General features: G+C 35.9%; 7 protein-coding genes across 8 annotated transcripts; 3 read left to right on the top strand and 4 right to left on the bottom strand.

Moving 5' to 3' along the window:
• The first annotated feature begins 6,047 nt into the window (after positions 1 to 6,047).
• Positions 6,048 to 8,149, top strand: LOC133701276 (pectinesterase-like). The gene is made up of 2 exons (XM_062125139.1): positions 6,048 to 7,143; positions 7,227 to 8,149. Exons 1-2 carry the CDS (start codon positions 6,120 to 6,122, stop codon positions 7,916 to 7,918), a joined length of 1,716 nt encoding a protein of 571 aa, XP_061981123.1. The 5' UTR covers positions 6,048 to 6,119; the 3' UTR covers positions 7,919 to 8,149.
• Positions 8,150 to 18,016: 9,867 nt separating this feature from the next.
• Positions 18,017 to 28,216, bottom strand: LOC133701231 (MLO-like protein 3). Its single transcript, XM_062125073.1, has 15 exons — positions 27,907 to 28,216; positions 27,753 to 27,810; positions 27,460 to 27,647; positions 27,240 to 27,356; positions 26,381 to 26,441; positions 25,978 to 26,066; positions 25,769 to 25,843; positions 19,950 to 20,038; positions 19,765 to 19,814; positions 19,614 to 19,654; positions 19,324 to 19,497; positions 18,980 to 19,015; positions 18,804 to 18,871; positions 18,625 to 18,685; positions 18,017 to 18,519 (listed from the first exon to the last, which is right to left on the bottom strand). The coding sequence occupies exons 1-15, from the start codon at positions 28,048 to 28,050 to the stop codon at positions 18,139 to 18,141; spliced, it is 1,632 nt and encodes a 543-aa protein (XP_061981057.1). The 5' UTR covers positions 28,051 to 28,216; the 3' UTR covers positions 18,017 to 18,138.
• Positions 28,217 to 30,040: 1,824 nt separating this feature from the next.
• LOC133700868 (glycosyltransferase BC10-like) lies at positions 30,041 to 33,823 on the bottom strand. Its single transcript, XM_062124570.1, has 2 exons — positions 32,556 to 33,823; positions 30,041 to 30,914 (listed from the first exon to the last, which is right to left on the bottom strand). The coding sequence occupies exons 1-2, from the start codon at positions 33,090 to 33,092 to the stop codon at positions 30,273 to 30,275; spliced, it is 1,179 nt and encodes a 392-aa protein (XP_061980554.1). The 5' UTR covers positions 33,093 to 33,823; the 3' UTR covers positions 30,041 to 30,272.
• A 2,203-nt stretch (positions 33,824 to 36,026) lies between these two features.
• LOC133701380 (chloride channel protein CLC-c-like) lies at positions 36,027 to 42,177 on the top strand. Its single transcript, XM_062125281.1, has 7 exons — positions 36,027 to 36,375; positions 37,484 to 37,684; positions 38,149 to 38,326; positions 39,319 to 39,581; positions 39,690 to 39,959; positions 40,340 to 41,468; positions 41,581 to 42,177. Exons 1-7 carry the CDS (start codon positions 36,200 to 36,202, stop codon positions 41,668 to 41,670), a joined length of 2,307 nt encoding a protein of 768 aa, XP_061981265.1. The 5' UTR covers positions 36,027 to 36,199; the 3' UTR covers positions 41,671 to 42,177.
• Positions 42,178 to 42,436: 259 nt separating this feature from the next.
• Positions 42,437 to 52,711, top strand: LOC133701379 (dynamin-2A-like). The gene is made up of 22 exons (XM_062125280.1): positions 42,437 to 42,798; positions 43,028 to 43,078; positions 43,162 to 43,282; positions 43,403 to 43,495; positions 43,738 to 43,799; positions 44,174 to 44,291; positions 44,401 to 44,743; positions 45,043 to 45,190; positions 45,920 to 46,021; positions 46,110 to 46,229; positions 46,893 to 46,976; positions 47,069 to 47,196; positions 47,990 to 48,074; positions 48,196 to 48,331; positions 48,843 to 48,919; positions 49,433 to 49,489; positions 50,073 to 50,220; positions 50,355 to 50,503; positions 50,704 to 50,817; positions 50,910 to 50,977; positions 51,233 to 51,405; positions 51,856 to 52,711. Exons 1-22 carry the CDS (start codon positions 42,643 to 42,645, stop codon positions 52,068 to 52,070), a joined length of 2,748 nt encoding a protein of 915 aa, XP_061981264.1. The 5' UTR covers positions 42,437 to 42,642; the 3' UTR covers positions 52,071 to 52,711.
• A 7,592-nt stretch (positions 52,712 to 60,303) lies between these two features.
• On the bottom strand, positions 60,304 to 61,088 carry LOC133701134 (uncharacterized). Its single transcript, XM_062124953.1, has one exon. It carries the CDS (start codon positions 60,948 to 60,950, stop codon positions 60,465 to 60,467), a length of 486 nt encoding a protein of 161 aa, XP_061980937.1. The 5' UTR covers positions 60,951 to 61,088; the 3' UTR covers positions 60,304 to 60,464.
• Positions 61,089 to 62,066: 978 nt separating this feature from the next.
• LOC133701133 (auxin response factor 1-like) lies at positions 62,067 to 68,801 on the bottom strand. 2 transcript variants are annotated; one of them, XM_062124952.1, is made up of 16 exons: positions 68,652 to 68,786; positions 68,453 to 68,519; positions 67,828 to 67,863; positions 66,705 to 66,820; positions 66,446 to 66,541; positions 66,259 to 66,315; positions 66,004 to 66,156; positions 65,823 to 65,907; positions 65,116 to 65,206; positions 64,862 to 65,026; positions 64,205 to 64,324; positions 64,050 to 64,125; positions 63,750 to 63,915; positions 63,207 to 63,661; positions 62,772 to 62,962; positions 62,067 to 62,602 (listed from the first exon to the last, which is right to left on the bottom strand). In XM_062124952.1, the coding sequence occupies exons 3-16, from the start codon at positions 67,859 to 67,861 to the stop codon at positions 62,425 to 62,427; spliced, it is 1,983 nt and encodes a 660-aa protein (XP_061980936.1). In that variant the 5' UTR covers positions 67,862 to 67,863; positions 68,453 to 68,519; positions 68,652 to 68,786; the 3' UTR covers positions 62,067 to 62,424. The 2 variants fall into 2 exon arrangements, with proteins under 2 accessions (XP_061980936.1, XP_061980935.1); XM_062124951.1 differs by lacking the exon at positions 68,453 to 68,519 and having other exon boundaries at positions 68,652 to 68,801.
• Positions 68,802 to 70,263: the final 1,462 nt, after the last annotated feature.

Genomic DNA, 70,263 nt, shown 5'->3' with positions numbered 1-70,263 from the left:
CTTGGAACGTATCATCCCTTATCTCTTTAACATGACCCCTCCTCGAATCACCAATATGTATGATGGATGTTTTATAAGTCTTTAGAGCTATTTTGCTTGCAAACACATGCCTCCAACTTTATAGAGTTCATCAAACTTTCTGTAATGGTACTTGGTTTCGGAGACTATATAAATAGTTAGGTCCCTTTGGGTTGCAAGCCATTGAGAACCTTTTCTCCATTGATGGAGCTGAATCTTGAGAAGCATTTGGTGGAAATAACGGCCACGTCCATCACTGGAAAGCTCATAAAGGACTTCACAAAGCTGTGTTTTAATCGCATGAGATATGCATACGTGATGGTGAAACTTGTAGATTGGGATGCAGCTCTCTAAAAGAAAAGGAAACCACTCATTTGAGAAGTCTAGAAGGGCATTAACTAGAAGACACTTCTCAGCATCAACTGCTGACATGTATCCCCATTTCACCTCCTAACAAAGGAAAAACCCTAAAGTTACAAAGCTCATAGAGACATATAGTTATAACCCAAGATGGATATTGTCATTACACACACACACTCCTTGCTCTAGATCTGCCTTACATGGAAGGGAGAGTCTTTAGATGCCTTGATCCTGTACTTTGGATGGGCATGGAATAGAGTAAAGCTTCTCATGACCCCTAACGAACCTCTCCCATAATGGTAGTATAGGCAATGACCCTCTAGTAAAAAACATGAAAGCCACTTTAGGGACTCTGTCAAAGCGATAGTCCTCCTTGTATGGCACCAAAGAGGCAGTCCAGAATATTTGATGTCATGAGACAAACTGTTTTGCCTGAAAGATGTTTCCATATATATTCAAAGATATAACACCTTGATCACTAGGTTTTACAATCATGCAATTATAACATGATGATGATTTAGTGTGGTCTGTGAAAATATTTGTGGTTGTGAATTGATGATGAGAGAACCTGTTGCTATCCCTAGAATTGAACATGAAACATAGACAATTAAGATTGACAACATTTGCACTAGTTTTATAAAATTTATAAGCCTCTTCGATCCATCTTCCTTGTTTCCACTTTTCCTTGTCGTTTTATCTTTAATCTTACTTCAACTAACAAACCAAAATCCAATTTTTTATTTGATGAAAGTTAACACTTCATCCATGCAATGTGTGATTACAGTCAACGTTTTAGAAAACATGCATGGAAGTATAATCAAGCAATTATGAAAACAAATTATAATCTTTAATTATTCAAAACCCTTCATTTCATCTTTTGGTGCCGTGATTGATTTTTTCTATAATTAGTGATTGTGTTAATTTGATTTTATTAGTCTAAAATATACTTTCTTGTTTTATCTTCTCAATATGCCCCCTTAAACTCATGGGGATTTTAAAGAAGAAATTGCATGAGTTTATGATATCTATATTTAAAAATAATTTTAAAATCTTTGATGATCATTTTGAGAAATAACTTCAATAGTCCAGAATATTCAAGCCAATAACAATAACAATAATAATAATAATAATAATAAAGGATCCAACAAAACAATATCTAACTCTTTGTAAGCCATAAAAGAAATCCAAGTCAAATCTTACATGAATTTGTAAGTTGAAAACATAATATGAAGTTGATACTTCATAAACAAAAAGGAATACCACAAAAGAAATTAAAAAATAATATACAAAATATGATTATAAAGATAAAAAAAAGAGGCTAATAGATTATAATTTTAAAGCACTTGATTGATGGAATATAAGTTGATAGTAATATGATTTTGTTGTATGGGATCTATGATGATGATGGAAAGAAAACGACAAAAATTAAAAAGGACTAATAACAAAAAGTAAACAAATATTAAAAAGAATTAATGCTCTGTAAGCAACAATGAACAATAATGTCACCTACTAATAAGATAAAATAATAAAGAAGAGTCGTTAACTTTAATACGTATTATGAAAAAAAATTTAAAAAAAACCCCTGAGCTTGCATTCTAAAAATTATCAATTTGAGTCCTACAAATCTCAGTGCCACTTGAAGCTTACATGATCGTTAACTTCAGAACTCGTGGGATTAGTCGAGGTATGTACAAATTGACCTGAACATCCATGTGAATCTAAAAGAAAAAATTAAAAAACATTTATTGATTGGATATGTGATTATTATTAAAAGGTATAAGTATATAATCAAACAATTATGAAAACAAATCACAATCTTCAATTATTCAAAATCCTTAATTTCACGTAATAAAAAGGGTTAACAATAAATAATGAAACCAAACTAAGTAAATAAAACCTTAATTAATACGATGTTCAAAATAAGGATTTAGAAGTTAATTGGATAAATAGGATCTATTTATATGCCTTACTAATCTATCAAGCCGTATATATTCTTAGATTTTTTTTCTTGTCATAGTTTATTTATTATTTATTATTATTATAGAGAATTAAAATTTGATTTCAAGAAAAAAAAGAAAAAGAAAAACAATGCTTTTATTTGGTTTAACATATGCACACAAGCCATATGAGGATGCTAATATTTTTTTCTGGTATGTAATTTATTTATTATGTAATGCCACTTTTCAACAATTAGAGCTATATTAGTTATGAAATTTCTGTTTTTCCTTTTATTTTACCTACAATTCATAGCCAGCAACGTTAACATTGAGCATATATTAAAAAAATAATAATTAAGATTACATTTACTCAATAAAAAAAAAATACCTAGTCCTTAATGTAACACGAGCCTTCCTTCGAACTAGTTTTACTCCAAACAAAATTATTTTTTTACAAAGTAATTTTTTTATTAGATTATTTGAATTAATAATACATAGCGGAGTCATCTGCTTATCTAATTTAATTTTAAATTTAATTCAAACCGAATTAATGTTAATTCGGTGATTTTTTCTATAAACTCCACGTGATTTCCATTGACACTTGGGCATCCCCATTTCCTCTTGAGCACTCAACATTTATCATCTTTCCTCTTTAGCATCTCACCTTCTTTACTATGGATGATGCTGCCTATGCAATTTATTTACATTTTTGTTTTATGTTAATCAAGTCACTATATATCTTCCATTCAAAAAACAAAGAAGAAAAAAAAAGAAATTAATTAATAATTCTTGTTCATTGATATGAAAAAAAATAATTAAATTTGAGAAATTTTAATTAAATTATATTGTTGTCGTTAATGATGAGGCAAAATATTAAAATATTAGATTTATCTTCATGTAATTAATTAATGAGTAAATAAAAGCTAGCAATTAGAACCTTAACTAGGGGAAAACCTATAATTTTAGGTTAATAGATTAAAAAAAAGCCAATTGATCGAAACAATTAATTAAGAATATGTGCTACTAATTAACAATAGTATTAGACTTTATATAATATAATTTATTAAAAAAATATAACACAATAATAGTGAGATCGTATAAACAATTTGGCGAACACCAAGATTTGTTTTTATTTAAAAACATTTTAACATGTTAATCAATGATTTTTTTTCCGACAAAAATCATATTTTAAAATTAAAATATTCATCAATTAAAATTAAAATTAAATATCTTATTTAATGATCTTAACACATCTGCTTTTCGATGATTAAAAAAAAAAACATGTTTCACGTTGAATAAGGTGCATGCCTAAAAGCTCCCTTCCTGCAGTATCTGTAATTCAAGGGAGGAAGAAAAGAATAAAGTAAAGTAGCGAATAAAAAAATTAAAAACCGAATAAGAAAGAAAGAAAAAAGGATAGAAAAGATTAGAGAAACCAAATTCACGTTGGCCTTGAAATTTCATCCAATTGAAATCTAAGAGTGAGATATTTGAAAAGGAAAAAAAAATAAATGAAGAAAAGTGAACAAATTAATTTACTAATTTGATCAAATAGTACTTTGATATTGTGATGCATAATAATTTTTAAAAATATTTTTTAATTAAAAATAAATTATAATAATTTTTTAATTTTTAATATTAACAAATCAAAATCATCTAAAAATATTAAATTAAATAAAAAATATTTTGAAAAACAGATTGTAATTCAAAAATAAATACTCACTAAATTAAGACTTAAATGTTTTAAATTTTTCTTACTCAAAAATGTATTCTCAAAAACTCGGTGAAGTGAGACACAAATATTTACCATAAACATAATTAATAACGTGCAAATATATGTATGAAGAGGAAATTTGTTGAGACCATTTGCAAAAGATATTGTTCTTTATATATATATATATATATATATATATATATATATATATATATATATATATATATATATATAATTATTGATTCAAAGAAGTATACATTTAGCTTTTAATTACCACAAAAGTCAAGGACTTGTGCAATGACAATGATAAATATATGTATCCTTTTGTGCATGAGATAATAATAATATTCTAAATATATTCTCCCTTAAATCTTATCTTACCCGGAACAAATAGCTATTAACAATTAATAAAAAAGAAAATAATGTTTTATTTTTTATCTCAGTAATTTTATGCTTCACAAATTATTAATCATCGACCATTTATTTATCATTTTATTCAGCAGTATTTATAAATTCCTGATTGATTTTGAGGGGCTTTTATTGACAAAAGAAACTATAAGAATATGATTATTTTTTAAAAAATCTGTATAATATAATTTTATTTCCATCCTCAAAGTTTTTTTTTCTTTTTTCTTTATTAAGTTTAAGATTGATTTTGTCAGACTTTTATACAAAATCTTTAGGGCCGGGGCATATAATTTAAAACACAAGTGCCATATAATATAATATAATATAATATAATATAGATGTAAGGTATTAATTACATTTTGACGGGATATATAATTTATGTATTATCTCATATCATTAGGGATTTATTTTTTTTATCCCAATATCTGCATTCGACCCCTTTTTAACAATTAGAGCTATTTTAGTGTTGAAAAAATATATTTTTAATTTTATTTTACCATTAATTTATGTCAGTATTATTAATGCTAAGAAATCTATCACAAAAAATATTGAGGTTGCATTTAATTGACTAATTAAAATGCCTCGCCTGCAGGGTGGCGGCAAGCCTTCGAACTAGTTACGTCTACTCTGAAAAGAGCGCTTGCAGTGAATTTGTTTTTTTAATAATTATGTAGATTATTTTTTAAATCGATAAAGCTTACTAAATTATATCATGAAACATTCATATATGATTTAATTTTAAATTTAAATTGAGCAATAAATTAAATCAAGAGATTTTAAAATTAGATAGTCGGGCTAGAAATTAACAAAAACATTAGCTAGTTCTCTGTATCTTAATTAGATATTATTTTTGTTAAATTTTTTTTAAAAATAATATAACCCCCCAATTAGCTAATAAACTAATTCTATTCTAAGCAATTTAGTTTTTATTTTTAATTACAAAATCAGTCTTCGACAAGATCATTAGGTTAATAGTTTATATATATAGGGTCAGATGAATTTATTATCTAATTCAAGCCTCGTCTCCATCCTCTTTTATCCCTCAGGATCACTCAAAGGTAATTTTCCGCATGCACTATCAAAGTCTTAATCGATCATTTCCTCTTTAGCATCTCTGCTAGCTTCTTTATTATGGTTGACGCACGCTGAATATATATATGGATTCCAAGGAAAAGCACTAAAGCTGCAGATGAAAAGAAAAAACACAGAGAAAAATGCATGCATGTGCTGCTAGCTGAGCACCACACCTTGTGCACAATATCCTAACAGAGCTCGCTTGACATGGTAGGAGTCACCATTAAAACCAATGGAACTATATATTGATGAAATAATTCTGCTAGTAAATTACAGTGATAAATTACAGAAATTAAAATGCATGTAGTGCACACGCCTCTCTAAAAATACACGTGATATCCTATCAGCTGCATAATTTATTAATGGCATATCTCATCTCTAACTATAATAGATCCTCATACAAAACCTTCACTTTTTTTTCTGGCTGAGCAATTAATTTATTCAATATTAAAATTGATTTTTATTAATATAACTATCGAAATAGTCATTCCCACATTACTTACTTTTTTTCCTCTATATATTGGTTCGTGGTGGTGGTCTTTCACCACACCATCATTTGGAAGTCCATAAACCCTACTACCTCACTATCCTCCAAAAAACCAAAAAAGATGACCCAAGCCGGCCAGTACATCTCCATGTCCAAGAAAAACAAGAGGCTTGTCCTTGCTATTTTTGCTTCTTTCTTACTAGTTGCCACTGTAATTGCCATTGCCATTGGCGTCAATTCTCGCAAAAACTCCACCAAAAATGATGCTGCTCATGCCTTGCTGATGGCCTCATGCAACTCCACAAGGTATCCTGATTTGTGCTACTCAGCAGCTACCAGTTTCCCTGATTCTTCCGGGGATGATCCCAAGGCAGTTATTCTGAAAAACATAAACGCAACTAAAGATGCTATTAATAGCAAAAAGATCAAAGCGGATGAGATCCTATCCACCAAAAATCCTAAAGAACCACAAAAGACTGCTCTCCAGGATTGTAGGCAGAATTACGACAGCAGTCTTGCCGATCTAGACGAGGTTTGGGGAAAGCTCCAACGCAACCCCGACAATCAACTTCTTCAAAACCAATCATACGCTGATGAGCTCACAACTCAAGTCACTTCTTGTAAATCAAATGAAGACTCGTGTATCGATGGTTTCTCTCATTCATGGTTTTCTAGGATATTCAGGAAGTCTAATGATCTCAGTGAAGAAAATGCTGGAAAGATGTGTAGTAATACTTTGGCATTGATCAAGAAGTTGATCGAAGACACTAAAGCCATTGCCAATAGGCTCAAGACCACAAGCAGGAAGCTCAAGGAGGAGGACGATAGCGATGAAGGGTGGCCTGAGTGGCTGTCGGTAACGGACAGACGGCTGTTCCAATCATCATTGCTGACTCCAGACGTGGTGGTGGCAGCTGATGGCAGTGGGAAGCATAGGACAGTGTCAGCTGCAGTTGCTGCTGCACCTAAGCACAGCGCTAAGAGGTATATTATCAAAATCAAGGCAGGTGTCTACAGGGAAAATGTGGAAGTTCCAAGTGAGAAGACTAACATCATGTTTCTTGGAGATGGAAGGAAAAAAACTATCATCACAGCAAGTAGGAATGTGGTTGATGGCGGCACAACCTACCATTCTGCCACAGTTGGTATGTCCATTGATTTTATTTTTTTATTTTCCTAATTATTTTCTATGCAAGACTCTAATGGGACATCTTGATGAACCTTGCAGCCGTGGTGGGTCAAGGATTCCTAGCCAGAGACATAACCTTCCAGAACACAGCCGGCGCCTCCAAGTATCAAGCCGTGGCACTACGAGTTGAGTCTGACTTTGCAGCGTTCTACAAATGTGGCATGCTGGCCTACCAAAACACCCTCTATGTCCACTCAAACCGTCAGTTCTTCACAAACTGCTACATAGCAGGCACTGTTGATTTCATTTTCGGCAATTCTGCAGCAGTTTTCCAAGATTGTGACATCCATGCTCGCCGTCCCAATCCGGGACAAACAATCACAATAACTGCCCAAGGGAGGAGTGATCCTAATCAAAACACTGGCATTGTAATTCAGAAGTCTAGAATCGGTGCTACTCGTGATCTACAGCATGCCAGGAGTAATTTCTCTGCGTATCTTGGTAGACCCTGGAAGGAGTATTCAAGGACTGTTATCATGCAATCATCCATAAGTGATGTGATAAGCCCAGCCGGATGGCGTGAATGGAAGGGCAGATTTGCACTTAACACATTATATTTTGCAGAGTACGAAAACAGTGGGGCTGGTGCCGGAACCGCCGGAAGGGTTCCCTGGAAAGGATACAAGGTGATCACCGATGCAACTGAGGCTCAAGCTTTTACTGCTCGCAACTTCATCACTGGTAGTAGCTGGTTGAAATCCACTACCTTCCCATTCTCTCTTGGTCTCTGAACTGGGTTTTATCCATATTATCCCTACCCACTTCTACCTAACCTAGTATGTGTGGATTGAGTGTCTCGAGTAGCTCTGGTGCTTTTCTTGTTTTTTGTTTTTTTTTTTTTTTTTACAAGTTTTGGTTCAATATCATTTTGGAATGTTGCAATCTCCTCTCCCAGTGGGGAGCTTGTGTTTTTGGTCCTAGACTGGACTCTTACTTATGAAATAAAGAGTGTTTCAAATTAATTTGCTTGTTATTGTTGCTTAAATTAATTTCTCTATTTAGTTTTTGCAATTGATGATGTTAACTTGCAACCCACTCAACTAGAAATTTAATTTAATTTGAAATTTAAATTAAATTGAATGATTATTAAACTAAGCCTAGAACAAAATATTAACTTTAAATTAATTTCATCGATTTTAAATCTGATCTAATTTAGATTTCAAATAATATTGAATGAGAATTGATATGATTAACCCGAAACCTATCTTGATGAAATATAACCCATATTAAGTTTAATATCACTAATACATTTTTTTCTAGTTGATTTGGATTAAAAACACTCCATACAAATATCAAAAAAAATTGGAGTAATATTTTGTCTTTTGCTTCTGCAAAATTTGGTATTTTGTCTTTCCTTCAGCCTCTGTAATTTAATATTTGTATTCAGTTTCTGCAATTATTTTGGTATTTCATCTTCCCTTCAGTTTCTGCAATTTGATATTTGCATTCAGTTGTGCAATTATTTTGGTATTTCGTCAAGAAGATATTTGTTTAGTTTCTGCAATCTTTGTTCAATTTCTACAATTTAGTATTTTGTTTTTCACTGCTTTTGCATTCTAGTTCTCTGTGACTGTTGATTATGGCTACTGAAAGAGATGATTCGCTTCAGTTTGTGAGTGTGAGGTTGGATGGAAAGAACTATTCATATTAGAGTTATGTAGTGAGAAATTTCCTTAAAGGTAAGAAGATGTGGGGGTATATTAGTGGAACTTATATGATACCTAAGAATATTGAGGAGAGAGATGTTGTTTTGATAGATACATGGGAAGCAAATAATGCAAAGATCATTACTTGGATCAATAATTCTGTTGAGCATTCAATAAGTACGCAGTTGGCAAAGTATGAGATAACAAAAGAGGTTTGGGACCATCTGCAAAGGTTATTCACACAATCAAATTTTGCAAAACAATATCAATTAGAGAATAACATATAAGCTCTTCATCAGAAGAATATGAGTATTCAAAAGTTTTAATCTGTTATGACCGATTTTTAAGATCAATTGGCTGTTACAGAATTGACAAAATTAAAGGCATGTGGTGCCTATATTGAGCGTAGAGAGCAGCAAAAATTGATACAATTTTTAACAGCACTTCGCAGTGATTTTGAAGGACTTAGAGGTTCAATTTTGCATCGTTCTCCACTACCTTCTGTTGACTCTATTGTCAGTAAGTTATTGGCTGAAGAAATATGTCTTCAGTTTCATTTTGAAAAGGAAATTTTTTCTGTTCAAATTTTTTTGTACTAGCAGTACCTTCTAAGTCATTCTCTAATCATCAAAACAAGCCTTACACAAGGGTTGGCTTCGATGAGTGTGGTTTCTATAAGTAGAAAGGTCGTTGGAAGGCTTAGTGTCTTAAGTTGAGATAGTATAATCAAGCTTGGAAGCTTAGCAGTCAGTCATAATCTAATGCTCATAGACCACCTCATAGTTATAAACCACCACACCACAATACCGCAGCAGCAGCTTCCCTAAGCTCTATTATCGATCCTAATATTTTGGCTAAATAATTTTAGAAGTTTCTCTCCTTGCAGCCACAAGCAATGTTCGCTTCTTCTTTCATAGGTCAGTTGCCTCATAGTTCCTCAAGTATGTCACACTCTGAATAGGTATTGGACTCTGGTGCTTCCCATCATATGTCTCTAGAGTCCTTATCTTTTACCTCTGTGTCCCCTTTGTTCTCTATTCTTGTTATGACTGTTGATGGCACTCCTATGCCCTTAGCAGGTATTGGTTATGTTGTCACACCTCACTTGTCTCACCTCACTTGTCTCTCCCTAATGTTTATCTTATTCCAAAACTCAAATTGAATCTTATGTTTGTTGGTCAAATATGTGATTCTAGTGATTATTTGGTCATGTTTTCTGGTTCTTTTTATTGTGTATAGGATTTGCAGTCTCAGAAGCTGATTGGGATAGGCTGTAAGAATAATGGACTATATATTTTGGATGAGTTAAAAGTGTCAGTTGTTGCTGCCGCTGCTACTACTACTGTTGATTTGTCTTCCTTTCGTTTAAGTCTTTCATCTTCTAGTTTTTATTTATATCATTCCAGTCTAGGTCATGTTTTGTCTTCTCGTTTGAGATTTTTGACATCCACAAGAGCTTTAGAAAATTTGAAAACTTTTGATATTTTTTATTGTAGTGAATATAAACTAGTGAAATTTTCCGCCTTACCTTTTAATCAAAGTATTTTTGTTTCTTCTTCACCATTTGATTTGATTCATTCTGATGTACGGGGACCTTCTCTAGTTGCCATAAAAGGAAGGTCTCGATACTATGTCTCTTTTATTAATGATCATATTCGTTATTGTTGGGTTTATTTAATAAAACATCGTTCTGAATTCTTTGAAATATATGCAACTTTTCGAGCTCTTATCAAAACTCAACATTCTGTTGTGATCAAATGCTTGAGGTGTGATTTGGATGGGGAATAAACCTCTAATAAATTTTACCAATTGTTTGCCTTAGATAAAACCATCCACCAAACTTCATGTACAGATACTCCTGAGCAAAATAGTGTTGCTGAAAGAAAACATAGACACATTGTCAAAACTGCTCATTTTCTCTTGTTATCTGCTTTTGTTCCTAGTGAGTTTTGGGAAGAAGTTGTTCTTACTGCTGTAACTTTGATTAATACAATTCTATCTTCTCATAATTCGGGTCTATCTCCTTTTGAAAAGTTATATGGGTATGTTCCTGATTATTTTTCATTTAGAGTATTTGATTGTACTTGTTTCGTTCTTCGTCCCCATGTAGAATGCAGTAAGTTATCCTCTCGATTTGCTATTTGTGTCTTTTTAGGTTATGGTGAAGGTAAAAAAGATTATCGTTGTTTTGATCCAATAACTCAGAAACTTTATGTGTCTCATCATGTTGTCTTCATTGAGCATATACCTTTCTTTTATATTTCATCCACTACTCATAGCCTGATTAAATCTGATCTTATTCATATAGATCCCTTTTCTGAAGATTCTGGTAATGATACCTCTCCCCATGTTCGACCAATTTGTACTCATAATTCTGCATGTGTCATAACCCAATTTTTGACCATTTTATTTTAATTATTATTATTATTTTATTTACTGAAAAGGATAAAAAAAAATGATGATAATGATGAAAAAAAACAAGTAAAATGAAATAAATGAAGAATGAATTGAATTTTGGGTTAAAAGCAACATAATTGGAAGTTTTGGGGTTTAATTAAACTTTCGAATTAATCTAATTAATCAAATCAAGGGTTAATTGGAGTTGACAGGTTTTAGACCTAATTGAGCTTGGAATTAACTTATTCAGGGACTTAATTGAAGTTTGGGGTCAAAATTGCAAAATTAAAATCCAATGATGACATTGAAAATGGCGCGAAAATGCAGGGGTCAATATACAGTTTATCCAGGGGTCTTTCTTACGACAATTTTAAAACCTCAGGGACTAAAACATAAATGGCCTTTTAACAGTCAAACGGCGTCGTTTTAAAAAAGGAACCGCTCGTCTTCTTCCGCTCGCCAAGCCAGAGAAACGGACACCCCTGCCATCACTGATCCTGCAATAACGGTCTTGGGGTCTTCATTGCCAAGAAAAACGCATGCCATTCTCCAACTATAAAAGCAAGAGAAGGGATGCGCACCGAAAAAGGAAAAAGGAAGAAAAACTGGGGAGTGAAAGGGGGGAAAACAGTGGGATTTTGGAAGAGAAACCGAAAAAAAAAACTTCAGCTAAACCCAGACAAAAAACCAGAGAAGAAAATTAGAGCAAAGAAGAGAGAAAAAGCAGAGCACAAATCCAAAGCAATAATACACAGAGAGAGGGGAAAAGAAACCGAAGAAAAGCAGGGAAAACAGGGGAAGCACACAGGGGGATGAAGAAAAAATGAAGACTGGGAACTAACATAGAAAAACAGAGGAAAAATAAAACCCACGGACGAAGAACAAAGAAAAAAACAGATACACAGAGAGAGGGAGAGAATCCTGAGAGCAGAAGAAAGCAAGAGATAAAGCGGAAGAAGGGAGAGGACGTTGCTCGGCCAGATCGTCACCAGAGTTTCCATCTTCGGTCTTCAAGGTGCAGGTCAGTAGCATAGAGGACGTTGTTCGGCTAGGTCATCACCAGAGTTTTCATCTTCGGTCTTCAAGGTGCAGGTCAGTAGCATTCTTTTTCCCTCATCTTTCCTTTTTAATTACACTAGCACTGTTGCCAGCATGCGTGAGTAATTCACGCGTGCTTCTTCTTCTTTTGCCCAGCCGGGCCACTGGCTTGGGCCAGTGGCCGGGCCGGGCTGGCTGGGTCCAGCCCAGCCCCCACATGGGCTGAGCTAGGCCCAGCCCCCAAAAACATAAATAATAAAAAATAAAAAAATAAAAAAAATAAAAAAATAGAAAAAATGTGTATGCATAAATAAAAATAATATAAATTTATTAGTTTATTCACTGACGCCAGAGTCAGGAATAAAAATACCGGTTTAAATTTATATTATTTTTATTCATTATATTTTATTTTATTTAGCTAGAAAAATAAAAAATATGTGCATGTGTAAAAATAAATTTATTTTATTTGTTTATCCATTGACGCCAGAGTCAGGAATAAAAATATTGATCCACATTTATTTTATAGCTACGTAATATTTATCAACGCCAGAGTTGGAATTATTCGTAGTTGAATATTCACTGGCGCTAGAGTCAGGAATATTGCAAGTAAACTATCAGAGCATAAACCAATAAATATTTAGCAATTTAAGACAAAATCAGCAATGCAGTCTGCCTCAGGCAGAACGTTTAAGGGGTGATAATATCTTCCCTTTTACGTAACCAATCTCGTACCATAGAATCTCTGTTGACCAGTTAGGGTTCCTAGTGACCATAATACTAGGTGGCGACTCCTTAAATAAGACATTTTTCCCCTAAAAGAACAAAATGCCAGAAATCTGTTCTTTTTCCATAATTCAAGATTATTTTTTAGGTCGCCGCGATGTCGGGTGCGACAACATGATTGGAATAACTCAATACAAAAGAAAGTGAAAAAAAAATGTGAAGACAAACTCTTAATAAATCAAATGCTGTACAAAAAATTGAAAAAAAATTAATTTTAAAAAAATGACTTAAAAAGTATCAAAATCAACTTGTTGTAACCTTCAAAATTCATAACTTTAATCATGAGCCTAGGATCAACTCTGTAGAAGGCAAACCCTAAAAACCAAAGCAAAAAAGTTCTAATTCAAAAAATTGTTGAGGGATCAAATTTAAAAAATACAAAAAAAAATCCAAAACAAAATAAATTGTAACAAAAAGAATAAGAATTAAATTTTATATAAAATAATTTGAAATTAAATGCTATGGGGTGAAATTGAAAATAAAATTCAATTAGGAAAAGAAAAAAAATAAATAGCGATAAAAAAATAAGGATCAAATTTAATATAAAAATTAAATGAAATTAAATGATAAAAGGGCAAAATTGAAGAAAATTAGAATCAATCAAAAAAAGATAAAGAAAAACAAATAGAAATTAAAAAAAATGAAAACAAAATAGGATACAAAAAAAATAAAAGAATACATTTATATGTTGGCAAGGAGAAGAGAGAGAAAATAAAGAGGAGAAGAAAACAGTCTATTGAAGCCCAACCATCACTCTTTCATGTTTATGCACGATACCAATGGAAAGCTCATGGAGACACGTTTCAAATGTTGTCCCAGAAGACGGTGTTTGGGAGTAGGACAACATCGCACATGCCATCAATGTTTTTTTCAAATAATATTCATGATTGTTAAAAGATGAAATTACCCTCAAGTCAACTTATTAATAAAAAAAACCAATAAAAATGTGAAAAAAACCCTTGGATGCAAGTTTAGGAAATTTTGCTTTTCAAAGTAATATAGTCTCTACATTGTGCTTCAAAAATATAATAAGATTGAATAGCACCTAATCAAACTTTTAACAATTTTGCTTGTAAGGGTAATATAGTTTTTACAGTGTACATGTAAATGAAAAAAATACTTGATTGCTTCTTATCAACCTTTTTAAAAAGTTTGCTTATGTGGGTAATATATTATATTATTTACACCGTGCATTTAAAAACAAGAAGAGTGAATTGTCCTATATTAATCTTATTATGACTAATTGACGTAGTGGAAAACTGACAACAAAAAAAGATCATCGCCCTTTTTTCTCTTATTTGCTCGAAACCACAAGCAAGAGTACAATACCCAAATCCACGAGTAACAAAGTAACATTTCTGAAAGAAATTCTTATTCAAAAATCAATAGTGGTTACAATAAAAGGGGGATGCTTGTATTTATAAGATGTCAACCATAATTCTAATAAGAGAATCACTTACGAAAATAAATAGCAAGATAAGAGAAAATAAGAAAATTCCTACTATAGACGTAAATCAAAGTCCTAAATTTAAGAAACAATATTAGCAAAATAAGAACCTCAATAAAGGAGTTTATGTTAAATAAGGAAAAGAGTGATTGTAAACAGACGCACTACTCGGCTCCAAGTGTTTTCTTCCTTGGAGAACTATTATTCTAGTCGGTCTAGGATTCATTCATCAAGTTGTCCTACATCAGCCTCCCTTGCTTGAAAAGAACAAGCCCTCGAGTTAGTAAGGTGAGAAGAACATTCATTGGAAGGATGATATTCAAATAGGTCAACAATATTGAAGGTGGGAGATATAGCCATATCTATAAGGATATCCACTACATATGCATTATCATTAATTTATTACAGAATCTGGAAAGGACCATGCTTCTTGTCGCTCAACTTGGTATATGTTCCCACTAGCATTCACCCTTTATGTAGATACACCATCACAAAATCTCCTACTTGAAAAACTTTAGCTCGCCATTTACGGTTAGCTGCTGCCTTGTACCTGGTATTAGATTCCTCCAAATTCTTCCACACTTCTTTCTGAATTGCTTTAATCCGGTCAGCCATATGCTCTACTGTAATACTCATACCAGGAAGTTTAGGTAGAGGCACCAAATCTAAGGCATGACTTGGGGGTTAGTAGTACACAACTTGGAATGAAGTCTTCCTAGTGGACTTGTTTAACATGTTGTTATAAGCAAATTCAGCCTGTGCCAAAGTAAGATCCCATTATTTAGGTTTCTCCCTAGATAGGCAAAGAATTAAGTTTCTAAGAGTTCGATTTACCACTTTTGTTTGGCCATTAGTTTGAGGATGGCTAGTGTTGCTGTTGTTCAAAGGTGTGTCAAACTGTCTCCATAAAGTCCTCTAAAAGTGACTTAAAAATTTAGTGCCCCGATCTGAAGTGATAGACTTAGGGATCCCGTGTAGATAAATAACTTCTTTAAAGAACAAATTAGCGATATACACAGCATCGGAAGTCTTTTTGCATGTGATAAAGGAAGTCATTTTAGAGTACCTGTCCACCACCACAAAGACAGAATCAAATCCACGATGAGTTCATGGAAGTTCCAGAACAAAGTCTATAGAAAGATCTTCTTAAGAAGCTGCTGAAATGGGTAAAGGCATGTATAGACCCGTGTTCTAAGTTTATCCTTTGGCTGCTTAGCACATAAGGTAGCATTTAACATGGCTACCAATATCTCGTTTCAGTTGGGGCGAATAATACCTCTCTTCTGCAAGGGCTACTGTTTTATCACGACCTAAGTGCCTACCCAAGCCGCCACCATGTAGTTCGTGGATCATCTGCTCCCATAATGAGCTCCTGGGAATACATAATTGATCGCCTCGAAATAAATACCCCTCTTAAATATGCATTTCTTTATGAGAGAGTCTCTACTGATATTTTACCCAGACATTGTCAAAATCCTCATCATCCACATATAATTGCTTAAGACAGTCAAAACCTATAATTTCAATTTGCATTGTGACAAGTAGTAATACCCTTAAGCTTAGATCATCATCTACCTTATTTAGCTGACTTGCCTTATGTTTCAGAGCGAAGGTGAACCATTGTATGAAGGACACCCAACATCTATGCATCTGGTTCAAGCTACTCTGACTATTAATGAATTACAGTGCATAATGATCATTGAATAGGATGAACTCCCTTTGCACTAAGTAGTGCTCTCAAACCTTTAAAGCTCGAAACACAGCATATAGTTCAAACTCATAAGTGGACCACTTCTAGCGAGCTTCATTGAGTTTCTCGCTACAAAATGTAACGAGTCTGCTTTCTTGAGATAGGACAGCACCAATGCCCATAATAGACGCATCACACTTCACTTCAAATAATTTGTCAAAATCTGGCAGTGCTAAAATCGGGATAGAAGACAACTTTCCTTTAATCAACGCGAAGCTTTGCTCTACTTTAGTTTCCTCATGGAATTTCCCCTTCTTCATGCATTCAGTGATTGGTGTGATGATTCAGCTGAAATTTCTGAAAACCGCTGATAGAATGTTGCGAGGCTATGGAAGCTACGCATCTCGCCAACATTCTTTGGAGTAGGCCATTCCTGGATGGCTTGGATTTTTTTCTTCGTCGACCTTAATTCCATCAACACTCGCAACAAATCCTAAAAATAATAAATTATTGGTCATGAATTTCATATAGAGATATCACTTGTGTCTATGAAAAGGCTCATATGATGGTTATGTAAGTAATCCTTAAACTTGAAATCATTAAGTTATCTTATATAAAGAATTTTATGCTTTAATCTTACTATAAATTGTTAATCAAAGGTAACAAATGAGTAAATATTTAGTATAACATGAACTATAAGAAGATATTTAAATAATAAAGAGATGATTCATCACCTTATATGAATTAATGAGAATAATATTTCATTTGTTCTTGAATAACATTGATTGTAAATCATTATGTAAGGTGGAATGAGATTTGAAAAAAGTTTCAAAATATTCAAATAATCAATGATTATGGTGTTAAGAACAAACATGATTTGATAGGGTAGACATATTCTATGCTATAATGTCTAAATCATAATATTATTAATAAAGAAATAATAATTAAACTAAGAACTGGTAACTAAAATGTTAAGTTAAACCACTTTAACTTTCCTATTATTTTGGGGATCATGACACGTTACTAGGTATTGTACTTGATCTTTAAATATAAATCAATCAATTATTGAATTAATAATAAATTAATTTGTTTAATTTATTTAATCCTATTTTATTTAGAATTGTGATTTATATTTGAGCCAACTTATCAGAAAACCTAATGGATCACACACATAAGAATTATTGGTCAGAAATTAAATTATGATAATTAATCAAGTGTGACTTGATTGTTAATAAGTTTTAGAAATTGGAGACTAGAATGTATTTAATACAAGGGATTACAATTCTAGATTTAAAAAAAAAAACAAGTATGGATTTGATTGGATAATTTTAAAAATTATCCTGAAATAACATATGTGATCTTATTCGAGGGGAAAACTGATATTTTGCTATTTTAGAATTTTCAGGTTTTTCTATAAATAAAATGTTATATGTAGAAAAACTATGTAAATTGCATAACACTTGAAAAATATAAAAGAAAAGAGTTAACACTCAAAGCATAACAATTCATCTCTCATAAAAGAATTTAGAAGATTTTTTACTCGTGGTTTGTGTGGATTAAACATTAAAGAATAGTTATTTGGACGACTTGTGGTTTGCAACAACTTATCATTGAAGCAATTATCTGAAGCCAAAAAGAATATTTGATCCTTAGATAATTTTTTTATAAACTATAAATAACCTTAGAATATCTAATGAGATTTTTGAGACTTCTAAAAAAATATTAAATTTATTTTTTTGGTGGTACATGTGTTTTGAAAAACCCAACACTAATAATATAGCAAAAATATTTTGTTTGGGAACTTAATTAAGCTATAGTCAACTAATAGTTTAGAGATGTAAATGTGCTCTTTTTTAATAAATCTATCAATAGATCAAAATATTACAAGGGCAATGAATTAACTTGTAACTTACAAATATGGGGGGAAATAATTTTTTAGATTGTAAATATCTATGTTTGATTCTTGATTCGATCAGGCACACCAGCTATTTCAATCACAGTGGATGGAACCACATGTTGGGAAATTTCTCGAACACGATCTTCAACTATCCCAATTTGGCCATGAAATGAAGTGATATCACTTAAAGTTGGATTTCTTAAAAGAGAAGGGTTGTCATCTTGAGAATCATTTTGGCTATGATGATGGTTGTTATCTGAGGGGGAATCCATGGTTCGGTTGCTAGTTGATACAGGGGAGGAATAAGAGTGATTATTAGATAGTGAAAAATCTTGTCCTTTTTTCTTCATCTTCTTCTTGACTCCACCGTGCCATTGCTTGATAGCGTTAGCTGTTTGCTCTTCCAAGATTGCACCCTTAAATTGTGACCCCATCTGTTTACATACAAACTAAGTTTTGGTGCATTTCCAAGCTTAACCATGTGATTCTATATATATATATATATATATATAAAGAAAGAGAGAGATATGGATGGATACCTGGGTTACCAGGGCATACAGAGGAAGAGTAATGTAACTACACATGATTTGAACAGTCACCCTGGAAAGACATGCACACATAACAATTCCTTATGCATTGACAAATAAAATAGTCGAGATTGAATCATTTTTTTCCAACAAGTTGAATGAAAATACTAGGGAAGGGAAGTTATACTCACGCTAATACAACCCTAACAACGATGATCTCTACCCTTTTATGGTAGCAAGATTTTATCCCAAATTGCAGCTGAGAAAAAAAAAGAGAGAGAAATTAGATATTTGTCATAATGTAGGGTTATATTAAGTTGGATTCACAGTGAAAACAAAGGGAAGGGAAGCGGTGAAGGAATACTACCGTGACCCAAACAAAAAATGCGAGCTCGAACGCGTTCTGAAGGGGTGCGGAAGGAAAGAAAGTAAGTTCACTAATAATGCAGTGATTATAAACAGAACTTGATTTTAGATTTGTATCATTACATTTGATTAGTATATCGTGATAGAAGAGACAAATACTGAAAAAAAAACATAAAATATTTAATTGAAGAGATATAGATAAAGATATAAATTAAATTACATATTATCGATTTATATCTTTTATGTCTCGAGACAGTAATCAAACACACAATAAGATAAGATTATACATATACATACATTTATATACAAACAAACACACAAAATATTATAAATGCATGGACATACCATGAATAGAGTATAGTGTATAAGAGACAAGACATATTTTGGATGACTGAACCAGAAGAGACTGTTATTTGGTCGTACTAGAGGAGCTCCCTTGATTACACTACTTTGATCATGGATTTCAAGAGCCATTTCTGCTACTACTACTTCAAGTTTGGTTCCAAGAACCAGCACTATCTGCAAACACACAAAACCACTCCTTTAAATATTTAATTAATTTATAACTATTTCTACTACAAAAGATCGTAAGAATGAATAAAGAAAAGTCTGAATTTATAGTAGGAGTAACGTACTAGCAATGGGATAAATGATACCCAAAGATAGACATGCCAACCTGTTTTTGTTCACACACAAACACATGCAAGTTAATTAATTTAGAAATGATAGGTTTTTCTTTTAATATTAAAGAAATTAAAAGAAAAGCAGAAGCTAGCATTAATTTACCATGGACATCCACAAGCATGAAGATGACGACTAGAAACCACATCCAGGGACTGTGAAAAAGGCAATAGAAACAGAAGATTATGACATAAGAACACGGATGCATGCAGTCACAACGGTGCTCGCATTACTATATCACCATGTATATATTTATGGCTTCTTGAATAATTATTGATCCTTCAACGTACCTAATGCCGACTATTTCTTTGAAATCATAATCCAGCGATCGTTGTATGTACCTTTGGAAATTGAAGGAACTGTTATTGGGCAAATGAGCCTGCAAATATATAGTTATTCATGAATGAATTATCAGTATAAATCTTGATTCTTCTGTGCTTATTTTTATTTTAAAAAGCATACTATATGAACTAATCTATTGCTTACTCACAGACAACACGTATGTATGCAATTCAATTGGACAATAATTGTTGTATTAAACTCAATCCATCCAGAAGGTCAAGGAAGGCAACCACCGACCGACCAGCCGCAGCTGCCAGCTGCCAGCCACCAGCTGCATGCCGCCAGCCGCCTTCACACCACCGTCCACAGCCGCCTTCACACTTGAAGGTTGAATTATCTTGTTTTGAATTCGTGTATAAATAGCTAGCTAAGCTTATGTTATTTTATGTGGAGAGAGTAGAGAGAAACACTAGAGAGAAAGAGAGGGTGTATATTGTTAAGCTTGTTGTGTTTATTTTGCTCCTGTAAGCTTGTATTCTTGTAATAAAACCTTGTGTTTTATCCCCTCTGAGTGTTTCAAAGCCACCACCAGTGGTTCCTCCCACCAACAATTGGTATCAGAGCCCTGTTCGTCAGAAAACAGAAGTGTTTTGGGAGATAGCTGAATTTTCAAAGTTGTCCAAAACAAGTTTTGATCATTCCACCGTGTAGAGCTCATCCATACGAACTCACTGGCGTAAACATCACCTTGATCAGAGCCCGAGGTAGCCCACACGCGCCACTGAAGATTCAAACCTGTTTGCCCACGCGCAGCCACGCGCGCCAGAGGTTGAAGACGAGTGTCGTCCACGCACGCCATATTTGAGCCGTTTACGCCGAGCCCAGCCGAGCCGTAAGTCGTGCCTCAAGCCACGCCGAAGAATATTCCATACAATATTCCCTTTTCAAGCCGAGCCGCAAGCCGAGCCACTCGTTAGCCGCAGTCGAGCCAATAGAATATTCCACAGAATATTCCCGGTTCAACCCAGCGAACCGCCCGCCGTACAGAATTGGTTTTTTAACCGGTTCACCCATTTTCTGACCCGATTTATACAAAGTCAGACCGGTTCCCGACTATTTCGACCATTCCGGATCGATCTACAGTGTCCATTTTGCCAAATTCAACTCCCAGAAGGAGATATAGTCATTCAAAGAGCAAAATGACTACAGAAAGTACACAAACACTCATCCCGAAGCTGACCAAAGACAACTATGATAGTTGGTGCATCAGATTAAAGGCATTCCTTGGTTCACAAGAGTGTTTGGAGATTGTACACTATGGTTATGATGAACCTGAATCCAAAGAAGAAGAAGATGCTTTACAAAAGGCACAGAAACTAGCCCTGAAAGTCAACAGAAAGAAAGACAACAAAGCAAAAACGATCATCTATCAAGGTCTTGATGAAGACACATTCGAGATCATTACTTCCGCTGAAACATCACATGATATATGGGAGGCTCTCCAACAAAAATACAAAGGTGCTGACAGAATCAAGAAGATTCGTCTTCAATATTTGCGAGGTGAATTTGAGTTATTGCAAATGAAGTCCTCGGAGTCTATTTCTGATTATCACACAAGAATTATGGTGATAGTCAATCAGATTAGGAGAAATGGAGAAGCCATCGTCGATTCCCGAATTACTAAGAAAATTTTGAGATCCCTAGATCCAAAATTTGATTTTGTTGTTGTCGCGATTGAAGAGTCCAAGGAAGTGGACAAGTTGACAGTTGATGAGCTTATGAGTTCTTTGCAAGCTCATGAGCAGAAGATTGTAAAGCGAAATGGAGATAAGGCCATCGAGCATGCCTTACAAGCAAAGCTGTCTCTCAAGGACAGATATGAGCAAGGGGAGACTTCAACAAGTGGATATACCACTCAAGCAGGAAGTCAACAATCCAGAGGAGGATTCCAGAGATTCCAAGGAAGAGGTTCTTGGAATACAAGCTTTAGAGGAAGAGGTGGTAGAAACACCACCAGAGGAGGTAGAGGACAACAAACATTCACTCCTAGAGGAAGAGGAGGCGGTTACAATAACCGTGATAAGAGGAATATCCAATGTTATAGTTGCAATCAATTTGGGCACTATAGCACTGAATGTCGAAGGAAAGCTCCGTTAGAAGTACGTGAGCAAGCCAACTTTGCAGAGAAGGATGACACAGGAGCAACTGCATTACTTGTCCAACAAGGACTTGGTGAGAAACAAAAGGATATATGGTATCTAGATTCTGGAGCCAGCAATCACATGTGCGGCTACCGAGAGTTATTTGGTGATCTAGATGAGACCAAGCAAGGTCTAGTTACTTTTGAAGATACCTCAAAGGTTCCATTCAAAGGTAAAGGCAGCATCCCAATCAAATTGAAGAACGGCGATTCCAGCTACATCGCCGATGTGTATTATGTCCCAGCCATAAAGCAGAACCTGATCAGCTTAGGTCAACTTTTGGAGAGAGGATATACTTTTTACTGGAAGAATTGTCATCTGACAATTAGAGACAACAATTGAAGATTAATTGCCTATGTGAAAGAATAGGATGTTTTCTTTGAACATCCAGTATGATGCAGCAAGGTGTTTGAGTGCCATCACCAACAGTGAAGAATGGCTTTGGCACTTGAGGCTTGGACATCTGAATTTCACAAGTTTGAAGATGCTAGCAAGCAAGAAGATGGTCAAAAGTTTGCCTCACATTGATCATCCAGATAAAGTCTGTGAAAGTTATGTCCTCAGCAAACATCACAGATCCAGTTTTGCCAAAGAAGTCAACTGGAAAGCAAAGAAGCCACTGGAGTTAATACACACAGATGTGTGTGGCCCAATAACGCCTATGTCGACTGGACAAAATAGATACTTCCTCACTTTTATTGATGATTTTAGTAGAAAGACGTGGATATACTTTCTGAAGAGGAAGTCAGAAATATTCAATTGTTTTAAAGATTTTAAAGCAATTGTGGAGAAGCAAAGTGGCTACATGATCAGAACCGTGAGATCTGATCAAGGTGGAGAATATACAGCAAATGACTTTGAAGCCTATTGTACACAACAAGGCATCAGACATCAGACAACACCTGCGTATACACCACAGCTGAATGGTGTAGCTGAAAGAAAGAATCGCACGATTCTTGACATGGCAAGAAGTCTGCTCAAAGCAAAGAAGTTGCCCAAGCAATATTGGATTGAAGCTGTATCATGTGCAGTGTATCTACTGAATCGCTGCCCAACCAGAAGTTTGCAAGGAGTCACTCCAGAAGAAGCATGGAGTGGTCACAAACCAAGTGTTACTCATCTACGAGTCTATGGTTGTGTGGCATATGCAAAGATCCCAGATGCAAGAAGGAGAAAGCTCGATGATAAAAGCGAGAAATGCATCTTTGTCGGATATGGTGAAAGAAGGATGGGATACAAGCTGTATAATCTCATCACGAAGAAGGCAATTATGAGTAGAGATGTTATCTTTGAAGAAGATAAATCTTGGGAATGGAATGATGATAAAGAAGCAGTCGAATGGATCAACATTGATTTGATCCTTGAAGGTGAAGAAGTACCAACAGTACTTGTCGAATAACCGATTGTGCCAGCAGCTGAACCACAAAGTCCGGTACACAGATTCCCTGTATTCAACAGGAGGAACACACCAGGAGCATCATCATCAACACCACCATCAGCATCCTCATCAAAAGAACCAAGAAGGATGAGAAATCTTGAAGAGTTGTACGATGCCACTCAAGTAATGGAAGATACAAATTTGTTTTGTTTCTTTGCAGATAGTGACGCATTAAGCTTCAATAAAGCTGTCACAGAAGAAAAATGGATTAAAGCAATGGATGAAGAAATACATGCCATTGAGAAGAATGATACCTGGAAGCTGACTTATCTACCAGAAAACAAGAAAGCAATAGGTGTCAAATGGGTCTATAAGACAAAGAAGAATGCAAAAGGAGAAGTTCAAAGATACAAAGCCAGATTAGTGGCTAAAGGCTACAAACAGAGAGAAGGCATTGACTATGGAGAAGTATTTGCTCCAGTAGCCCGGCTAGAGACAATCAGACTGATGATCTCACTAGTTGCACAACATAGATGGAAGATCTATCAACTCGATGTGAAGTCAGCATTTCTGAATGGCTTCCTAGAAGAAGAGATCTATGTTGAACAACCACTTGGATACATTGAAGCTGAAAATGAAGGCAAAGTATACAAGTTGAAGAAAGCTCTCTACGGTTTGAAGCAAGCTCCGCGTGCTTGGAATACCAGAATTGACAGGTATTTTCAAGATAATGGATTTGAGAAATTTCCATATGAACACGCCATATATGTGAAGAAAGGAGCAGATGGCAGCATCTTATTTGCGTGCCTGTATGTTGATGATTTGATATTCACCGGCAACAACCCTACCATGTTTGACATCACTTCAAACAAAGCATGGTACATGAGTTTGAGATGACTGACATTGGTCTAATGTCACATTTTCTTGGCTTGGAAGTAACGCAGAAAGAAGAAGGGATTTTTGTATCCCAAAGTAGTTACGCCAAAGATATTCTTGAAAGGTTCAAGATGGAAAGCTGCAATCCGGTATCAACTCCAGTTGAGAATGGAGTAGAATTGAGGAAGAGTAAGGTTGGAAATGTTGATCCAACTTACTTCAAAAGCTTAGTAGGAAGCTTAAAGTACTTGACATGTACCAGACCGGATATACTCTACGGAGTCGGACTCATCAGCAGATACATGGAGACACCAGACCAGTCTTATTTGAATGCAGCCAAGAGAATTCTTCGCTACATCAAAGGCACAATGAATGAAGGTATGTTTTATACCTCAAGTAAAGACTTTAATCTTGTAGGCTACTCGGATAGTGATTGGGGTAGAGATCTGGATGAAAGGAAAAGCACAACAGGGTTTGTCTTTTTCATGGGAGACACATCTTTCACATAGTCATCCAAGAAGCAATCGATTGTCACATTATCAAGCTGTGAAGCTGAGTATGTTGCTGCTAACTCAGCCGTATGCCATTCAATATGGTTAAGGAATATGCTGAAGTTTTTGGGATTTCCTCAAGAAAATCCTACGGAGATTTATATTGACAATCGATCAGCAATCGCATTGGCAAAGAACCCAGTGTATCATGAGAGGAGCAAACACATTGATACACATCATCACTTTATTCGGGAACATGTGAAGAATGAAGAAGTCCAACTGATATCTTGCAACACAAATGATCAAGTTGCTGACATTTTTACAAAGCCATTGAAGAGGGAAACATTTATCAGAATGGAGTTCATGCTTGACATGATATCCCTGGATTTAGTTTAAAGGGGAGATTTGTTGTATTAAACTCAATCCATCCAGAAGGTCAAGGAAGGCAACCACCCACCGACCAGCCGCAGCTGCATGCCGCCAGCCGCCTTCACACCACCATCCACAGCCGCCTTCACACTTGAAGGTTGAATTATCTTGTTTTGAATTCGTGTATAAATAGCTAGCTAAGCTTATGTTATTTTGTGTGGAGAGAGTAGAGAGAAACACTAGAGAGAAAGAGAGGGTGTGTATTGTTAAGCTTGTTGTGTTTATTTTGCTCCTGTAAGCTTGTGTTCTTGTAATAAAACCTTGTGTTTTATCTCCTCTGAGTGTTTCAAAGTCACCACCAGTGATTCCTCCCACCAATAATAATAACAAAAAAGGATTGTAATAATATATAATAAAATGATTATGATGATGATAAGGTTATATATAATAAGGTTATATATAATCAAGGGCATGATCATGAACTAGGTGTAATGAAAGCATGAGAAGCTCACCGCCAGGAATCCATGGCGCAGAGTTAGATAGTCAACTTTTGCCACTGAATTGAAGAATTGACGGAAAAAGCATTTCTGTAATTGAAAACAATCAAGCAGTTAAATGTTATTTTAACCTACGATCGAGAAATATATATATATATATATATATATATATATATATATAATGAGGATCGATGCGATGAAAAAAGAAAATGATTGGTGCTTACAATCCAGAGCTGGGTTGATGTTGCTGCAAACGAACCCATGTGTCTACGTGCAAATGTCGTTTGCCTTGTGTACCGAAAGCGATTAGGATCTACAATAAATAAAAGAAACAAAAAAAAATGTTAATAATATAATAAATATTATAGCTTTAATTATTTTTTTCAACCAGTATTAAACTAAAAACAAGATCATATTAAACTAAAGTCAACTTTAAGATTAATTAGAGGACGTGTACACGCACGTTCATATATACACACACACACACACACACACACACACACACACACAAAATTAAATTGATTGCATTGTATATATATTTTTTCTTGTTGGGCTATATATGTTTTTATTTTAGGAGAGAACAAATTAAATCGAGCTAAGAGGCAAAACAATATATAATTTGATTACCATTGGCAGCTTGGTATTCCACTGTTTGAGTCTCTCGCTCCCAAGCTTTCCAACTCCTCATCTATTGATTAATCAAGTAAATCAATCGGTTAATAATGGTGAAAAAAGAATTAGGGAAGCAAAACCTTCATGAAAAGTGGATCATGCTTAGCATTAATTATATATTTTATTCAACAGATCAGGAGGACTAATTAAGTAGAAATAGATTGCTTTCTTTTTTTTCCAGACAACGCGCATGGAAGTCAAGGGCACTCCCCCAAGTCTACGGCCACCTTCACGGCAACTTGGCAAGGTCTTGTCCAAATATATAGTATACACAAAACAAGCCTAGACCATCTATGCATATCCAAACCCCTTCAAAAGAACATAAAGCCAGGTCAAACAAGCTCGAGGTGTCCACAGATTCCAGTATCTTCTTTTGCATGGTCAAGTCTTTCTATTCGATTTTTACATGTGATGATGATGTGACTGTTGCCTATAATCTATTTTTATCTGGGAGTGATGGGATGGGGTTTTTTTTAATAGCAATTTGTTTTTGTATTTGAAACAAATTAATTTTACAATATTTCAAGTCTTTTCTATTTGACAATATATATATTCTATTTGACAATATATATATATATATATATATATATATATATATATATATATATATTATTGCTAGTTCTCTGCCCTTGAATTAATATCCTTTCAAATTAATTTTTAATACAAGAGAGGAGATTTTTATATATCATATAACGAGAAAAAAGTTATGTCGTGGTAACTGATCTAATCCAAGAATTATATATCAGGTTCCATTTAAAGTCTGAGAGAGTATGAATGCGATGTTATTACAATACAGTAATGTTAATTATGTTACCTTTGCCCTTCCTAAGGCCATAGTAAGAACGGTGTAGACTATTTGCATGATCGCCATCACAAAGATGAATATATTGAGCTGATTGACCCCGCTTTCTGATATAAGAGATGTCATTCCCTGAAACATTTAATCTACGTATTAGTTAGTACTGTTCTGTTGTTTGTGTGCGGTGCACCGCGCAAATTAACAAGAAATCCTGAGATGGGATGTGTGTGCAAACCCTTGAGCCACAATAATCCGAGCCGGATTCAGCTGCCAAGATCCTTTCTTGTGTTGCTTTGGTGGTTTTGGTTATGGTATGACGGCATGGTAGCATCCTGTTTGCAACCTTGTCTGGTATGCAGATTTTGATGATGGATCTTTGAGTTACTGTCAAAATGAGTGACATGAACCCCAGCACCATAAGCACTGTGACCACCAGCCAAACAGAGATCGTCGTCAGTCCCTAGCTAACCAGGCCATCAATTATATGGGAGAATATTTAACAGCTCTAGCTATCATAAGCTAGCTCACCTGATTTGAGCTTCTCCAAGGCCTCATACAAGGCAGTCTTTCTACTTTTTTTCAGCCACTGCAACAGTACAATTAATGGTCAAGGAGGTTCTTGAACTTGAAATCACATGATTTTCTAGTGCTTGTTGTTGGTGGCAGCTAAGAGTTGACTTACGTGGCTAAGGAGGTGGATCAGGTACTCAATGAATATGCCGGTGAAGATGAAGATGAAGCAAACGGTTGCCAGAGCCCAGGTGGGGGTGTCTTGCAAAGAGCGGTATGGGGTTGAGCCTGTACTGCCTGCTCCTCCCTCAGCCATGGCGGTTGTTGTTGCTGCCGCCTTGTACTTTTAGGAAACTTGAACAGCATGGAGGGTGGGGCTTGCTTTAAATTGAAGGAGAAAGAGACCGAGGACCGAGCACTGATTTGGGGAGGAACAGGACAAGGAATCGTTCAACTGTGGGAGGCTAATTAACGAGACTTGGGCCAGGGGAGTAATGGAAGCTCGCCCCAGTGAAGGTCTTATCTGCTGACTTTGACAGGGCTCGCAATCAAAATGTTGGGTCAACTTCCAGACAACAGTGAACCGTTCCCAGGGTTGGTCAAGGGTGCCCCCCCAGTACAGCCGTAGCCTGACCCAAGTAGAGTGTGCGCCAGACCAGCCTCTGATCATAATAAATAAATGAATGAATTGTGATTTGAAAAGGTAATAAGAACTTCTACAGTCAAATGGTATATATAATAAATTGACATCCCATAAAACGGGTGATGTTGAATCAATCAAGCAGTTTGAAGAGGTGTTTATATATTTGTTAACTAAGATTTAACAAAACGCCACAGTTACGAAATGAAAATTGTTCAAAGTTTTACTTGTTCTATATATATATATATATATATATATATATATATATATATATATATATATATATATATATATATATATAAAAGCTAATAAAGAATTCACCTTAAACCGACTCTCAATTCAAGCCATACGGAACAATATTTATTTAGAGATCGATTGTTGTTTATAAGAGTTGAAACACAAGTCCAAAGCCTAATAATCACGATTATTATTATTATTATTATTATTATTAGGTAAGAAAAATACATCCCAACACAGTGAATTATATCAATCTGAACGTACCGCCTCGAATGAGCGAGTTTATCCATGCATGCAGCAGATAATGATAGATAATAGGTATTAATTATTACATGTTAAGAAATAAGAAGCATTAATTAATTAAGATGTAATAATAAATTGTAAATTGAAAAGGTTGTAAGAGTTTCTATATTAAATGGTACTGAATTATTGTGAAGCTAGCATATAACAAGAATCCGTTAACTGTAAAAAAATATGGGTACCACCATTTATTTGCAGCTATAACTTGATTTTTAGAAAGCACAGAATTCATGTTTTTTGTTACTCTTAGTGCTAATTGTAATGTTTACTAAACAGTATAATTAGCATAAACAATACATATGTATATTATAATTGTAAGTTCAATGTTCACTAAACAGTACAATTAGCATGAACAATATACATTGATACACTGTATACTATAATTACACTGTTCAGTGAACTGTGCAATTAAATGAACAGTTTTTTTTAATTTTTTAACCGTTTTTTTTTAAAAAAAAACTAGTTATACTCGTACTGTGATGTGAACAATATTTTTTTTCCTAAAAAACTAGTATAGAGTGAATTAAATTCACTCGCACTGTAATATCAATTTTATACCTGATAATATTTTATCTAATTTTATTACACGCTCAAATAATTATGAAAACTGTAGTTTTTATCGGATGAATTTTATATGTAATGGAATTATAAATAGTTTGATGGAATAATAAAAAATATTTTATATAAAGTAATATTTATTTTATGATGTAATAGGAATAATTAATTTTATAATATTTAAATTTAAAAACATCAATATTAATATTAATAGAAGAAGCTGGGCCTCTTGCGCCCAGGCCTAGCCTGCTACGGCTAGCGGGGTCTCACGTAACGCGGGTTACAGAACCAGCGGCAGGAAATGGTGGGAGGCTTTTATTTGCTCCTCCTCCTCCTCTTTAATTTGAACACAGACACGAGGACAAATGTACACTATCTTTGAAAGGAAAAGGAACACCGGAGAGGTGTTGCCCAGTCTACCATCCTTGGATTGTTGGACATCAGAGGGTCTGTGGATCCTACTCATCCATGGGTGAACAAGAACTAGTTCATCCGAGCAGAAGAATTCGATATTCAATCGTGCCTTTCGCTTCATTGTTCGAATAAACGCAGGAAAAAAAAAAAAAAACATTCCTTTCTGTATAGTTGCTTTTCTTCGAAAAGCTGCCTCGTATTCTAAAAAACAGAAAAAAGTGTGGAACAAATAGTCATTGCTTCGATGGCCAAAAACCTCATTGCCCTAAGAAAACTAACTGTACAATGGCCCCATACCAAAACTTTTCGGAGAGCTGTAGCAGCAGCTCCATCAATGAGTAAGAGCACTACAGAGATGATATCTTACCTCTACCAAGAAACGAAAAGGAAAATTAAAATTCCATTACTGTCGAGGTTAGGCTAAGCAAAGGAACCAATGCACTTGGAGCGAACTTCCGAGCAAAGAGGTAGCAAACAGATGTCATTTCTGAGTTATAGGAACATTGTGTGCCATTATTCCGAATGGACTGTATAAAGTCTTCGGTAATATTACCACCACCGTATCTTGCTGGGTGCGGTCCCCCGATGGACCAATCAACCCATGTCACGCTCCGGTTTGAATTAAGTGACCCGTGGAACATGTTCAGGTAAGTTGGAATGTAATGCTCGTCAGGATAGCAAGCAGGCCTACAGTATTTCTTGAAGATAGTGTAGTACTTGGTGTCTGAAACTATATAAACAGCCAGGTCACGTTGGATCTCAAACCACTGTGACCCTTTCCTCCATTGGTACAGATGAATATCAGGTAGCATTTTCCGGCTGTAGCGGCCGCGTCCATAGCGGGTGGGTTCATCATATGACTCGACAAAGCTGTATTCTGAACGAATGAGATACTTGTAGACAATAGGGAAATTGTAGATTGGGATGCAGCTCTCAGACAGAAGAACAAAACGTTCATTTGAGAAATCCAGTAGGGCATTGGCTAGAAGGCGCTTCTCAGCATCAACCAGTGATACTGATCCCCATTCAACATCCTGGAGAGGAGAAAAAAAATAATAAATTCATATGCAAATAAAAGACATCACTTCTATTTGCAATTACACAAAGCAAATAATGCAATTACAAGCCCAACAAAATCTGCTAGTTAGTCCATAACAAACAATTCGTTTCTAGTAACCAGAGAAGTTCATCAACAAATAAAAAACACCAACAGAATGCATCTTATTATGCCAACCACAGTGATTGTAGAGCATAACTGCAGAATGCATCCAATATCAACTTTTCTTGTCAATGCAAAGTGGCAAGATCATTAATCGCATGCATTTTGTATGCTGGTGAGTATCTGTAATGGACATCCACGTATAAGTTAATTGCAGGCATTTAGATGATTGCGATGAGCTTCTCGATGCAAGATCCATAGAGTGATTTGACAAGGACGAAAATGATTTGTTATTGCAGTGCATGATCTCAGGAGCAGTCCATTCAACCTTCAAATTGATGTTTCATGTGATCCTGGTATTTATTATGCTGCTATATTCTTAAGCTGCAACAATTAGATGGGAATGAATGAAATGAACCAACTGAAAAGGTGATCATATGGTTGTTTTACACTGCCTCAAGAGAACCACAAATGCCCAAAACATTATAAAAGATAATCTTGTCAGAAATGGTCAAAAGATTCACCAAGCTTCAATCTATATTATACCAAGGACAGCAAGAAAAAGCTTGCAGAAATTATTTCCAGAAGTAATACTCCATCAAAACCACACCACAATAGTGGAGAATTATAACACTAGAACATGGAGAAGAGAACGAAGGGAAAAGGATGTGCATCCATATAAATTGTGCGCATGTGTACAGAAACAAATTGTGGAAAATTCACCAACAAACTTTCTCCAGAAAAGATATTTACATGCAAATTCATTAACATTTAGAATATCTATGCAACTTTTACATAGGGGTTAAGGACTTCCTCATGCGGGAGGACTTTTAAGCGAAAGTATCTGTTCCCTTAATTATTTTTATTCCTATTAAGTTTTAGAAAATATTTTCCTGTTTTTATTTTTTTCTTCAATTCAGTTTAGGAAAACAAATTTTGAGACTGGTAATTTTACTTTTCCTATTCAGTTTAGGAATCTCTATAAAAATTCTATAATTAGTGAATGAAATTCTTTTCCTTTCTAAGATGGACCAAAAACTAGTATAAAGGGTTGTTTATCTTAGAATTCTTAGGAAAGAAAATATTTAGTAATAAAGATTTAAATTAGGGTTTTGTGTAGTGACCCTATTCGTAGAATTCTATATTGCATCATTTCCCTTGACAAATAATGCACTTGGATCGTTTTAATACGTTGATGTGAAAAATAAATTTTAAAAAATAAAAAATATATTATTTTCATGTATTTTTTACAAAAAAAAAACACTTTAAAAAACAATATCTACCACACTCCCAAACTCCCCCTAGTTTCCTACCCCAACCCCCAAAGCTGAATAGGCCACTAATCTGATCACCGGTAAGCACGCACAACTCATAACCTAATCTAGCCCTTTCCAACTCAATATAAAAAGAGACTACATCTACAGCATCCATATCATGGAAATTTCAACTATATTGCTAATAGTTATCAGAATAAACAGATATAATAAACTAAAACCATGTGGCTTTGGATGCATACCTTGCTTGGAATCATTCTTCCATAGAATGGGGAATCACTGGAAACATTGAGCACATAATCAGGAGGAGTATGGACATAGATGGAGAAATACTGGCCATGACCCCTAAAGAACCTCTCCCACAAAGGCAGCAGTGGCAAAGGACCTCTAGTCAAAAACATGAAAGCAACTTTAGGTACTCTATCAAAGGGATACCCTTTCTTTTGTGGCAACAGAGAAGCCCTCCAAAAGACCTGATCGTCAGTCATGCTATGAATCACGTTGTCTGGATGAACAAACCTCTCCATATTCAAAAAATCAACCTTCTCACAAGGCTTCACAACTGTACAGTTATTATCAGATAGCTTTGCAGAAGCAATGTTGTTAGTGAGAAACAACTGTGCTTGCGAAGTAAAGTAATGGTTGATGTGAGAACTAGTAGCTAAGCCTAGAATCACACCAGCAACAAAAATTACCAACAACGACAATATCTGAACCAGTTTAAGCAAACCCATGAGCTTTTCAGGTCCTTCTTCTTTATCCCCTCTATTCCTTGCCATCTATTTCCCTTTCTCTCTCACTTTTCATTCAATAAGTCAATACCCCAATCACTGATTCCCAATAATCTCTCAATTCTTTTCCTCAATCAAAGCTCAACTCTTTCACCGCAAAACTTGAACCCACAAAAATAAATCCTAACCATCAACACGCAACCCAGAGAAAACACAACTTTCAGTGATGCTGAAAGAAAATAAGGAAAACCCACCAAGTAAAACACTGATTAAACCCCGAAAATCAAAGAAATCAAGAGTTTTGAAACCTGGGTTCTAAAATTATCCCACAAAAACAAAAGAAAAATTAGATCTTTGAATCAAACCCAAACGGGAAACTCAAAGAATTCATAAAGAAGAGCAAAGGGGCCTTAATCACTAGAAAAAGAATATCGATTCAACACTTGGCATCAAGTCACCATACTCCACAAAGAGAGAAAGAGAGAAACTTTAAAGATGAGTGTTATGATAAAAAGTAGTGTGGTTGATGATGGAGATTGAAAAAGAAAGGCGGTTTAAGGAGAGAGATAGGGATGCGGAGAATCAGAATCTGAGTCTTTGTTGTAATTGTATAGGTGGAGACCAGGGGAGGAGAGAGAGGAAGCAAGAATAGGTGTACAAGGAAAGGAAGGAAGGAAGGAAGCAGTTGGCGTTTAGCCACCAAGTTGTTATTACGGTTAGTAAGAGGTAGAAACGGTCTACTGCTTTGTGCTGGTGCGAACCCATTGCCCTCGCCCCTTATTTTTCAAGTCTTCAAGAATGCAATTACTCCATTGAGAACCTAATAAGGTTGTGTGTTAATTATACTCTCTTTCTTTTTCAAACCATAATTACCATTTATTGATTAATATCCGAAAGACAGATTAAAAAAAAAAACATGTCTAGTTCAATAAAAACAAATACGGACATAAAATAAATTGGTTTTCAAATAGTCTTAAAATAAATTTATATATTTTTAAAACAAGAAATACAATAAAAACATGTTCTTTGTGTCCTCACTTTATATTTTATATTCCAAGAGTTAATTTATTGAGAAGAAATTTCTTCTAAACCCTATAAAAAAAAAATTATAACTTAAGGTATATCCCGTATTTCTATAGTATTTTATTCAATATATCCTGTATTTTTTTTATTTAAGGTTGTTCTTTAAATTCTTTTTCTGTAAATTATTACTATCACATGAAAGAATAACATTTTAGAATATAATAAATATACTTACAAATGAGTCATAAAAGAAATTTATACAAACATGTGTAGTGGTCGAATTTTTTTTTCTTTTTTATATTCAAACAATCATTTAATATTTAACATATTTATAAAATCCATAATTTATTGTTTATCACTTATCACTCATTTGTGTTTATATGAATTTTTGTTTTCTCTTTTCTTACAAAAGAATCCTATAAATTATTAAAATTAAATATTTAATATAATCAATTAATCAATATAAACATATAATTTTAAAAGCCGGTCCGATTAATACCACTTATATAAATACATGTGTAAGAATGCACTAATGTGTCTCGGGAGAGTAAGGAGTGGGTTTCTTATTTATTAATTCTAGATTGGAAAATCCAGTAGCCACTTGTATATAAGTTTTTAAAGAATAAATAAAATGATGGTCTAGCGATTAAGGAATTATTATATTTTTATAAAAATAAAAATACAAGTTTAATTTTCAAGAAGCGTAATTATTAAGAAAGATAATTACAAACCCCGAATAAAACTAGTTTTATTCTTAAAAAAAAATGCAAGGATATCCGAATAATAAGAAAAAAAAAGCTTTTAAGGATTCATTGGGACATTTATCTTTTCTCTCCATGTAAATATACGTTCATGAATTTTCTTTTTCCACCTTCCTCATAAATCATGATTAATGTTAAAGAATGATATTAATCTTCTCTTTCTAAGGAAAACATCTCCTTAACTCCCATCTTCTCAATTTTTTCATCCCAAGCAAAACCTCAGCATCTTTTTCCTCAAAAAAAAATAAATGAATAAATCTTCTCTTATTTATTAAAAAATTAAATCAATAAGAGAAATTGTTTTAGAATTTGAATCGATTTAGACTAATATAAGTTTAAAAAATACAAAAAATAAGATTAATTTAATAAAAAACTCGAGTTGATTTGATAATTAATTATCTAAACTTGATCGCTAAAACTCAATTATAATGTGTGTTTGGAAACGTGGTTGCGGTTATTTTTTAAAGTGTTTTTTACTCGGAAATGTATCAAAATAATATTTTTTTAATTTTTAAAAGTTATTTTTAACATCAATACATTAAAATGATATGAAAACACTAAAAAAATATTAATTTAAAATAAAAAAAATTAAAATTAAATTTTTTAAAAAATTACTTTATAAAGCAAAAACAAATGTAGGGCAGAGACTCTCGTAGAATAATTAATGTCTTTTCAAAATATTAAGGGCAGAGGATTGGGGGTAAAACAAAATGTGAAGAAGTGCGGTTGCGTCATGGAAAGGAAAAGAGACAAATGAACAAGAAAGAAAAGAAAAAACAAAGTTGCAGACCGTCGCTTTGGTGAGTTCACTCAAGAGACTGGTGGGCACATGAACTCATACTCCTCTTGGATATATTTGACAATCCCAATGTACTTCTATAAAATCCCAATTGATACGACGACACCATGAAATTCATGGCCAATTTGTTTCTTCCATGGACATTAGAACTTGCAGAACAGTAACGTATCCCTCTTCTCTGATGGAGGTATACAGCACAATTTTATCAAATTTATCCGACGTGATCTTTAATTCTGAGTGTGTGTGTGCGCTTTGATCGTGTATCTTGTATTTCTTTAAATGATATAATACATTATATTTATTTATTTATAGAAGTAAACTGAGGAAATCAGATGACAAGACATAAGTCTCCCTGTCTTCCCACGTAACGTAAGACAGACAACTCAAACTTCGCTTTTATCTGTTCAGGAAAGAGAAAAAGGTGGTCCCGTTGCTCTTGATTTGAACTTCAAAATCCAGCTTAAAAGGAAACAGATTTGTTACTGCTTGCCCCCCTCGTATAGTATATACTTGACGTGCAAATACCAAGACCGAGAAAGTTTGAGAGAGATAGAGAAAAGGGGGAGAAGAAAATGGAGGAGGATCATAGTAGTAGAGAAGGGAATGGATTTGAGATGGAAGATGATGATAAGGAACACAGTGTGTCAATGTTGAGAGAGCCGTTTCTTGTTAGGAATATAAAGAATAATACTTCACAGATTGCCATTGTTGGTGCCAATACCTGCCCTATTGAAAGCCTTGATTATGAGTAAGTCCCAATCTTCTTCTTCTTCTTCTTCTTCTTCCTCCTTTTTCTTAAATATTATTTTTTTTCTGTTAAATGTGAGGATGAATTGGTTTATTAGAAGAATTACTGATGGCTTCTTTATTTTCTTTTTAAAATCTTCCCATCATATCAATTCTTCTTTTCTTTTCTTCTTTTGGATAGCTAGAAACGGAGGGAAAATGACAAAAAGAAGGGACATTTGTATTGTATGTTCTTGTTCTACTTTTTTTTTAGTGCGTGTGTATGTGCGCGCGCAAAGCAATTTAGGATAAATAGGAAACTAAATTCTGAATCTTTTGTTGTTTGATTTTGGCTTAGAACAAACAAGGTCGCTCTCGAGCGAGCCATGATGCTGATGTGGTAGCTTGGTAACTATTTGTAGTTTTCCAGAACTAAATTGGCTGTTTAATGCATTAATCAAACGTTGTAATTTTAAGAAATCACCATTTCGTGCTCGAGTTTATGCAAGGTTTTTACTGTGCAATCCGCCTTCCCTTCACTCTTTGGCACCGTTTTGCAACGCAGTGCATCGCGGCAAAAGCATAATTTCTTATGCTTTTGCTGGCGAAATGCAGGTGTAACCGCAGTGCGTTGCCAAACGGGCACTTACTAGAAGTTGAACAAGAAGCTATTTTCAATAAGAAGCATTTCTAGGAGTTACAGAGTGGAAGCTGTTATTGTTAGGAAAGTAAAGGTGGACTAACTACTGTAAATGATAGGGGCTGACGACCTTGATCTTATGTTTATCACCAGTCATTTAGTTTATTGAGGATGTACTTGGTCTTACAGAATCGGGCTGTTAAATTTATGTGGGGGAACAGGCCTCTTTCCTAGGCTTGCCTTCCCAGTTTTCTGTTCTCCCATGGCTTTCAGTTGGTGGCCGTAATTAGCCTTTCGGTAGCCATAGGATGTTCACTGGTGCCTTAGCACCTCTCACTTACCAAGAATAGAAATGCTGAAATGCTTAATTAAAATAAGGTTATTGAAGGGGAGAATAGATTGTTGAAAGTTCTAAGCAATGCTTCATTTGATGTTAGAAGTAATCTTCTGTTCCTACCGCATTCTGACCCACTGGAATGTACTTTGGCAGGATTGCTGATAATGAACTTTTTAGACAAGACTGGAGGTCTCGAAAGAAGGTTGAGATATATCAGTATGTTGTCCTCAAGTGGACACTTGCTCTCCTCATTGGGTTAGGTACAGGGCTTGTCGGCTTTTTCAATAACCTTGCTGTTGAAAACATAGCTGGTTTCAAACTTCTGTTGACAAACAATCTCATGCTTGAGAACAAGTAAGCCTAATCATCACTGCAAGTGTTTTTCTTCAGGATAAAGTGTAATTATTTTCTGTTAATTCTCTTGAGATATTATACCATATTCATATTTTATACCGCTACGAACAACTTTTTGGTGCACTTGGAGGCCCATCAGGCATTGAGCTATGTATGGGGGTAGTCCTCCCCAGCCCCCCCTCCACACCCAATCCTCAATTAGATCTCAACGTATGACCCCATGTCGGAACCAATATCTAGTATTGGGGATCTCCTTGAGGACACATAATTCTCTAGATATAACAGAACAACTTGATATTTTTACCTCATTTTTTTGTTGTTCTGCAAATCAAGTTTTTGTTAGATTTTTGTCTTGTACTAGTGATATAATCGGCTATGTTTTTATCATGAAACAGGTTAGATGCTTATGTTAGTTTTCTTTTAATAAAAAAAATTTGATATAAATGATTCTTTTTTCAGTGCAGGTACTATCAGGCATTTGCAACTTATGCTGGTTGCAACGTGGTTTTGGCTATTGCTGCTGCAGCCCTCTGTGCTTACGTTGCTCCTGCAGCAGCAGGCTCTGGTATACCTGAGGTTAAAGCATACCTCAATGGTGTAGATGCTCCTTCTATTTTGGCTCCTGCTACCCTCTTTGTAAAGGTGAATCACAAACTATCTGTAACTCTCTCCCCGCGAATTTTATAAGTTCTATCGGTTCCCTCTATACAATTATTGGAATTCAGTGATTGTCTAAATGCTTTAATCAAGTTGTTTCCCATAATTATTCAATGTATACAAAGACATAAAGGCCAGATCCAACTCTCATGTTTCCATAAAATTATAGATTAAATCTGAAAACCCTGTTCTAGTTGTTACTAGACCTGCATCAAAATTAGACAAATCATTCTAATATTTCATCTTCTAGCCTCCAAACATTCATCTGTAACTATCATTTTCCAACGAGTTCAAAGCTATTCATTCACATATTTCATATGGGAAGCATGCCAATCCCTTGCATTGTCTAGCTGCTAGCATAAAGGACCACTTGAGTTCTGTTACATGCAACAACATAGTTGTTTGAGGCATAAAAAAAAACTGTGCAGTTAACAAAGAATGTCATTGATTTTTCTGCATGCAAATGAATATTTTGGTGGCCAAGCCACTTTATGCTCCTCGAAACCCAACTCAAGTCGAATTGCCTTCCTCATGGGTTTTGCTTACATGTTTGATGAGATTGGATGTGAATACACTACCTTGTCAGAATACATGAGGTGAAACAACAAGTCCCAAACCACGTGCATTAGTTCTTCCCATCAAACTTTTCATCAGAACACAAGCAAAATCTAAACAAAGAATTCTGTTAGTGTCTCTTAATGTGAGAAGCTTTTGCTGCAGATGTTTATTATGCTGAGTATTTCTTTTATTCATGAAGTATTATACTTTCTTTTGTCTGTGGAAATGCTAGCTATTTTATTCTCTGAAGCAGCTAATTTTCCTGCCTTTTGTTGTTGACTGTCTTCCTTATAACTGTTTCTAATACATGATGAGCTAATTCATCACTGACGTGAGTGGGGAGATCAATTTAGAAGCGGTTCAGGAAATTTGATCCTTGTTGGGTACTGAAGTTCTTATATTTAATTTGAACCTCTCAGATTTTCGGGTCCATATTTGGAGTTGCTGCTGGATTTGTTGTTGGTAAAGAAGGACCCATGGTACATACTGGTGCTTGCATAGCCTCCTTACTTGGACAGGGTGGTTCTCGCAAGTATCATTTGACATGGAAATGGTTGAGATACTTCAAAAATGATCGAGACCGGCGAGATTTGGTTACATGTGGTTCTGCTGCTGGTGTAGCAGCTGCCTTCCGTGCTCCTGTTGGCGGGGTCTTATTTGCCCTTGAAGAAGCTGCTTCCTGGTAACTCCCTGTTCTGTTATCATCCTCCCCTCCCCATTTCTACAAAAGTGTTCTTTTCTTCCTTCTTCTACAACTGGGTGAAATATATCATTTTCCCATTTCGTTCAGGTGGAGGAGTGCCCTTCTTTGGAGGACGTTCTTTACGACAGCTGTAGTAGCAGTCGTATTGAGAGGTCTCATAGATTTTTGCCGATCTGGAAAATGTGGGCTATTTGGACAAGGAGGTCTGATCATGTTTGACGTAAATTCTAGAAAAGCCTTTTACAGCACCCCAGATCTACTAGCAGTTGTGTTCCTTGGAGTGATAGGAGGCGTTTTCGGAAGCCTTTACAACTATTGTGTCGACAAGGTTCTTCGCACGTACAGCCTCATCAATGAGTATGCCCTGAAAAGTCTCTTCGTATCAATGAGTATTTTACTGTTAATGTTCATTGCCATTTTCTCATGAACAGTCATGCTTTATATTTATCATCATACTGAGCAGTTAAACATAACTTTGGAAAAGAGTGTGTGTGTGTGTACATTTTCAGAAGGGACTGACCCAGCAATTTTCCATTGTAGAACATTTTCCCTCAGCTACTGACTGTTTGACTTCATCTTTCCAACTTTTTTGAACGCTTTTGAATATTGCTTATCAGTACAGGATAATTTTCTGTCGCGCAGATTTGTTAATTTAGTTTCCCAGTTGTTTGAAATGCTGGAATTAGTGGATGACCGACAATATTTTTGTTGATGATTATGGTTTGAACAAATTACAGGAGGGGTCCTTCGTTTAAGATTCTGCTTGTTATTGTCATTTCCCTTTTGACCTCTTGTTGCTCCTATGGTCTCCCATGGCTTTCGAAGTGCATTCCCTGTCCCCCTCACCTGGCCGAGAAATGCCCAACTGAAGGCCGCTCTGGCAACTTCAAGAATTTCCAGTGTCCACCAAACCACTATAACGACCTTGCTTCCCTCGTTTTCAACACCAGTGATGATGCCATCCGCAACCTATTCACTTCCGGTAGTGAAAAGGAATTTCACCTCTCCACCCTTATGGTTTTCTTCTTTGCTATTTATTGCCTTGGCATTGTTACTTACGGCATTGCTGTTCCCTCTGGGCTCTTCATCCCCGTCATTCTTGCTGGGGCCTCTTATGGGCGTCTTATTGGAACAATGCTTGGCCCTCTGTCTAATCTTGATGCGGGTCTCTGTGCCCTCCTTGGAGCTGCCTCCTTCCTTGGTGGCACCATGAGAATGACAGTTTCTCTCTGTGTCATACTTCTTGAACTTACTAATGATCTGCTTATGCTTCCACTAATGATGCTAGTGCTCCTCATTTCAAAAACAGTGGCCGATAGTTTCAACAAGGGTATTTACGATCAAATGGTGAGAATGAAAGGATTTCCGTACATGGAAGCCCATGCAGAACCATACATGAGACATCTTGTTGCAAGTGATGTTGTTTCTGGTCCATTAGTTTCATTCTCTGGGATTGAAAAAGTAGGGAACCTGTTGCATGCTTTGAAAGCAACAGGGCATAATGGATTCCCTGTGATTGATGAGCCGCCTTGTTCAGATGCTCCAGAATTGTGTGGACTTGTCTTGAGGTCTCATCTGCTTGTGTTGCTAAGAGGAAAGAAATTTACAAAGCAGAGAGTAAAGACGGGATCAGGGATCACGAAGAGTTTAAAGGCACATGACTTTGCAAAGGCTGGATCAGGCAAAGGGGTGAAGCTGGAGGATTTGGAGATCACAGAGGAGGAGATGGAGATGTATGTTGATCTCCATCCTATTACTAACACATCTCCATACACCGTGGTTGAAACAATGTCTCTAGCTAAAGCTGCTGTTCTCTTTCGCGAACTTGGCCTCAGACACTTGTGTGTGGTGCCGAAGACACCAGGGGTATGACTCTCCCAATGTTATACATGTGTTAATAATATGCATATGAACACTTAGCTTTAGAATCCATGTGAATACTCATGCAGAGATTTCCTCAAATTTCTCTATTTTGCAGAGGCCTCCTATTGTCGGAATCCTGACTCGGCATGACTTCACACCAGATCATATACTGGGGCTTTACCCACATATTAAACCTCACAAGTAGGTGAGCAAGCTATGTGATCCTTGCTGCCCGTAAGGACTCGTTCTTATGGAGCTGTTACCTCCCCCTTGTGCCATTGTCACACAAGGGAAGAAACAATGTAGGTTACAAAGGATTCTTCAGGGCACAGATTTTACTATAATGTAACTGTGAAAGCAGTAAAATGAAGCTGTTTCTCCCGGAATAAGATTTTATGCGATATTTTGAAGACCAGAAAGGCCTAATTTGAGTTAAAGCTGGTTAAGTCCATCATCACTCCAAAGTAAGATCAGCAATGTACAGAGAACCCTAAGGGTTGTTGAACTCTAATATTAGCAGGCCAATGAAAACTGATAGCGATCTGCAGAAACGAAAGATTGAGGTGATGATTAATGCTGTTAAGTCACGTGGACTGCCTGATCTTTGAAGGGATTATAGCCCCCCTAGGTTTTGAATAACATTACATTTTCGTCCATGAACTCTTAAAAGTTTTAATTTTATTCCTAATATTGAACAAATTTATTTAATCAAGTGCCCTCAAATAAATTGTATATTGGTCTTTGATTTTTAAGAATAAAATTTACGTGCATTCACAAGTCAGGGTTAACTGTACAAGCTTCATTCCCACCCCGGATTGGTCTAGATTTTACAACTATGCTCCTAATAACTATCACTTTTAGTCCCTAAAAAAGAAAACAGAAACTTAGAGGACCATTCTGCAAGGAAATAAAAAACCCATCCAGCTATACATGCATTTTGTTGGGTTGGCTTGTTATAAGGAAAAAAAAAAAAAAAAAAAAGAGGCAACAAATTTGTAATAATTAAAAGAGAGCTGCATCCCCAATTTTTTGAATCAAATCTCCTCTCTACCCACCCAGATCCAATCTCAGGGCTCCTCTCCTCTCCTCTCCTCTCCTCTCCTCTCCTTCCTTCTGAGATCTGCAAATCTTCGCATTCATAGAAGTATATATACTACCATCGTCATTTTAATCAGTTATGGAGGCGATCGAAGAATTGACTCAGCTTTCGGAATCTATGAGGCAAGCATCTGCTTTGCTTGCCGACGAAGACGTTGATGAAACGACATCGTCGTCCTCTCCTTCTTCCAGACGCTCGTCTACTTTCCTCAATGTCGTCGCTCTCGGCAATGTGGTAAGTTCCTCTCTCTCAAGTAATAAATGCATGTTAGATCGTTGGATCTGTTTATAGGTTTCTTTGCAATTAAGGCTGTGTTTGGATTCAAATATAGAAACTGTTGAAAAATGCAAGATAAGGTTGTCTTCTCTTTTTCCGTCTGGATTAAAACAAAAGGAAAGAAAGAAAGAAAGGAGATGAATGCTTGAATATCCGAACTTTTTGACGAGCTTTCTCGTGTGAACAGGGTGCGGGTAAATCTGCTGTTTTGAATAGTTTAATCGGACATCCTGTTTTGGTAAGCTTGTATTTCCCTTGCACTGTTGTTGATTCGATGCCATTTTTCCCGCTGACGACAGTTTTTTCTTATGATTTTGGCAGCCCACCGGTGAAAATGGAGCCACTCGGGCTCCGATAAGCATAGATTTAAGTAGGGATAGTTCCGTAAGCAGTAAATCAATTATTTTACAGATTGACAGCAAAAATCAACAGGTTTCTGCGAGTAAGTTCTCTTACTAAATTTTCAATTACATTTTGTTTGCCAATGCGGCATCTGTTTATCTTGAATTTTCTGTTTAATGTCTCTGATTCTTGTTGGTTTCTCTAATTTGGTACGTCATAGGTGCTCTTCGGCATTCTCTACAGGAAAGGCTTAGCAAGGTTTCCTCCGGCAGGAGTCGTGATGAAATATATCTGAAACTTCGTACCAGTACAGGTTTGTTCCTCACTTAAAGATTGTCTGTAAAGACTTTGTGGAAAATAATAGTAAAATGGTGCAATGCAGATCATTTATGGCATTTCCCTATGATTATCCAGTTACGTAGATGGCATGGACAGTGTCAAATTAATGAGGTCTTAGTGCAGATTATTCATGCAAAGACACCAAGACAACATTCACCAATTCATGCACTTTCCCTGCATCAGTTTTAATTAATTTCTTTCCTCTGATATGTTCAGCTCCTCCATTGAAATTGATTGACTTGCCTGGGGTGGATCAAAGAATCGTAGATGACTCAATGGTGAGTGGTGTTATTTTATTTTTGGTTTTCAAGTTTTTGCAGTAGGTACATGTGCGATTCTTTTGTTTCTCTTTTCTGATTATTTCTGTGTATCAGGTGCTGTACTTCAAAGGTCAATCAATATTTTGGTTCTCTTCCTGCTGTATATGATTCAGATTTTCTCTTTTGTGAATGGGCTCTTTCTATAGCTAATATTCTTATTGTTTGTGTGGGTGGCTACCCTTGATGCTCTGTTTTTATATGGGTTGTACCTCTTGGTGCTTATTAAATAAAAATTGCTGTAGTTTGGAAAGTATTTTTTTATTTTTCCCTTTGTTTCTAAGTCAGTGCAATTGGAAGCTCTTTTAATGGCAGTTTTTTTTTTGCTCTGCCAGATCAGTGAATATGTTCAGCACAATGATGCTATTCTGCTAGTTGTAATACCTGCTATTCAGGCGCCAGAAATTTCTTCCTCTAGAGCCCTCAGAATTGCAAAGGAATATGATGCAGAGAGTGAGTCAATGTTAAGCTTGCATCCTATCTTTTGTCAAAAAGATCTATAATTTTAAAATTTTGAAAACTTTTTATTTGAGTTTTAAGTATGATTTGTGTTGCATTATAGGTACCAGAACAGTTGGCATTATTAGTAAAATTGATCAAGCAGCTACAGAGTCAAAAGCTATTGCAGCTGTTCAAGCTCTTCTTTTGAATCAAGGACCACCAAAAACATCTGACATTCCATGGGTTGCATTGATCGGTCAATCTGTTTCCATAGCATCAGTGCAATCTGGAAGTGCTTCATCCGAGAGCTCTTTGGAAACTGCCTGGCGAGCTGAAAGTGAAAGTCTAAAATCTATATTGACTGGAGCCCCTCAAAGCAAGCTTGGGAGAGTTGCTCTGGTGGATGTCCTTGCTGGTCAGATTCGTAGTCGCATGAAACTCAGGCTTCCCAGTCTCCTTTCTGGGTATTGCTCCTTTTCTCCTCCTCCTCCTCCTCCTCCTCCTGCTGCTGCTGCTGCTTGATCTTTGTTTCTATTAACTTATCTGTTTTTTTTCTTCCAAAACTGTCGTAAATATCATCTGCTGTCTTCATATTGCTTCCTTCTCTCTGGCATTTTCCCTGTTTTTGACAAGAATTAGAAAATTATTATCTACTGTCACTCTATCAGACAATTGCTAGATGAGGTCTGGGATTCTCCTGTATTATGATGCTTTGTGTCCGTTAGACCTTTAATGCTGTTTATATGCTTTGATGAAACTGTAGGCTTCAGGGGAAATCTCAAATAGTTCAAGACGAAATGGTGAGGCTTGGCGAGCAAATGGTTAGTAGCTCTGAAGGTACAAGAGCTTTAGCTTTGGAGCTCTGCCGTGAGTTTGAAGACAAATTTCTCATGCATCTTGTTGGTGGTGAAGTGAGTAGTTTCTTTTTGAAGCATCTTATGCATCATTTTTATTATAACTGGAAGAGAGACTAGTGACAGCACACTACAGATATTTCCCGTGTCAGGATGATTATAGTTTATATGAAAAGGAAAAAATGGCCTCTGAACTTTTGTTAAATTAATATGGTTTGCTTTCATCTTTCATCATGTAGACTTGCTTTTCTATTGTAGATACTATTTGAAGCTTTGACGCAACTATTTAACATTATGGATCTATATTATGTGCCAGAAAATTATAAAATCTCAAATGTCAGAGATTCCTCAAAGCTGAAAGGAAATGCCTCAAATTCACAGGATTAGTTGTTAATATGGTGCTTGCAGCCTGATGAATGTCACTGAAACTCCAGGGCTCATGTTCAAAGAATTTGAACTTGTGTGGCAATTGAATATGAATAAGGACTTCAAGAAATGAAAGTTTATAAATTTAGTTGAGGATATATGTGCTTGAGTTATGATGTCCTTATGAGCCAAGAATAATTAATACTGCATAGTTTCACTGTGCTTATATATGTATATTAATGTAACTTCTATTTACAGTGCAAGAGTATGATTGTGCCTGCAGTTAATTGTCTCGCACTTCTTAAAGTTTGAGGATCATGACTGGGATTTGACTTACATTGATTATCTTTGTTGTTAAGGCTTGAAAACCATGTTCTGTTGTACAATCACTATAGTTTCTTTAACCCAGCTTATTTACAGGGTAATGGTTGGAAAGTTGTTGCGAGTTTTGAGGGTAATTTTCCAAACAGGATCAAGCAGCTACCTTTAGATAGGCATTTTGACATAAACAATGTCAAAAGGGTATTTCTTCTCTTCTAACTTTATGTTCTATTTCTTTCTTATTAGAAATGTTTTGAAGTTCTCTTGAAGTATGTTTCCTTGATATCAGATTGTCCTAGAAGCAGATGGTTATCAACCTTATCTTATATCTCCAGAGAAGGGGTTGAGGTCCTTAATAAAAGGTGTCCTGGAGCTGGCAAAGGAACCCTCAAAGCTGTGTGTTGATGAGGTACAGTTTTATGTTTGCCACTTTGGAATATATTCCATCTTTGGATTCTTCTTGACTAACCAAAATATTTTTACTTGAAATCAAAACCTGTTCAATCCAACAATTAAAAGAAGGGAATGTTGCAATTATAATATGATTACATGCGTGCTCATGCCTGTGGCTCCTTGGTCTTTGCACTAACCCTCACAGCAGCAAATCTTTTGGCAAAATGCTGATATCTTTCATGTTTTGATAAATCATGAATACACCTGATTCCCCTTTGCAAGTTGCAGAATCATCATATTCTGCAAGCCAATCTGAATGTATCAGATCACAAAAACTAGGCATAAACAACTTGGGTTAATATAAAAGTTTTCAAATTTCAATCCCCAAGTAAAATTGTTGACATGCATCATATGTTACTTTATAAAATTGTTGACCATTTTCACTATTTTTTTTTTTATCAATTCTACTTTCTTTTTTTTTCAATTTAATATTCTGCAGTTCCCATATATTCCAGGCAATAAATTTTCTAGGGAAGAAGAGACTCCAAAATTTTGATAATTTAGTTTGTTCTTTTATTGGTATTGCTTAATCTAAAACTCTTATTCAACGGGTGTGCATGTAGTTTTTCCTGCTACCAATTAACTTGAGTTACTTTTTATTTGGGTGGTTGTAAAATAGGTGCATCGTGTACTACTGGATATTGTATCATCTGCTGCAAATGCCACTCCTGGACTTGGAAGGTATCCTCCTTTCAAGAGAGAGGTACTGCAGCCTAGCTGCTGTTTTTGTACACTTTATGTAAGAAGTTTTATTGTCTAGAACTCTGGATCTCAGTTTAAAATTTTATTGAACAGGTTGTGGCAATTGCAAGTTCTGTGCTTGATGGGTTTAAAAATGAAGCTAAGAAAATGGTAGTTGCCCTAGTTGATATGGAGCGTGTGTTTGTTCCACCTCAACACTTCATCCGATTGGTGCAGAGGCGGTATGTTTCAAAGTGAAATGTAGATAAATATGGGGCCTTTTTATTTTTGAAATTATTATTATCATTGTTGGTGAAAAAGGATGTACTTCAATGTTTAACCTTGGTAGGTAAGTATATACTTTCTTTGTGTCTGTTCTGGCATCTGTATTTGATTTCATTTTGTTGTTAAGTTTCTAATTTATCATGTTGGTAAATGATTACCTTATGTTTGTCAGTTTTAGTTTACGTTGCCTCTGCAATGTGAACTTTGTGTTTATCATCCAAGGTTGTTTCAAAAATTGATACCTTTCCATGTCATTTGTTGTCGGTTATTTAATAACTCATTATATTGGTTACTGATATGATGTGTCAGCTAGATTATGAGAAACCCTGCCTCCCCAATCTGAGACTCCTGAATTGGAAGATGGGGCCATATTGATTTATTGGTTAATCAGATTTAAATTCGTAAGGGCTTCTCCAGAAGTTCTAGTAAGGGAGTCTCATGTGTTGTGATATATAACACATTGAATTTTCAATTTTCCTTTATCAAATTCTTGTCAGCGTCTAAAAGAAATATAGGAAAGAGAATAAATTACAATGGCAAGGGAAGCTCTTTGTATGCTTAAACTAAAGCCTTGTACTGACATATTCAAATGTAGGTTCTCAATAATTTTTTTCCTATAATTCACTTGCATGCATTTTTCTCCCAAATAATTTATTGTTTTAATTTATAAAGTGTGCTTTTGTGATACGTGACAGTTTCCATGGATTTTCTTTCTGTCCATCTGATCCTTCATTACTTAATCTTAATCAGAATGGATAGGCAGCGCCGTGAGGACGAGCTAAAGAACAAATCTTCAAAAAAGGCGGTTGACACTGAGCAGTCTATCTTAAACAGGGTGACTATTTGCTGTTTCTAAATTTAATTGGATTTACATGCATGTATCCTCAGCTCACACATAAAAGCCTTTATCAGTTTTTCTCATCACATGTATTAATTATCTTCAATGTATCACTTAGGCAACCAGCCCCCAAACAGGTCAACAATCTGGAGGAAGCTTGAAATCATTGAAAGAGAAATCCAATCAGCAGGATAAAGATGCACCAGAGGGATCTGCCTTGAAAACTGCTGGGCCTGGGGGTGAGATAACAGCAGGTTTGTACTTTAACTTATTCATACTGATAATTTTGTCTAAACAATACAGAAATCAGTGTCTTCACCTGCAAGCATGCTTAGGGTGCGTGCACACATATTTTGCTTAACATGTGTGAAATATACTGTAATTGTTCTTTACAAATTATGGTGGACCAATATTCTGGAATATCCTGGCAATTAAAATGTGACCAAACTGTGCAGAGAGCACTATTTTTAACAAATTCAGTTTGTTTTTCTTTCTTTTCCTTTCTTTCTTTATTGATATTATTATTGTTATGTTGGGAGGAGCGGTGATGAATGTGCAGCTGTTTTTTTATTTATTATTATTTTGTTATTGGCTGCCTGCTTGTTGTGCGTTCTCTTATTACTCAGTAAATTGTATCTGCAACTTTGATTTCAAAGATAGACTTCAGGTACTCAATAGGGAAAAGAAGATTGGTGCTGGATCCTTGTGGAAGTGCTTTTATTTGTTTTACTTCCACATGTCATTGATTCTGCTCTGGAAATGCAGGGTTTTTATTAAAGAAAAGTGGAAAACTTAATGGCTGGAGTAAGCGATGGTTTGTATTGAATGAAAAAACTGGCAAGGTTAGTATATAATGTTTTGGCCAACATATAGTGAGGGCATGGTAATTTGATCTCCTTTGTGCTGCAGTTGACATGTTCCTTTACCAAACACAGCGCTGCATTTATCAACTCCTGTAAATCTAACAAATTTGCATAAGCTTGTACTTATGTCACATTAAAATGCCTATTATGTAGGAGTATCATGTCAAGCTTGCAAAGTATGCTTGAAATGAATGTAATGCTTAAAATGTTACATAAAAAAATGCCATCGAGTTTCAAGAAGAGGTCTTTTTTATTATATTATCATCTTTAAAATTGTTAAGGAAGTTATTAGAAATTTGTTGCTTGTTATTTGGTGCCATTGGTAAAACTTGTCACCCATCCAGAAATCGGGTCTTGGAATAATGTTTATCACCCCCTTCATTAGTCCTTGAATTTGATCGTTCATTATTCCACCATTACCACTCCTTTGTTTGTAGGTTACTTACTCTCTTTACTGGCATGGTATCTTATAATAGTTACCTTTTGTTGCAGCTTGGTTACACAAAAAAGCAAGAAGAAAGACAATTCCGTGGTGTTATTACTTTGGAGGTAAGGATCTCACCAGGAGAAGGAAATTTCAAGTGGTAATAAAACATAATGCAAGTCCTTCCAGTCACTGAAGCAAACCTTTCTGGAATTCATATGTATAATAATTAGTTTTTTAGAATGATGCCATGTTATGGCTGAACTTGGCAAGGATTTGCAGTCCTCTCCTGCGATATCCTAATTTGCTTGAGAAACTTGGATAATATAAGATATCCTTGGAAATGCAGAAATAGTTACAGCCATGTACATAATAAATTTTAAATTATTTGCAGTGCATGATATGTGCAAATCTATTTCTAGTGTCAGTGTGATTGGTAATATATAAAGCATCTATGGACATCAAGTGGTATTTATTGCTACTGCTAACATGGTAAGTTAAAAACTAGAAGTTCTATGATGCAAATTTTCAGGTTGACCTACTATTATAAGTTCTGAAATTCTTGATGGGACTAATGAATATGTTAACTCGTGTATTGATTTTGCCCTAATAATTTCAGAGTGACCAAACTTGAAATCAATGCCCATTTTGACATGTTTTTTTGCTCATGCTTAAGGCTTTATCCTAATCTTTGGATGTAACAATCAGGAATGCAGTATTGAAGAAGTTTCTGAAGAAGAAGAAACCTCTTCAAAAAGTTCCAAGGATAAAAAGGCAAATGGACCAAGTGCTGAGAAAGGACCCAGTCTTGTGTTCAAAATAACTAGTAGGGTTCCATATAAGACTGTCTTGAAAGGTATCAATATTTATCTTTAGCTTGCTTCTCAATCTTTTTTGCGTTCACCCTCCCCTGAAAAGAAAAGGATAATAAATAAATTAATACTGTTTCACATACATGCTGATTAACACTCCATTTTTTTTGTTTTGCAGCTCACAGTGCTGTTGTATTAAAAGCTGAGAGCATGGGCGATAAGGTTGAGTGGCTAAACAAGTTGAGAAATGTCATCCAGTCAAAAGGAGGCCAAGTGCTTAGTGAATCTGGTCCTCCCATGCGTCAGAGCATGTCTGATGGTTCCCTAGTGAGTTATCCAGGGAAAGATGGAATTTCTCTTTGTTTTGTTTTGGATACCATTATATACATCAGCTTCAATTTGTGATTTTTAGAATTTTAGTCCTCTTCATAGTATTTTAGTTCTTAAGAAATGGATTATCAGCATCTCTAAAGTAAAGGTGGTTGTGCCTGTTTTGTGCATTTGTTCTAATTTGCTCACCTTTTTAGGATACAATGGCTAGAAGACCTGCCGACCCTGAAGAAGAGCTTCGGTGGATGTCACAAGAAGTACGCGGCTACGTTGAAGCTGTTCTCAACAGCCTTGGTGCCAATGTCCCAAAAGTATTTCTTTTTCTTGAATGCCAATCATTGTATTATTTTCAATTGTTGATATAATTTTTTGAAGTACTTATCATTTCATCCTTGTTGAACAGGCAGTTGTTCTTTGCCAAGTGGAGAAAGCCAAAGAAGACATGCTTAATCAATTATATAGTTCTATTAGGTTGGTGTACTGTTATTCGCCTTTGTAATGTATGAATATCTTCTTGCTTATGCCCTATGAGTTGCAAACAATTGTTCCTAACCTTGTCTCTGTAAAAGATTGTCGGAATGCATCATGATATATTCGTAATGGAAGTTGATGTCCTGCATGTGGCACTTAATACCCAATTAAGTGCCATGGAAATTTCTTCTTTCTTTTTTGTTGCCAAATTTTCTTGGTATAAGTCTAACTTGTTACTCAATTTTCGGTGGCTAGTACACAAAGCACAGCAAGGATTGAGGAGTTGCTGCAGGAGGACCAGAATGTAAAGAGGAAGAGGGAACGTTATCAGAAACAGTCTTCTCTTCTTTCAAAACTCACTAGGCAACTTAGCATCCATGATAATCGAGCTGCTGCTGCATCCAGTTGGTCTGATGGTAGTGGAGCAGGTAACGGTGGCTATAAACACTACAATTCACCTATATGTTGGTGCTTGTTCATGCACATGTGTATCTTAGCCTGCATTTTCATAATAATATAACCAACAGCATCAGTATATATTTTACATAGTAACTTCATGGAGTTGATTTCTAATTTGTTTTCTGCGTATTGTGGTGGCTGCTGAATCTGATTTCATGAAAATTGCTTGTCCTAAAACCTAAATGTGGATGGTGGCAGTTGAACTTAGTTTGTAGGGAGAGTGATTCATGTTGGTTCGGCATTCCATTGTGAACCGTCCTAGCCATAAATGCCAGTCTGCCTCATTTGACTTTCTCCTAACGACTGCTATAGTCTTACAGAGGTTGCATGTTTTTCTTGAAAGAGAATCACTTGTCACTCCTGCTATGTTTTCAGATTTTTTATCTCTTTTTAATACCTGCAATGCTAAATACACACAGAAAGCAGCCCGAGAACAAATGGATCCTTGTCAGGAGAAGACTGGAGGAATGCATTTGATTCTGCAGCCAATGGACCTGTTGGCCCATCCAGGTCCCACAGTCGACGAAACAGTGATCCAGCTCAGAATGGTGATGTAAGCGCAAACGGCAGCCGTCGGACACCAAATCGGATGCCACCCGCACCACCACCATCTGGTTCATCCTATAGATATTAGATAAAGCCCGATACAAATTCATTATTCGTGCATTATTGTTGAGTGGGCGGCTGCATGCTTTGCTCCCACTCCAGCAGGGAACATTTCTGAAGCTCACGTCAGGTTGGTAGATCTGTAAGAGTGGAATAGGCGTGTTTGTGTGTATATATTGCATTGCAGTTTACAAGTTCTAGATTTCAAGATGTATTATTACATGCGCTAAAATTTTCCATTTAGTTCTCTCCAAGTTGGCAGGTGGGGGGGGGGGGGGGGATGAGGCGGTCATTTTTATAATTTTGTTCGATTTGACAGATGTATTTGTTGTATTGAATCCCGAGTAGAAAAGCAATTCTTTCTCGTGGTTTGGAGAAGAGTTGGGATGCTTGAGTTTGGCCCTCCGCCATTGTCAACAAGTGCAGACTCCTCCAATCGAGTGGGACTGCTAATCTCGAGGCCTTGATTCATGTCTTGATATGGTGTGGATATCCAGGTGGAGGGGAGGGGAGGGGGGGTATCCCTGTTGTTCTTTTTACAAGCCAGCAGTCCTCCAGATGTTCCTCCTCCTGTTTCCCGCTTCATGTCCTCATCAGAACAGGAACATGGTTTATTATCTTACATTTTAGACAAAGCAATGGTGATCTAACCTTCTATTTTCCTGGCCATGCATGCATCCAAACCATTGTTCAAACAATAATACAGTGATCTTCTGATAACAATAAATTAAATGTTTCCTATGCATATGAAATAATTATGTTACTAATGTTAAGCAACTCCGAAGAAAAGTAAGTAAACACGGTGAAGTCTCGCCAAGTGAGGTTCAAACTCAATGCTTTGCATCTGAGGGATTTGAAAACATGCTACAACTATTAAGAAGGTGGGCGCAACCAGTCCTCCCGTTAGTGCGCCTGCACACTCCCTGTCGTGTAACGAACTGTCTATCTCCCGCCAAATTAGCTGGTGCTCTGTAGATAATGAGTGTTGTATTCCATGATCCTTAGATTCATGCCAGCAAAGAAAGAAGAGGAAGAGGATAGATACCTTCAATAATCCATGTGTCATAATCATGCATGCCCTGATGATCATGTTCATTCCAACCTTCTGTCACAGAATCTGTTGCCCCTTGATGTGATCGTCCAGGTTCATTCTGGAGCACAACGATTCTCTTCCCAGCCAAGAGGACGGCCGAAACCTCTGTTGGTGAGATTGTATCATCCCAAGTAAATCTACCCCAACGTTATGCTGTCCCCCACAAGTCAGAATCAAATTTGAGAGTCAGATTATTCGCATAAGAGATGTGTTCTATGCTATCATCTACGAACAATAATCCCCTGCAAGGAGTTTCTATGGATGCTCTGCTCTCTAATTCGTTGATCACTACCACATTTCGCCGGCAATGTCTCCTGAACGATACCATAAATGCTGAAGCCGGGGAAGCAGCAGGGCCGGAGCAGTAATCATCCTTTCGTTCCTCGTCATTGTATTGGTTAGAACATATAACAAAAGAAGAAAGAAAAAGAAGTCTAGTCCAACAATAATTGAGTACAGGATGAGGTTAATGTTAATCACCTTTTGGTTTATATATACAAGTTAATAATTAGTAACTCGAAAAATAATTTCCAGCAGCCGATATTTGATGAAGAAAACAGGCAGCACAACCTGTCATCCTTCATAGGACACAGCTAAGTATTGAATATGTGCGACTTGCCTTTCTGCTAATAAAGTGATTATATTACCTACAACTTTTATTGATCTCTATGCACGTGTCAAACTTCAGCTTGAATGCAAGGTAAATATGGAATCTTTTCATGGCAGGGGTTTTGTTTTCTTGATCCTTGTGCTTTGTATGTAATATGGATATCATGATAAATCTGAAGTCATGTTTTATATAGATAAATTTTGTGACTGCTGTGTTTTAGAACATTACCATTATCTCTTTAAAATGAACTACTGGTGATTCAAAACTTTAAATTTCAAAGAAAAATGCTCAGAAAGGATGGTTTGTCTTCATTAGTGATATCCTACTTTTAGTCACGTTCTTGGGCTTAGAATTGGTCACAGATTCACCTGTAGGACGCTGTACAGATTTTGGATTGAGGAAAACTGATTTCCTCATTGTCACTTAATGGAGTGTTCCATTTCTTTTCCTTCTTTTGTAAACGAAATGACAGGTTCAAATTGATGTGGAGGATTTCGTGAGTTCATTTCGGCCTGATATCATGGAGGCTATGCATGCTCGGGCAAAAGGATCCAAGTTCTATGACATCAATGGAAATTACACAGGTTTTTGAGGGCAGCTTGATCAGGGCAATTAGGAGTGATAAACCAACGGTAGAAGAAGAATTGATTACGTGAGAGTTAGCTCATAGTTAGCTGAGAAGAAGAGCTGAAGAAGAACTTGTTATGTCAGGATTTCTTGTTAATTATCTCTTCTTCTCATTGTAACTAACTCTAATTGTATTGTAACCAACTCTAACTGTCTTAGCTGCAGTTATATTAACTATAATGACAGGCTGTTAGTTATGACAACTGTTATGACAGCTTGTAATTGTAACAGACTGTATATATACATGGTGAGTGCATGTATAGAATCATTGAGAACAAATACAATAAGTAGAAAAGAAGGAATTTTCAAATTCTATCTTGGTATCAGAGCTTCAAAGAGAAACTTCTTTCCTTTCTTCGATCCAGCCATGACTTCTACTTCAAGTCAGTCCTCCTCAACCTCCAGTCCTTTTGGATCTGAGCAAACCACAACAATGACACTCACTTCATCTTATCAGCAGCTCAACCATGCATTATTAGTAAAACTTGATCAAAACAATTATGTTTTGTGGAAATCTCAAATTGATAATATTGTTTTTGCTAATGGTTTTGAAGACTTCATAGATGGTACCTCTGTCTGTCCAGAAAAGGAATTAAGTGCAGGTGTAATCAATCCAGCCTTCATTGCTTGGAGGAGACAAGATCGCACAATCCTCAGCTGGATCTACTCATCTCTCACACCAACTATCATGGCACAAATCATTGGACACACTACTTCTCAGTCTGCTTGGAATGCATTAAAGAGGACCTTCTCTTCTTCTTCAAGAGCCAGAATAATATAACTAAGGCTTGAACTGCAATCCACAAAGAAAGGATCTCTGTCTATGATAGACTACATCATGAAGGTGAAAGGAGCTGCAGACAGTCTAGCAACCATTGGAGAACCTGTATTCGAACAAGATCAAGTCATGAATTTACTCGGAGGACTCGGTTCTGACTATAATGTAGTAGTAACTGCTATCAACATTAGAGATGATAAAATCTCAGTTGAAGCTATTCACAGTATGCTTTTAGCATTTGAAAATTGACTTGAGCAACAAAGCTCAGCAGATCAAATTTTCGTAATGACAACCAATTATACCTCTTCCTCTAATAACATGGGTGATGGAAGGAAATTTAATGGTAGTAGAGGGCACAACTACACAAGCTACACTCCAAATGCCAGCAATTACAACTACAAAAGGTCGTGGTCATGGGGGTAGATATACACAGAATGGAAAACATAATTCAATCAGATCATAGAAGCCACAATGTCAGTTATGTGGCAAATTTAGCCATACAATATATAGCTGCTATCACAGATTTGATATTTCCTATCAAAACTCTTCAAACAGTGGTACTAACTCTTTGAATATAAATATCAGAAATCAAAACAATATACCTGTTATGGTTGCCTCCTCTAATAATCTTGCAGATGGCAATTGGTACCTTGATTCTGAAGCAAGTCAACACCTGACTCGGAATGTGAAGAAGCTAACCAACTCTACTCCATACACAGGGATAGATAAGGTCACAGTTGGTAATGGTAAGCATATATCCATTTCCAACACTGGTTCCCATCGTCTAGTCTCTAACTCACGATCATTTCAACTCAAAAAGGTGTTTCATGTTCCATTCATCTCAGCAAACTTGATAAGTGTTGCCAAGTTCTGCTCAGATAAAATGCTTTGATTGAATTTCGATCTAATAGTTTCTTTGTGAATGATCTGCATATGAAGAAGATACTGGCACGAGGCAGACTTGAGAATGGACTTACAAGTTTCCAGCACTGAACAACAAGAAAATGGCATATGTTGGCATTAAAGATTTCTCTGTTTTTCATTCTCCAAGCTCCAGAACCACTTATAATATAATGGACATATGGCATCATAAACCAGGTCATGATGCCACTTATGTTGTAGTCCAAATATTACAAAGCTATAATGTTTCCTATGAAAAGAATAAAGCTGCTAGTTGCTCCACTATACATTCCTCCTGTTAACTTGCAAAGAGTCACAGATTGCCCACTCGTCTCTCCTCCTCTCGTGCCTCTAAACCATTAGAACTGATTCATATGGATATTTGGGGGCTTGCCTCAGTCAAATCCACATCTGGTGCTAAGTACTTTATCCTGTTCTTAGATGATTTCTCACGATACACGTGGTTTTATCCTCTACACATAGAGGACCAAGCTCTTCCAATGTTTAAACAATTCAAACTTCAAATAGAGAATCAATTTGATGACTATCAAATATATGCAGTCTGATAATGGGAGTAAGTTCATGCCTTTATAATTCAGCTCAGAATGAGGGAGTTTAGAGGAAGCATAGACATGTTGTAGAGACTGGATTGGCTTTGCTAGCTCATGCTTTTTTGCCAATGAAGTTCTGGCAGTGTGCATTTCAATCAGCAACATTCCTCATTAATAGAATGCCAAGAAAGGTACTTAACAATGATTCATCTTATCTAACTTTTTTTTAGAAAATTCCTGATTACAATTCCCTTAGAGTATTTGATTGCCTATGTTATCCTTTCATTCGCCCTTATAACAACCATAAACTACAATATTGATCGATTCAATGTATATTTCTTGGTTATAACCTCAGCAACAAAGGTTATTTGTGCCTTGATTATCTCACTGGACGAGTCTATGTTACATCTCATATTGTTTTTGATGAAACACAATTCCCTTTCAACAAAAACCTTCATCTACCTTAGACTGATGACGCTTCCTCCGCCAGTTTACCTCCTGCAATACCACTCCCCCCTAGTTGTTTGCCTCACTGCCCTATTAATAAACCTACCTTAATGCCCACTGATGTCATTCCCACAAATATAGATTCTCTTTCTTTGAGTGAGTCTGCAACCTCCTCAATCTCTCCTTCTTCTCCTAAGTCTATTCATACTAATCAGACCCCTGAGTCAAGTCCAGCTTCAAGCATGATAACAAGGTTGATGAGTGGTATCACTAAAAAGAAGTTCATTCTTGATCTAACTGCTGTGAAGATAATAGAATCATATACACTCAGTTAAGCTCTAAAAGATCCACATTGGACTCAAGCAATGGATCAAGAGATTGCAGCTCTTTATCGAAATCACACCTGGGATCTTGTTGCCAAGCCTTCTGATGTCAATATCATAGGCTGCAAGTGGGTATACAAATTAAAGCACAAGCCAGATGGGAGTATTGACAGGTATAAAGCTAGACTTGTGGTAAAAGGATATCATCAACACTTGGCCTTGATTATTTCGAGACATTTAGCCTAGTAAACAAAGTTGTAACTATCCGCATTATACTAACCATTACTCTTAGTTTTAATTGGGAAGTACGACAGCTTGATGTACGCAATGCTTTCCTAAATGGTGAGCTCAAGGAACAAGTCTACATGTCTCAACCTCCTGGCTACGTGGACACCAAGTTTCCTACCAACATTTGTCGATTGAGGAAAGTTTTATATGGCTTGAAACCAAGCTCTTGACAAGCACCAAGAGCTTGGTTTCAACGACTCAGTTCTGCTCTTTTATAGTGGGGGTTCAGCAACTCCAAGACTGTCAGCTCTATGTTTCTATGCTTTAGTGAATCTACAACTTTGATTGTTCTCATCTATGTAGATGATATCCTCATCACAGGCAGCTCACCTATGCAGGTTGCTTCACTTGTTGCTAAACTGAATTCTGTGTTTGCATTGCAAGATTTGGGGAGGCTGTCCTATTTCCTAGGTATTGAAGTTTCTTACCATGAGGGTTCTATACATTTCAGCCAAACCAAATGTCTCTGATTTACTGCACAGAACAACGATGTTTGATACAAAACCCGTCAAAACTCCTAGGGCTGTTAGATAGAATTTATCTAAATTTAATGGTGAGCCTATAGAAGATGCTTCTCATTATCGCAATGTTGTGGGAGCACTTCAATATCTTACAATTACAAGGCATGACATAGCTTTCGCTATTAATAAAACATGTCAGTTTATGCAACAACCAACTTCAGCGCATTGGCTCTCTGTCAAAAGAATCCTTTGATACCTGCATGGAACTATGCGTGATGGCTTCCTTTAAATTGATCAAATCTATTGACAATGGAAGGTTTCACAAATGCTGATTGGGGTGCTTAACCTGATGATCAACGAAGTGCAAGTGGCTATTTCATTTATTTAGGGGTAATCTAATTTATTAGTCCTCTACCAAGCAAAAACTAGTATCTCGCAACAATGCAGAATCGGAGTATAGGGTCTTGCCAAGCTACTGCAGAAATTATCTTGATCCAAGCCTTGCTGCAAGAACTATGTGTTCCTACCCCTGTTGTTCCTATACCATGGTATGACAATATCAGTGCCTATCATATGGCCAAGATTTCTGTATTTCATGCTCGAACAAAACATATAAAAATTAATCTACACTTCATCTGTGATCAAGTTCTCAGAGGGATACACTTTGATCCCACTGAAGAACAGCAAGCAAATCTTTTGACTAAACATCTCACAAGCTCAAGGTTCTTATTTCTCAAAACACAGTTGTGCCTTGTTCCCAGACCCTTTTACTTGCGGGGGATGATAAACCAACAGTAGAAGAATTGATTACGTGAGAGTTAGCTGAGAAGAAGAGCTGAAGAACTTGTTACGTCAGGATTTCTATTAATTATCTCTTCTTCTCATTGTAAACAACTCTAACTGTATTGTAAACAACTCTAATTGTCTTAGCTGCAGTTATATTAACTGCCATGACAGGTTGTTAGTTATAACAACTGTCATGACAGTCTGTAGTTGTAGTTGTAACAGACTGTATACATATATGGTGCGTGCATGTATAGAATTATTGAGAAGAAATACAATAAGTAGAAGAGAAGGAATTCTCAAATTCTACCTAGGAGACTGGAGGAAGTTCTTCAACAGCTTATAGAAGCAGCAAAGTCCAGTGGTGGAACAGAGCTAGAGGCCAAATTTGAAGAAGCTGTTTCTAAAATCAAGAGAGACATCGTGTTTGCAGCGTCATTATACTTGTAGTGGAAGATTCTTGTTTTGCTATCTGCGGTGTAAACTGAAGGGAAAAAAATGGGAGGAAGGAGTAGTTCTTCCCAGGGAGCCAATTTCTTTAGCCAGGAGAAGATCTCTTTTGTTATGAATGCAAATCATTCTCCAGTGGATGCATGTGGAAAGCTCTCTGTAAAGAGGAGGATGAAGATGGCTGAATCTGTAATATTTTCAACGCACATGCTTCTTGAAGGTGCCGTGCTCCCAGTGCATCTGAAAGTGTGATTGCAAGAATGCCTCTGGAAGAAAGAAAAGAAGAAATGAAACAACCAAGCTGTAGCTCATGTCTTGATGAGCCTTTGGTGGCTACTCCTCAACCCTTTATTTATTTATTGTATGTAGCACAATACACGTGCAATATATGTAGTCAATCGGCAGTTTTGTTGCAAGTCTGTCCTTCGCAATCTTGCTGTGAGCTCATGGATCATGTGATAGAAATGACTGGATGCTAAATCATTGATGAAAATGTGAAAAGGTATTGGTGTGATTAAGCCTGATGCCATGATTCTTTTCTTTAACGGACATGACACAGCAAGTTGCTAGTATAACTTGTTCGCACTGCTAGTGTAACTTGTTCGCACAGGGGCCTGAAAGCTTTTCAGTCAAGACTGGTCGGGGATCTGGAGAGGAAGAATCTACATCGATCACGATGCGAGCAACAAGTTTGTGTTGTCGTTTAATGATTTCCATGATCCTCTCACCTGTACTACTGCTTTGGCCTGTTGTCTCTTCGTTCTGTCCCTCTGTTGATTTGTTAATGGAGGTATCCTCAATTTTACAAAAGAAATTTGAATGTCCCACAACCATATATAAGTTCATTTTATTCAATGTCCATCTGGGCTGTTGAAAAGCTACAAATTGTAGCTTCTGAAAATAACAAGGAACTGTGATTTTCAACTTAGTGATTCTCAAACGGCTACAGAGATGATGATAATAATAATAATAATAATAATAACGGCAGATTGCATTACAAATGTTATTTCAGTAGCTTTAAAATCTAATTACAACAGCATCCACTAGATCTTGAAATGTGAAAAAAAAATTTAAGAAAATTGCGTGTATATGGATGGATCTTTTACGGGCTTCAAGCCACTAAGAACTCACTTTTTTCCTGAATGCGAAAACATGGACAGAAGCAACTGATTAGATTGGCACAGAAGTCGACAAAACATCCGAAAAACCCAGTTGACTTCTCTCTTCTTGGCTTCTGCTCAACAGGCACTCCATAAACAGGATTTGGAACCAGATATTGCTGATATGACGGCAATGTTGGATAAATGGGAGTTGTTTCCATAACAATTTCTTGTGATGGAACTTGGATTTGACTTGAATGGGCCAGCTCAGGTAAGGACTGCAGCCCAGGTGCAGAAACGGCCTCGTAGGTCAGTTCAGGCTCGAGCCATGGTGGCAATGGCGGAGCTGAGGGTTGAGTTGGTGCGGTAGGGTAAGAGCAGCAACAATGACATGATGAGGGTGGATGGTGGTAATAGGGTTCATGATATTGAAGGGTCTTCTTCCTCTTCTTCTTTCTTGGCCAGAACTTCTTGAGCTTCTTCGCTGCTTTTATCATATCCTGGTGGTGTCTCTACTCTCTACTCTGCAATTTTTATGGGAAATGGAGGAGAGCTTTAATTATTCTTTGAGAGAAAGTGGTAGCTAAAGCTAGAGAGAGCGTCTTTGGCTAAAAGATTATTACAAAGAAACGCATTCTATGACGTTTTTTAAAGTAGATATATTCGACTTTGCTTAAAATTTTCAAATCTAACGACCGTTGCTCATCCACTCCTAGCCCCACCTCATGTTTCTGAAAAGAACGTGGTGGAGCGCGTGGGCTAGGCCAATCTTGGACAACTATTGCTTTCGTTTCCACGTAGTTTTTGCTATGATTCTTCTTTTTCTTTTCGCTATTTTTTATTAACTGGTTGTTTCAGCTGCGGTGGATCATGGAACTGGGATTTTTAGCACTCTCACTCTACCATCGAATCTTTGACTCATCCCCGGATCTAAGCAGTTGGTCTCTGCCCACAAGTGTCTAGAGAATCATGGTAGAACTCAAATGAAGTTGAGGATTCATGAAAATCGGTCACACTCGATTAACGAACATTTCACAAATAAAGGTAGAGACTACATGATTCCGTAATGAAGATAAAAATCTATGGAATGGCATCTTGCAGCATTGCATATGGTTTCTCTTGCAAGCTGCTTGTGAGCCTCAGAAATCCGCCACCTTTGTCACGTCAAAACTACAAGAAATTACCTTCTGGTGGTGGTCTATCCGAAGAAACTGGCAAGATTTAAAGTGATATCATACACAGGCCACGCATAAAACACGCTCCATTCAACCACTTGGAGGAATCATCAGCACATCATAAATACTTTCTCCTCTTTTGACTTCCTAGGGAAGATGAATGCCAGCTTTATATTGAGGACCTAATTAAAAAGTAAAGAATTGCACTATGCACAACATATAAAGGTTTTTAATTGCTTTTGGATGGTGCAGCTTCTGATTTGATATAAACTGGAACTTGTATAATCGCCTGACAAGCAGCATCATTCAAAAATAATCACTATGAGCTTCTTCCAAAGAGAACTAAAACGACAGACATGCACCGCAAAGCAAGATATGAGAAGGCTATATGTATTTATACACAAAAGCCAGTGTAAACCAAAACACAACTCAGGAAACTGAAAAAACAAGATAGCACATTTCCCATTCTTTCATCTGTTGAGAACAAGAGGTGGAATGGACAACTTTTTAGCTGCTTTGAATCCAAACAAGCAAGCACTATATGATATAATTCACAAAACAAAATGATAAACAAAACCCAATACCTATTCATAATGACAGTCTCATTCTCTACAAATTACAGGATTGATAAACAGTCATCCACTATCTCGACATAATATTAGCATTGCGTGTCCAGAAGCTGTACTGGTCATTCCTTGTAACCCTGCAATAAACATAGCCTTAACTGTTCTCTTCATCATTCCTTTATATATTTCCACTGCAGCCATTTATGGCAAAACACATGCATATTGGCATATCAGCATCCAGGCCCAACCACAGATGAGCGGTCCTCTGTGTTAACAGATGCATCGGCATTAGCATTGGCACCATCTCCTTTGATCTCTTCATCACCTGAAAGTTTAATCTTGGGTGACAGCCTCTTGACTTCTTCAGATGCATAGATAAAAATCTTCTTCACCATGCTGCAGAACTCACTGCAATCAAATAGCAAATTAGTCATCAACAACGCAATACGATTCTCTCTAATTTTTAAGCATGGTTAATACAAAAAATCTGAAACATCTTACGTGTTCAAGGACAATGATTTTAATTATTGTAAAGGATGAAAACTTGAGAATGTAAGAATGAGTGAAATGAACTTACTGCCATGGATCATCCCCAACCTTCATCATGTCATCTTCATTATCAGTATACACAACCTGCCATTTCTTCGTGGATCCACTGAGCTCACCTTCAATATCAAACATCTCCTCCAGCTTCCTCAGCAGGTCTTCATAGCGTTCAAACTGTGTCAAATCAACAGCTCTTCCAACAGCAACGCCTTGCATGTGAACCTGGAAAGATACATAAATCATCAAATATTCATAGCTAGAGTTGCACAACCAGCATACAGTATAAGTATCATACTCCATATCCACGCTATCCATCCAATGCCACACTTCAGTTTGCAGTAAGGATTGTCTCATGGAGAAAATCTAAGACAATTGCTAATTGTTTTTCCACAGAGGTGGGGCAGCAAAACTAAAAGATAGTGTGCATAGCATTCTAGTTGACAATAAAAAGATCGAAGGGATTTACCTTTGTGCAGCTCCTGATTTGCCTACTTTGCAACTCCTGATGAGATCTCAGACATGATTTCTCAGGCTCAGAATGCTGATCAGACTCGGCCTCTAAAGACACAACCGGGCGATCATTGCCCACTGTTCCAGACACAGTAACCACTGGTGAAGTTCCTTCTGCATTGAAATTGTCAATAAGTTGAATCCCAAAAAGTCTGTAGCCAATCCCAGTGCCCTGTCTCCTTTCTCCCAAATCTTTGTTTACAACTGGAGCAAAAGAATCTGTGACGCTTTCCAATTGGTTAGGCCGATACATTGAATTCGGCGAAACACTGGTCACTTGACTATTGCCACAGAAGCTAAGAGAGTTGGCCTTTGCAGTGGTAGAGAAATTGGGTGATGGATAAGGGTCTCGTCCACGTTGTGATTCACCATATGAGAAAGCTGAAGACTCAACCGAAGGTTTCCACATACCTAACGCACAAGGGTAACAGGAAGTTTATCATAACATGTCAACACAAGCAGATGGAATGAGGAAATATGAATTGGGATGTGGACAAACCAAGTGCAGAAAGATCAGCTGTTGGTGAGGGCAAGACAGATGGCCGTGGCCGCTTGTTCCTCTGCATAGGTTGGGAGTTCGAAGGAGTAGTTGCAACAAGAGGTTCCAAATCCCATGGTGATACTCTCTCTGGACGCAAGATGGAAGAAGGTTCATCCCAATGGACCTGGCAGACAATATGATACCAGTCATGAGCAAAGACAAGTATACTTCGGCATTGGAAATTGGAAAATTAATTAGAAAAAAAAAAGTGGCACTCAATATCAGAATCCATAATTAATAAACTATTAACCAAACAACCTTTAATGATCTCCACTCAGAATCAGCCCATCCCGATGATATATTATCTCCAACGCCAACAATGGTGCCACTAAACCTGTAGCATAATGGACCATCATGATTTAAAAGATGTCATCAAATTCTTGAACCAAGTTTTAATTTAGAGTAGGACATACCTTCGTTCAGGAACTTCCTCACCCTCAAATCTCATCTTAAACCTCATCCCTACAGAAAGCTTGTGGTTTTGAGCTTCAATATACTTGTTAAGATTTACAATGAACTCAGACCTACTTGTTCTGAAAACAAAATAAATAAATAAATAAATAAAAGACTTTATTCAGAAGAAATATCCATGCAAGAATCTCAGAAAGCAACACAAGAATTGCATAAATGAGAAACTATACCGTCATACTTATCCTAAACTACTGCAAGCAGCCCAAAAATGGACTGACAAAAGTTACTGATTGGAAAGCGGGAATTAAGGGAAAATGTACAATTTGAGTATTAGTTGAAACATCCAGGAAAAGACCTTATAATCAGAGGTTGCTAAATAACAGTAGAAACATAAACATCAGTTTCACATTTCTCCTCAATATCACATTAATGCAACAGTCATGTTAAAATAAGATTCTCCCTTCTGAAGGTAGCTGGCAATTACAAAGTACTGACAATTAAAGGTTCTACACGAACCATTAGGCACATTATCATGCAAAGTTCTGAATGTTGCTCAGGTAACTACAAATTACAAATGACTTCAAAACAAAAAGAAAGCAAGAAAATTGGATGGATGATCTACAAAGTAGTTGGTTTAATACAACTAAGTGCACAAAAACCTTGGCTTGTAGAAGACAGAAAAAAGGGTTCCAGTCGTAATGGCATGAGAAGCAGTAGCAAGAACCCCTAGATGCATGCTTTGGCTAGATATAACAGAAGATGGCATATTTGTCTGTTGCCTCATGAGCCTCCTTACTCCCACACAAAGCTCGCCATTTTCTCCCCTGCAGGGAGTATTTCAATTAATCATTGACAATTCTGTTTAGCAAGAAAATCACTGCAAAAAAAAAACCACCATGGACAATATACTTACCTTAGGAAGATGAATGCATCACCCGCAACTAACTTTTTTGAGCTAACAAAGACACTCCACCCTGTTGTGAGCAGGTGACGCCTTGGTTGACCTGCAAAATGATCTTTTAATCAGCATTTTAAGGGTTAATACAGAATATTGTTCGTACTTTGTGCTAGGATACCATGTGATGAGGAAAAGTAGCTGACATCAAATCCCACATATAACAAATGATAAAAAATGTGGAGAAAGCAGATGATTTATACCATATCATGGTTTCTCTTTCCCTAAAATCCTTTTCCTTCACATAAATCTGCATGATGCAAGGGAAAGGTAAGGGAAGGAAGAGGAAAACCCTTTCAAAAACCTTAGGCCCACTTTCTCTGAAAAACTGGCATGGGAATTAATTGCCAAATTGCTTGCTGTGATGGACAATAGTGGAAGGTCGTTTATGTGTTATGAACAGCAACAAAAACAAAGCCTCCATATGATCCCACCAACAGGTGCTCTCTGTTGGATCAGATCAGGCTACAGCATCAATGGTTCTCAGATGCTCACAACAAAAGGCTCAAAAGTAGGGACGCAAACCACAACTCCATACATGTATATACAAATTCTACATAAACAAAATGCCAAACGGAGGACAAAAACCTTCTGAGACATGCCATGAACAAGTTGCCAACTGTATCTACAAGGTTTCATATCAAGCAATAGCAACTACTTCTAACCTCGAAAAATGTGTCGAAAATGCCACTCATTGCCATGTAGATCAGTTGCAACCAATTCCTGCCAAGGTGGCTGCTGAGACATATCCTGAATGAAATAGAGAATGGCATAAACTCAAAAGGCACATAAGTAGCCCTACAATGCATATTAGGAATGTCAAAATTATAAAATTTAGATGCTAACCAAAGGAGGCAGACAATCATCTGCATGCCTTCGAAGAACAGAGAAACCACCATGAGTGCTTGTGTCAGAAGCAGTAAGTGTCTTGCAAAATGAATGGACCGTGCATCTTTCAGGTTCTGGGAGTGGAGGATCAGGACTAGTAACCTCACTTTGCTGATTCATAGAGGAAATGATGACAATGGCAGATTAGGCAAAAAAAGTACAAAATAAAAATGCACTCAGAAACCTTGTCTGCTACAAAAATAGAGAGCTTACATCTGGTTCAGGAAGCAGTGTTATCTGGGCATAAACTTCATCTGTTTCGGGTTCAGCCTACAGTCCATAGTGAAAATAGTGGATGAACCAATATGCAGAAAATAATCCAGATTTTGTCACCATGTTAAAAAGAACCCATGTTGGGATTCATCAAAATAAAATGTTAGATTTTCACCAGCCAACTCACCCTGCGCTGAACATTAACAACTTTACACAGAATTTTAGATGGAAGGTTAAATGAGGGCATTTGCTGCTCCATCCCCTGATGCATTGATGCTTCAAGCTAACAAAACAGATATGAAAACTCTGTAAGAAAACTGCAAGAGAGAATATACAATAGAACATAGGAAACAGGAACTTACCTACATATCTATGAGTACAATATTTTACAATAAGCAACATGATATAGTGCAAAATTCATTGAGCTGCACTTTATTTGGGAATACCTGTTCCATGTGACCTTGAGGAAAATAATAAACTCGCTCCCCTTCACAAGGAAGAGTGACAAGAGGTCCAGCACAGGCATGCCATAGTTCTTTGTACAAAGCATCATTGCATCCCCCTATTTATGGAAGGTCACCGGGTTAAATTTCTTGAGGTGACAAACAAAAAGAAGACATACAAAAGAAAGCCAACACCACAGATATCAGGAGCAAGTTAAATTATAGCTAGCCATGTGAAATAGGTAAACGAATTGAAGCGAGGAGCAGGTAAAATAGGCTGTTACAAAAGATCACATTGCTAGGGCACAATTAAAAAACCACCATTTCAAAGCAAAACTTTGCCCTACAGGAAAAATTTGACATTGCATGGGATTGATAAGCATGAATTGTCATCTCCTAGCCCGATGTTATCAGACAAATCTAGCCAATTACATCTGAATCAATAGTTCCCACCTCCAATCAGCCCAGTACAGGTTTAGATTTAACAAGTTCAGTAAAATATTAAATTTAAAACAGCAAAACCTCAAGTTATTATTTACAATTTGACAAAAAAATTTATGCTGAACTGCAACTGGAAAATCAGTGAATAGAATACCGAGTAGTTTCAAAGAATTTGAAATTCAAAATAAGAATCATCACATGTGCAGCGGCAGGCAAATTAAAATTCTAGTGTCAGCAACCCTAATTGTCTGAAACTGTCCAGTTGTGAGAGGGAGGGAGGGAGGGAGGGAGGGAGGGAGGGAGGGGTAGATGTAAGAGTCAAATTTAAAGAGGTGAATCGTACCACTAAATCCTATATAAAGACACTAAATCTTGTTAACATAGCTTTAACAAAGTCATTTGCCAGCCTTCATCAAAACAAATGTGCAATTCAATTCAGTTCATTCAAGGATGTTGGGAGAAAATGGATAGCATAAATTGTTGTTAGGTCAATGTAAATATCAAGCAACCATTGCAAATTCATGAATTCCACACTAAAAAATAGTTGACACAAGCTGATGTCACAATAATTCCATCACCAATGGGAAACTCAGTATGCATCCTGTCTTGTAAACCCAAATTTGGAAACAAAAAAAAACACAAATTATAGAAACCATAACAAAACAAAACTGTAGAAAACTCAAACCTGGATGGGGGTTTCCTCCGGAGGTATGATTCATAGCTGTAGATACCATAAAAAAAAACCACACAAACCCTGAATGAGCAGCTAAACCAATCTATAGAAACCCTTCTATAAAAGCTGCTCCATCAACAACAGAAAGGGAATAAAAGAAACTAGTAGCAATCATTTATCTCACCAAACAAAAACAAACCCTTTAAAGATATTCCATTTACTATCACTTATTGATCATGCAGATTGATTCAGTGTTGCCTACTTGAAAGGAGACAAAGTCTGACTTAATTACTAACCATTTGTCAGTGCTAAATATATCTATCTCTTCTTTTTGTCTTAAATGAAGCAACAAGACTTGGCATTTATTTTTTCTTCAACTTTAACTCCGAATTTTACAAAAAAAAGCATGGATCTTTCAAGATTTTAAAATGCCCTCCACACTTTTCACAACCCAAATCCGCATTTACTTTTGCACAGCATATATTTTAGCCACTACAAAATGAAAAAAAAAATTCTTATAGGAAAATTAAAATGAATCCACGATCACACCTAAAACAGCATGATTCAAAAAACCCATCTACCAACATACACAAAAAGCTTGATTACAAAAAAAAAATAGAAAAAGAAAGAGAGAAACCTGATGCTGGGACAGAGAGGAACTGTGAGAAAACAAGAGGGGAAGTACAATAGAACTGACCAGGGATCTGATGATAAACAAGTTATAACAACACCTACTTTCTTCACTTACAATTCACTAAAACCCCTCTATTAATTTCTCGGCAACTAAAACCCAGTAAAAAAGAAGAAAAGAAAAGAAAACATGGAAATCACAGTACCTTGCTCTTGAGGAGGGGAAAGCTGTGGGTAGGCAAGAAGGATCCGAGAATAGAAAGTGGTAAACAAGAAGTTGAAGATAGATTTGGAAGAATTCAGATGAATCGATTGGATCGAGGAGCATATAAAATATATATATATATATATATATATATATATATATATATATATATACACACACACGTACAGATAGATACACAGTAAGTGCGTGTTATATCGTCAATGTCTTGTCCAAGCCGACACGACTTGTCTTTGGCTCTCTTGTCTGCTACCCCCTCTTTTTGTTGTTCTTAGTAATCTCTCTCTCTTTTCTTTATTGTTTTTACTTTTATTATCTCTAATTTAATTCCATTTCATTTTTTTTCTCAATCATTCATACATGTTCTTAAATATATTTCGTATTAAAATACAAAATATTTTTTATTTTTAAATTTAGAAAATATTCTTTCTGAATCCAGTTTTTTAAATCTCTTACACGTTATCAGATTTTATAAATTTAGTAGCTATAATTTTTATATGAAACAAATTAATAATTTAAAAGAAATCTTTTGGTATAATTGGAATATATTATATTAATTAGGTAGCTTTAGGATACAAGTTTAAATTCTATTAGTTACATTAATTATTAATTATTAAGTATATTTTCTTTAACTAGATTTAGATATTTCAAATTTAATCTATTTACGTATGCTTGTAGTAAAAACGAGACCTCCACGTTACATCGATGACTTTTGAGAGGGAGTAAAGGCAAAGGGATACCCTTCGTTGTCATTTTATTCTTAGAAGGATTTATTCTTTTATTTGTTTATTATTTTCTTATAATATAATGGGAACTATTGTTTTAAAAATTGAGACGTGGTTTATCTAAAGTTTAAATTGATATGGATTCAAATAAAAAACAATAGTTAACTTGGCTAAAATTTAATTACTGGCCTGGTACTCTGGTTAGTATTTGGTGTTGTGATTGAATTATAGTTTTATAAATTATTAATTTTTTTATTTGAAATTAATTTTTTGTGTATTTTTTAAATTGTTTTAATATATTAATATTAAAATATAATATATATATATATATATATATATATATTAATTCAACGCATTTATATGTAAAAAATACTTTAAAAAGCAGCATTCATTATTGTTCTAAACATTGTCTTATACACCGTTTGTTTTTAGTTTAAAAGCACTTTTTAAAAAAATAATTTTTTTTTGTTTCAGATTATTTTTTTCTTTTATGTTTCTAGATCATTTTAAGATATTGATGTTAAAAGTAAATTTTTAAAAATAAAAAAAATATTATTTTAATATATTTTTAAGCAAAAAGCAGTTATTACCACAATAACAAACAAACTCTTGTCATCAACCTATAAACTCTATTTTTTTTTATCCTTATCAGTGATCTTCAACTTGATTTTAAAACTATTAGTCATATTTTAAAAACTCGACTCAACTTGATAGATTGACTCAGTTGATTCGGAGTCGGAACTAAGTTGGATTTAAGAAAAAATAAGTAAAGGCAAAAACTTGGGTTGACCCGATGCCCCGATTGACTTGGTTAAAAACCTGATTATAACTCATTGATTATTTTTTTTTAACAAAATCAACATCGTTTTG

Source organism: Populus nigra, chromosome 8 (assembly GCF_951802175.1).
Source record: "Populus nigra chromosome 8, ddPopNigr1.1, whole genome shotgun sequence".
In the NCBI taxonomy this organism is placed as follows: domain Eukaryota; kingdom Viridiplantae; phylum Streptophyta; class Magnoliopsida; order Malpighiales; family Salicaceae; genus Populus; species Populus nigra.
Note: the sequence above shows the minus strand (reverse complement) of the source record. Positions and strands in the feature narration are given on the sequence as shown.

What these genes read in the sequence shown, in the direction of transcription:
- LOC133701276 (XM_062125139.1), top strand. Translation starts at nt 6,120, where the DNA reads ATGACCCAAGCCGGCCAGTACATCTCCATGTCCAAGAAAAACAAGAGG. An exon ending in CTACCATTCTGCCACAGTTG is followed by an intron (nt 7,144 to 7,226) that starts GTATGTCCATTG and finishes TGAACCTTGCAG; the next exon opens with CCGTGGTGGGTCAAGGATTC.
- LOC133700868 (XM_062124570.1), bottom strand. Translation starts at nt 33,092, where the DNA reads ATGGCAAGGAATAGAGGGGATAAAGAAGAAGGACCTGAAAAGCTCATG. An exon ending in GAAGAATGATTCCAAGCAAG is followed by an intron (nt 30,915 to 32,555) that starts GTATGCATCCAA and finishes TCTCCTCTCCAG; the next exon opens with GATGTTGAATGGGGATCAGT.
- LOC133701380 (XM_062125281.1), top strand. Translation starts at nt 36,200, where the DNA reads ATGGAGGAGGATCATAGTAGTAGAGAAGGGAATGGATTTGAGATGGAA. An exon ending in ATTGAAAGCCTTGATTATGA is followed by an intron (nt 36,376 to 37,483) that starts GTAAGTCCCAAT and finishes GTACTTTGGCAG; the next exon opens with GATTGCTGATAATGAACTTT. An exon ending in AATCTCATGCTTGAGAACAA is followed by an intron (nt 37,685 to 38,148) that starts GTAAGCCTAATC and finishes TTTTCAGTGCAG; the next exon opens with GTACTATCAGGCATTTGCAA.
- LOC133701379 (XM_062125280.1), top strand. Translation starts at nt 42,643, where the DNA reads ATGGAGGCGATCGAAGAATTGACTCAGCTTTCGGAATCTATGAGGCAA. An exon ending in TAATCGGACATCCTGTTTTG is followed by an intron (nt 43,079 to 43,161) that starts GTAAGCTTGTAT and finishes TGATTTTGGCAG; the next exon opens with CCCACCGGTGAAAATGGAGC. An exon ending in GAATCGTAGATGACTCAATG is followed by an intron (nt 43,800 to 44,173) that starts GTGAGTGGTGTT and finishes TTGCTCTGCCAG; the next exon opens with ATCAGTGAATATGTTCAGCA.
- LOC133701133 (XM_062124951.1), bottom strand. Translation starts at nt 67,861, where the DNA reads ATGAATCATACCTCCGGAGGAAACCCCCATCCAG. An exon ending in CTCAAGGTCACATGGAACAG is followed by an intron (nt 66,542 to 66,704) that starts GTATTCCCAAAT and finishes CTGTTTTGTTAG; the next exon opens with CTTGAAGCATCAATGCATCA. An exon ending in ATGATTGTCTGCCTCCTTTG is followed by an intron (nt 65,908 to 66,003) that starts GTTAGCATCTAA and finishes TATTTCATTCAG; the next exon opens with GATATGTCTCAGCAGCCACC.
- LOC133701231 (XM_062125073.1), bottom strand. Translation starts at nt 28,050, where the DNA reads ATGGCTGAGGGAGGAGCAGGCAGTACAGGCTCAACCCCATACCGCTCT. An exon ending in CTTGGAGAAGCTCAAATCAG is followed by an intron (nt 27,648 to 27,752) that starts GTGAGCTAGCTT and finishes TGGTGGTCACAG; the next exon opens with TGCTTATGGTGCTGGGGTTC. An exon ending in AAAGAAATAGTCGGCATTAG is followed by an intron (nt 19,815 to 19,949) that starts GTACGTTGAAGG and finishes CCTTTTTCACAG; the next exon opens with TCCCTGGATGTGGTTTCTAG.
- LOC133701134 (XM_062124953.1), bottom strand. Translation starts at nt 60,950, where the DNA reads ATGATAAAAGCAGCGAAGAAGCTCAAGAAGTTCTGGCCAAGAAAGAAG.